Here is a 72,089-nt window from a genome sequence, read left to right on the forward strand (position 1 = left end):
AGTGTGACATAATCAGGAAGTAAATGCTAATCAAGACTTTGTGGTACGGGTCAAAATGAGAGACAACTGGGAAATAAAGTTTTCCATTCACGGTAAAATATGATTGCCCACAATTTGTGAAAAAAATTCAATGGGGACAAAATAGTCTTTTCAAAAAGCTGTACGGAGTCAATTATATATATATATATGCAAAAGTAAAGTTAAAAATGAAATTGGACCCTTTAAAATGGAATGTTCTTCAGCCTTAAAAGGAAGGAAAGTCTGAAGCATGCTTTAACATGGATGAATCTTGAAGACATGGTACTAATGGAAATAAGCCAGACTCAAAAGGATACACACTATACTATTCCACTTACATGAGGTACATACAATAGTAAAACATATAAAAAGATAAAGTAGAATGATGGTTACCAGGGGCTGTGTGGGGAAGGAAAGGAGGAGTTGTTTTTGAACCGGTATGGAGTTTCAGTTTTGCAAATGAAAAGGTTCTGGAGCTCTGTTTTCCAACAATGTGAATATACTTAACACTATTGAACTGTACAGTTAAAAGTGACTAACATAATAAATTTTATGTTTTGTGTTTTCTACCATAATAAAAAATGCATTAGGAATAACATTAGATGCTTGCCTCACATCATTTACAAAAATTGACTTAAAGTAAATTATAGAACTAAATGGAAGAGCTTACAGTATAAAATTTCCAGAAGGAAATATAGGATTTTTTTTTATGTTTAGGCAAAGAGTTCTCAGGCATGAAGTAAAAGTACCAACCATACAAGCAAAACATTGATGAATTCGATATTATTAAAAGTTAAAATGTTTACATTTCAAAATATACTCCTATGAAAATAAAAGTCAAGCCAAAGACTCAAAGCAAATACTTAAAAATCATAAACCTGATAAAGGGCTTTGCTCCAGAAAATATGAAGAACCTTTCAACTCAATAATAAGAAAAACAGCACTTTTTTTAATGAGCCAAAGATTTAAAAGAAACTTCACCAAAAACAAAAAAAACAAAGAAACAAAAAAAAAACTAATAAAAATAAATAAACCAAAAAAAGAAAAACCCATACAAACACTTAATAAGCACCTAAAGAGAACCCTGGCATCATGAGCTATTAGGAAAATGCAAATGAAAACCAGAATGTGATACCACAATTTTCCCACAGAGTGGCCACAATAAAAAAGACAATAGGGGTTGGCAAGACAAAATTGGGACCCTCATATATTGACTGTGGGGATGGAATTGGCATCGCCACTTGAAACACAGGCAATTTCTTTAAAAGTTAAACAGGCATTTACAATTAGACACAGCAATTCCCGTGTATTATTGCCACCCTGCCAAAAAAAGGAAAGACTCCACCACCACCACCACCCATACTTTGGTTCAGATGTGGAGGCTGATGATGCTACACACACAACAGAGGGTGGGAAAAGATGTGTTACTTACAAGCGAGGTTTCCAGGGGAGAGCAGATGTCTCCCAAGCTTGTCCAAAAATGGTTTGAAAGAATGGGAAAGACCCTGGCTTGGGGTTTTACAGTGGTTCAAGCCTGAGGCCACTGTGTTCATTGCCTGAGGCCATGGGCTTCCCATGTATGCGAAGGGGCTTGTGTTGCTTAAATTTTCTGCTGGCATCAAAGAAGGGAACACCGAAGTTTTCTTATCAGCTTGCCCAGTTGTGGGACACAAAGGGGAGAGGGGGGTGAGACTTAGAAGCTGTCAGTCATCAAACATCAAAAATGTAGTGAGAGCTACCAAACACGGAGACACTGTTCATCTTTGCCTAACTCCAAGGTGTCAGGAAGACAATATGGCCCCTGAAAGGCACTTTGTTTAGAGATGGAAAAAAAAAATCTAGGAAATGCCTCTGGAGTTGAGCAATACAGCCATTTTAGGATGGAAAGCAATTATGTTAGAAAATTTGGAGAGGGCATCTCTATTTTTCTTCAATGTGTTTTGGATCAGAGATCTGCATTTTAGAAAACACAAGGTTTTTTGTTTGTTTTTGTTGTTGTTGTTTTGTTTTGTTTTTTTAACTGGGGAAAGCACACCCTGTTCAAGAAATGGTTTTGGGAGAATTGGATAGGCACATGTAGAAGAATGAAACTGGATTCCTTTCACCATATACGAAAATTAACCCAAGATGGATTAAGGACTTACATCTAAGGCCTGAAACCATACAAATTCTAGAAGAAAACCTAGAAATAAACTCTCCTGGACATTGGCCTAGGCAAAGAACCTATGACTAAGACCCCAAAAGCAAATGCAACAAAAACAAAAATAAATAAATGAGACCTAATTAAACCAAAAGCTTCTGCACAGCAAAAGAATAAAATCACCAGACAGCCCAGGAGTGGAAGACCTCACGCTATGTGAAGCCACAGGGGCTGCACGTGGAAACAGCAGGAGCAGCAGGGCCATGGGAGGCCGCGTTACAGTAATAAGAGGGCGTGGTGCCCTGGTTCCCATGGGATGTCATGACTGGACTTTTTTGAATAATTCTTCAGGCTGGCAGAGAGCTGAAGCCCTCTATACAGGGGCAAGCAGGGCGCAAACCTGACCCTCTTTGTGAGAAGAGTGGCTTGAGTAGGGGGCGGATCCACCGAAGCAAACTGAGGCGAGGGACTTGCGGTCAGGCCACGGGGAGGCCCTCCTGGTTTCCCCAGATGGCCCTGGTTTTAGCTTTTACACCACAATCAGACCAGATATGAAATCCTCATGAAAAAATCAGCTGCGTTTCCACACATCGACTACAGCATTTAGAAAATACCACTGTTAAAATACGAAAGCATGCACAAGCAGAAGGATGCCACTGGTAGATTCAAACCTTTTGGGAAAAAAATATGAGCCTTTATTCAAAGTAATTAAGTAAGACTCAAATCAATGTAGAAATGTGTTAGATTCATGGATTGAAGGACTCCTTGTAAAAACTTCAACTCTTCCCAAACCTTGTTTCAAGAATTCAGTTTTTCATGGAATTTGACAAGTACATTCTCAAATTATATAGAATTTCAAAAATTGCCAATATATTGTTGAGAAAGGAGCAGATGGAGAGAATCATTCTTCCTGACATTATTAGTTAATATAAATCTACAATATTTAGGATGGTATAGGCTGGTACTGACTGATATAAATAGATCAGAACAGAAAGAAACAGAATAAATGGCCCTAAAATAATAAAAACCTGTATTTATGAAAAAACTAGTTTTATTGTACATAAGCCAGTACAAAACAGTCTTCAATAAATGGTGCTAGAGCAACTAATTCATATTTATTTTGTAAAGTAAAATATATACTTATTCTGTGTACCTATCTCCCAAAAAAATTAAACCCACATAGATTACAGATTTGAATGCAAAGTCAAAAATTTTAAAAATGGTAGGAAAAAGTGGCAGAATATTTAGTTTCCCAAATAAAGAAAGGAGTTCATAAACAAGTCTGTGATGCCCAAACTAAAAGGAAAACAAATATTGTTAACTTGGTTTACATAAAATTAATAAATTATATTAAACAAAAGGCACCATGAAGACATTAACCACTGGGAGAAGATATTTGCAAAACATAGAACCCCAAAGAGTTCATAATATATAAACATGTTACATAAAAAACTGATGAAACCAATTAAAAAGGACAAACGTGCACACACGTGCACACACACACACATTAGGAAAATGAGCAAAAAACATAAGCCGTCATTATACAGAAGGGAAAATAGAAATGTCCATAAAAATATGAAAATAAATGGGACCTTAGTCATCATAAACATGAAAATTAAAGCCACAATGATTTAGCATTTCACATATGGTAATATAAAATGGTAAAATAATTTTGGACAGTAATTTAGCATTTCTTAAAAATGATGACATGCACACATGCTTTGACCAAGTACCTCTTCTCCCAGGCATGTGTCCTGGAACCTCCTGTTTAGGAGCACTAGATTAACATGAAGAGATTTGCGTCTGTTATGAGTTATTGCCACCCAGCTCTGAGACCGCCATTCTTGACCCTGCTTTGTCATATGGAGATGGGCCCTGTGAACAGTTCTCTAGCTGCTGTCTCAAAGTGAGGCTCTGTCTCTAGAAAGAGCTAGGTGGGGCACTGTAAAACAGTCGCAGGGGAGAGGTGCTCCCTTTTTTTGGTGCTTTTGTGCTGCTTGTAGCATGGCAGCCAGCAAGTTGGTGTGCAAGAGGCTCAGTAGCATTAATCTCTGTGACTCTGATGGGCCAGCTGCATCCTGAGCCCCTGAAAACTTCTTGACTTCTTGGTGCACTGGACCAATGGACCGGCTCTACCCACGTCTTCCAGCAAGTCCCTTCTCCCAGCAGGTACTGCTCCTGCGCAGTAAAGCCTTCTCCAAAGAGGCGGTGGTCTCAGCCTGGTTCTTCCTTGTTCCTCGTCCTCTGAGGTAGTTGCTGCTTTCTGTGTTTGCTACTTTTGTACTCCTTAGCACGCTCTTTCATTCCTTATAGTAGTTAAGAGTAGGTCTTACTAGTTAACAATTCTTCACATGAAATGTTCACACTACTGGCAATGTTTCTCTCCTGGTTGATACAGTGTTTATAGCAACATGTTTTATAATAGAAACATATTGAAAAGAATAAAGTATTCCTCAACATTAGAATATATAATTAAACTGTGCTATACATATGTAAAATGACGTATATAGCAATGAAAATGTAAAAACCACAACTATATACATAAACATAAGTGAAACTAAAATGTATCATATTTGGAAAACAAAGGCATGAAAAACTGAAGAGGATTCATATACATAAATGTTTTAAATGAGCAAAATAAACCAACATATTGTCTAGAGAATTATGCATATATTTTACAACCAAAGCTAATATTAAGAGAATCCTAAGCAGAAAATTGATTATAATGGTTTAGCTGTTGGAGCAGAATGATGGATGTGATTGGTCGATACTACTAATATGATTCCGTTTCCTCAGCTGTGTAGAGCACATAGGACGCTTGTTTTAATATTGTGCTTTTGAAATGTGTGTGCACGCAATATTTCATGTTTTTCTTTTAAATGTGTGTGAGCAGGGTGAGATTTTCTAAGCCTAAAATCAAGAGTTGATATCATATGTTATAGTAGCAGCAAAGGAGACATTTAGATTTCTAAATTAACAGTCGAATGTATTGCTGCAACTGTGACTGATAAATTAATTGGTAAATAGATCAAAATTATAAACAACATAGAATGAATGTAAATAAGATCAATAAAATACAATACAATGACAAAATGATATTCATAGATGACTAATAAGCAAGTTCATAGTATTTTGTAATAAGCATAAAAGATGTACCAATGCTAGGATTACATCAGTACTAACTGATGCAAAGTTACAGGTTTTCTTCTTTGGTTTTAATTGAGTGAGATGGCAGTGATGACGGCCTGCAAGCATTTGGGCTACAGCTGTTTCTACTGGATATGTATTACTACATCTTCCTCTGACTCTCATTTGTTAATAATTACCAGGAATTTTTTAAACCTCCTGATTTTAGCTCCAGTAAGTCTATTTGTTAAAGTCATGATTCTTGTGCCAGTACTTAGACATAAGAAGCTTACCAGCCCAAACAGGAAACCCCCACAAGCTGTGACCTATATGTCTAGATAAAGTAACAATGGTATATCCATATAAACGAATAGTGCAATTGCTTAAAATATTGTTGATTAAAAAATACTCAATGGTGTGGAAAATATAATACAATGTTAATACAGCAATGTATATAGCACTTTATGACACACATATTTGCTCATATATAATTAAAAATAAGATATTTGTCTAAATGTTACTTGTCTTGATTTTAGGTGAAAAGATTTGATGTGACATTTTTCTCTCTTTCTCGCTTGTTTGTGTCATTATCTCTGATGGTTTTTGTATTTTCTAAATCTCCTTACTTTTAGCTTTCACCATTTAGACAATTGTCGGGGGACAGGGAAGAAGGAAAGTATAAATAATGCCAGCATCAACATAATTATTTTTGTCAAAGCTTCCTTATATTAAACTACTGTAAAACTTGTATTTTGTTCATTGTGAGTACATACAAATGTCCGGTTTCGTATAGAAAGATGAACAAGTGAGGGATCGGGCAGACACACACATCTTTCACCTGGGCATGCAGAATGTTTGCCTGAATGGGAATTACTAAATTTAAAATAATTGCACTGAAGAATCAAGTAATTTTCCTTTTCCCATCTTACTTTCTTTTAAAACATTTAGTCTCTCAATGATGGGTTCAATTTACACATACAGCCAAATAAAGACATTCTGGAGTGTAGGTTCTCTGGGCAGAAGTCAGAACCTGTTTCTGTGTTGCTCAGATTTCTGCAGTGTCTTCATGCCTGACCAGTCCTTCCTGTTTTTTAAGCATGCATGTTCAGCTTTGCAGGAAGTAGAGCAGCAGGGGCTCTGCAGTGATTGCTACATGGGTCTTTTTTCCAACTGAACTGTTTCACAGCTCCTTTACCTTAAAAATGAATGCTAATATGAGCCATGCTTCACAGGAGCCATGGAATTGGAGATCGGTGTTAGCTCCTGGTTTTCTGGCAGCCCAGATGATTTTCATCGCTGCAAGGAACCTCAAGGGTCGCCCCCGTGCAGTGGTTCCAAATCTGACTAATGATCAGAGACCCTGAGGAGACAGGACCCCCGGCTAGAGAACTGGATGGGTGATTCCCATGCTCAGCCAGCTGTGAGAACCATTTGGGGAAGTTTCCGCTTCTTCTGTTGGGACAAACTTGGGAGTATCCAGATATAGTGGCAGGGCTGGGGCAAGGTGGATTGCCAGTAGGTTGTGATTTTAAGTTTCTGGTGCAGAGGTGGCGTAGACACTGGTGGTGTGGCTGCAGCCAGGTAGAGCCCTGGCTTTTAGCTTTCAGCCACAGCAATGAGGCCATTGGGGTGGGAGTGGAGGCTGAGGAGAGAGCATTTGGGCTTCCAAGGCTGAACCTAGAGGCAACAAATCTGTACACCTAATGCCTTTTAACAGCCTTTGATAAATGCCTTTTCTGCTGGAGGTAGACAGAGAGGTTTTGTCACAGCGGGGAATAATGACTAATAAAGACACTGGTGAAATCCTCTGCATTTATAGTTATGGAGCCCAAGGAGTATTACTGTTGTGGGATTGTTTTTCCTCATTCCCAAAGAGCAAATTTTAAAAAATCCATCCAGAGAACAGGAATACAAAAACTTTTTTTTTCTCTCTCTTCCCTTCGCCCCACCCCCAACACACACACACACACACACACACACACACACACACACACACACACACACCAGCATTACATTCAGGGTCCATTTAGACACTGGAGACAAACTCTGCTAAACCGTATCACATAGAGAAATAATGTTTGTGCAGAGGAGTCAGCTTCTATTAGTGTGGTATTCTTTCTCAGGTCAAGTGGCTGGCCATTTCCTATCCTATTTCAGTCAACATAAGGGCTCTTTAAATCTGTTTCAAGGCCAGCAAAGGGGATGAGTGAGAAAGACAGAGGCAGGACTCACGGGAGCTCTCTCTTCAGGCTTTTAAGCTTCAGCTGTGTGAGGTTCATTCACGAGGGGCACAGCAGCCCTGAACTTCTGCACCCTGGCCCAGGTACGAATTACCCAAAGAGACTGCTCCTCAGACCAACCATAAAGCTAAAGATACATTCAGAAGATGAATGAAATTGGCCATAAAATTTCCAGACTCTTCAGTCGCAAAAAATCTGAGAGATGAGCAGCTCAGAATTTAGACTCTGCTTTCTACCTAACTGGCTGTGGGCAAACCACTTATCCCTACATTTTCTCTCTTGTTTCTTCTACATTTTTTTTCTTTTAGTTAGTAGACAGGTAAGATGTCAAGCTCCAACATTCCACAGTATTTTATATTTAGAATTATATATTCTAGCAGAAGATTTATTTTGTAAATTTCTATATTTAGAATTTGATCTTGGATTAGAAATCCCTTGGGTACTGATAGAAAATAAAATCCAATCCTTTCATTTTCCAGGTAGCAACTGCCTCATCTTTTCCATCTATGGAGTGTGGAATATGTGCCCTACTTCATTCAGGTGTGAAGATAAAATGAGATAATAAATATCTGATGGTTGGAAACAAGTAAGGTGTCAATGAATGTTGATTTTATTATAACCAAGAATAATTAAAATATTTTGAGCTGCTTCCTATAGCTAGTCATTTGCCTGCAATTTTTAGTGTGCTCATTAGTTTATAAAGCAATTTCTGGATGGAAGGGAGGGATGTGGTAATTGTGTTTAAGTACATAGGAGATTTTAACTTAAGAGAAAGTTTGTAAAGGAGCCACAGAAATAGGGTACTGTAGACAGAAGATAGCCAAGCAGAGAGAGTGATGGAAAAGGACTAGGTAGGACCCTTCTTCAGGGAACATGTATATTGCTTCAGTCACTCCAGGACTAATGAGGAGCCAAAAACTCTCTAGAGCAAAGCTGAAGTAAATTACAGATATGAATTAGAATATGTTAAATAGTCTAGCAACAGCAAATGAAGGTTACCTGCTGGCATTAGGTCACATAACACTCCCTTATTTACTGCTGGTGCTAGTCCCCATTGGCATGGTAGAAGCCAGGACTTCTGTACCTGAACCTTTTCCTCCTCCTTAAAAAATGAGTCAGTCCAGTACATAAACCAATCGACTGAAAATTTACATAGTTACTAAAAAGATCTGAGAATGTTTAGACTTGTATTAATTTTTAAGTGAAGTTGGTTTCTCATTTCTTAAAACAGTCAAGAGACTTGAGGCAATAAATGACTCTCAGCTTCTCCTATTCATGAGTCCATCTTGTCACATTTATCTCATGAGAAAAAAACTAGAAAGAGGCAAAAATGAGAAAAAATGACTTCCTCGGGCAATTCGAAGGCAAAAAGTTGTTTGAGAATTATCCTCATTATCTTCCTGACCACCTCACATACCCTGTAGGTGGAAAGATTTAATTCTTCACTACTTCTTAGACTGATGTGACTGAAGTGTAATGTTTCTTGTTCAAAGTCATAGTTCACTGGATGTTTTTCAAACAGGAATGTTGGACAAACCGGCTATTTAGAGAGTGAAGGAGAGGAACTTCCGAGAGCAACTGGCCCCCAAGAGAAACCCAGGGACTCCTGCCCTTCGGCAGCTTTGTCCATGTGCTGCTCACACCAAAAAGCACTCGAGGGTGACCTGCACCAAAAATGCATTGCCGTAGTCTGGGCACAGTGGATCACGCCTGTAATCCCAGCTCTTTGGGAGGCCAAGGTAGGTGGATCATCTGAAGTCAGGAGTTCGAGACCAGCCTGGCCAACATGATGAAATCCTGTCTCTATTAAAAATACCAAAATTATCCCAGCGTGGTGGCAGACGCTTGTAATTCCAGCTACTTGGGAGGCTGAAGCATGAGAATCTCTTGAACCCAGGAGGCAGGGGTTGCAGTGAGTCAAGATCGTGCCACTGCATCCCAGCCTGGGCAACAGAGTGAGGTTCTGTCTTAAAAAAAAAAAAAAAAATTGCAATTTGCAGTTTGGTGTGGCGTAAGGAACAATTTGCATGTCCTGTCCAAACTGCCTGTCTGCCTCTGCCCTCGGAGATGCTTCCTCCTGTTCTATATCCAGGTTATTATTCACTGCAAATTACATCTATAAGATAAATAGAAGAGAAGCACACACCATTAAATAAATGTCAATTTTTATACAGTAATACACCAAAAGTAGTATGTATGTTTTCTGTATATTTTCTAATGAAGGATCTCAGGAAGGCTTGTGTGGGATTCTAATCCGAAAGGTACCTGACAATTAAACAATGGCCATATGCCTGCACACAAACGTCTACTCATCAGTCACTCTTAGTTCCTGTAAGAGTGTTCTCACATGTGTGTGAGCCGTATGGGATCAGTTCTTCTTGACCAACTTGCAGCAGCAGATTTCAATAAGCGCATGTTTAGTTTTACTTTAATTTACTCTTTCAATCATTACTCATTCATTCCTGCATTGACCCAAATAACCATAGATTCCTCTGTGCACTGAGTAATTTGCATGGTTCTGAGGATTTGATTATGAATTGAAGTTAGTCTCTACCTATTCAGAAGAGAGGAAAGTATATTAAATTCAGTAGAACATGATGTTTTCAGCAATAATAAATAAAACAAGTGTATCACAAGATATTCTGTGATTCCTATGAAGAGTAATTTTCTTCGAATAGGAAAGAGGAAGCAGGGAACTCCTGGCCAAGGGAGTAGCTTGTGCAGAATCACAGAGAAAGGAGACCCACTGGGGAGCACATTCATGAGATGCATGAAGATTGAAGGACTTTATAAGATTTAGTATAAAATTCTTTTTCTCTGGGCTTTTACATTCTTTGTAGTATAACATGCTACTATTCATTTCCTGAACATCTATTCATCATATTTAAAATGTGTTTACATAACTTACAGCATTAGTGTATTTGGGAGTAATAGTCTAGTACCTCTTTAGGTAAGTAGAATTTTGCAAAACTACGATTATAATCAATGAATAACACTGACTGTCATTTTCTTTTCTAAGAATCAAACTGAACCATGTGCCCAAGTCGACCCCCAGAGTGGCTTAGCAAGGAAAACCTTATTTGAGTCCAGTTGCAGACTCCGTGGTTGGCTGCCCCAACATCCATTCCCAATCCCCTTGTTTCTGATACCCAAACAGAGGGCCTGCCAAGCTAAGTACACATTCCCCCAGGCATCCACTGAGGGAGGTACTGGTGGTAATGATGGTGATAGGGCTACAAAACATTGGTTTGCTGACTAAATCAACAAAAATTAGGCAAATCACCTCCAACCTCTTTCCCCATTCCTCCTACTTCCTACTGTGAATATTAATTAACAACATGACATCAATATAGGCTGCCCTATCTTGCAACGGTGATGGAAAGGACAAGAGAGCTGCAAAGCCATCTGTTTTGAAATTCCAAAGCTGGTAGCTGCAGGCACATCCCCGGAATTCTCGCTTTGTGAGAGGTAGACACATTTGTGTATAAGTCACATTAATTTGGGTTTCTGTTCCTTGTATTCAAATGCAGTATTAACCAGTATTTATTCTTCATTTATAAGAATACCTCTATTACGCACCATAGATCATTATAATAATTTTATGCAGAACAGAGCAGAAGTGGTATTCCAAAACTGAACTGGCACCACCTTCTCTGTGACGTACATTTTAGGTCACTTTTCTGAAGTTCTGACTGTCACTCTTTTATCTGAGTTCCTACTGGAAACCTATCACCACTTCCTCTCCAGTCTACCCTCATTTTAGCCATGTTCTTGTTCTTAGGAACATAGCTGTCTCACTAGAGATCCTATCACAATTCTGTGTATACAGTAAGTGTCATGTCCCTGTGATTAAACAGATGAAATAGATGTTTGTTCTCTTGGGAAGAAGAGCAACATTTTGAATTGAAGCTGGATTTTATTGCTTTTATTTATTCTGTTAATAGTTTGTTAAATCTGTGTGGTGGTACGTAATGGTACCCAAACTACTTCCTTTATTCTATTAAATTTTAGCAATATTTATTGATTGATTGCTTATTGTGTATTAGCCAATGGGAGTTACAAAAATAGAAATGATGTAGCTTCTTTTTTTTTTAATTATACTTTAAGTTTTAGGGTACATGTGCACAATGTGCAGGTTAGTTACATATGTATACATGTGCCATGCTGGTGCGCTGCACCCACTAACTCCTCATCTAGCATTAGGTATATCTCCCGATGCTATCCTTCCCCCCTCCCCCCAACCCACAACAGTCCCCAGAGTGTGATGTTCCCCTTCCTGTGTCCATGTGATCTCATTGTTCAGTTCCCACCTATGAGTGAGAATATGCGGTGTTTGGTTTTTTGTTCTTGCGATAGTTTACTGAGGATGATGATTTCCAATTTCAGCCATGTCCCTACAAAGGACATGAACTCATCATTTTTTATGGCTGCATAGTATTCCATGGTGTATATGTGCCACATTTTCTTAATCCAGTCTATCATTGTTGAACATTTGGGTTGGTTCCAAGTCTTTGCTATTGTGAATAATGCCGCAATAAACATATGTGTGCATGTGTCTTTATAGCAGCATGATTTATAGTCCTTTGGGTATATACCCAGTAATGGGATGGCTGGGTCAAATAGTATTTCTAGTTCTAGATCCCTGAGGAATCGCCACACTGACTTCCACAATGGTTGAACTAGTTTACAGTCCCACCAACAGTGTAAAAGTGTTCCTATTTCTCCACATCCTCTCCAGCACCTGTTGTTTCCTGACTTTTTAATGATTGCCATTCTAACTGGTGTGAGATGGTATCTCATTGTGGTTTTGATTTGCATTTCTCTGATGCCCAGTGATGATGAGCATTTTTTCATGTGTTTTTTGGCTGCATAAATGTCTTCTTTTGAGAAGTGTCTGTTCATGTCCTTTGCCCACTTTTTGACGGGGTTGTTTTTTTCTTGTAAATTTGTTTGAGTTCATTGTAGATTCTGGATATTAGCCCTTTGTCAGATGAGTAGGTTGTGAAAATTTTCTCCCATTTTGTAGGTTGCCTCTTCACTCTGATGGTAGTTTATTTTGCTGTGCAGAAACTCTTTCGTTTAATTAGATCCCATTTGTCAATTTTGTCTTTTCTTGCCATTGCTTTGGTGTTTTAGACATGAAGTCCTTGCCCATGCCTATGTCCTGAATGGTAATGCCTAGGTTTTCTTCTAGGGTTTTTATGGTTTTAGGTCTAACGTTTAAGTCTTTAATCCATCTTGAATTGATTTTCGTATAAGGTGTAAGGAAGGGATCCAGTTTCAGCTTTCTACATATGGCTAGCCAGTTTTCCCAGCACCATTTATTAAATAGGGAATCCTTTCCCCATGGCTTGTTTTTCTCAGGTTTGTCAAAGATCAGATAGTTGTAGATATGCAGCGTTATTTCTGAGGGCTCTGTTCTGTTCCATTGATCTATATCTCTGTTTTGGTACCAGTACCATGCTGTTTTGGTTACTGTAGCCTTGTAGTATAGTTTGAAGTCAGGTAGTGTGATGCCTCCAGCTTTGTTCTTTTGGCTTAGGATTGACTTGGCGATGCGGGCTCTTTTTTGGTTCCATATGAACTTTAAAGTAGTTTTTTCCAATTCTGTGAAGAAAGTCATTGGTAGCTTGATGGGGATGGCATGGCCATTTTCACCATATTGATTCTTCCTACCCATGAGCATGGAATGTTCTTCCATTTGTTTGTATCCTCTTTTATTTCCTTGAGCAGTGGTTTGTAGTTCTCCTTGAAGAGGTCCTTCACATCCCTTGTAAGTTGGATTCCTAGGTATTTTATTCTCTTTGAAGCAATTGTGAATGGGAGTTCACTCATGATTTGACTCTCTGTTTGTCTGTTGTTGGTGTATAAGAATGCTTGTGATTTTTGTACATTGATTTTGTATCCTGAGACTTTGCTGAAGTTGCTTATCAGCTTAAGGAGATTTTGGGCTAAGACAATGGGGTTTTCTAGATATACAATCACGTCGTCTGCAAACAGGGTCAATTTGACTTCCTCTTTTCCTAATTGAATACCCTTTATTTCCTTCTCCTGCCTGATTGCTTTGGCCAGAACTTCCAACACTATATTGAATAGGAGTGGTGAGAGAGGGCATCCCTGTCTTGTGCCAGTTTTCAAGGTAATGCTTCCAGTTTTTGCCCATTCAGTATGATATTGGCTGTGGGTTTGTCACAGATAGCTCTTATTATTTTGAGATACGTCCCATCAATACCTAATTTATTGAGAGTTTTTAGCATGAAGGGTTGTTGAATTTTGTCAAAGGCCTTTTCTGCATCTTTTGAGATAATCATGTGGTTTTTGTCTTTGGCTCTGTTTATATGCTGGATTACATTTATTGATTTGCGTATATTGAACCAGCCTTGCATCCCAGGGATGAAGCCCACTTGATCATGGTGGATAAGCTTTTTGATGTGCTGCTGGATTCGTTTTGCCAATATTTTATTGAGGATTTTTGCATCAATGTTCATCAAGGATATTGGCCTAAAATTCTCTTTTTTGGTTGTGTCTCTGCCCGGCTTTGGTATCAGAATGATGCTGGCCTCATAAAATGAGTTAGGGAGGATTCCCTCTTTTTCTATTGATTGGAATAGTTTCAGAAGGAACGGTACCAGTTCCTCCTTGTACCTCTGGTAGAATTCGGCTGTGAATCCATCTGGTCCTGGACTCTTTTTGGTTGGTAAGCTATTGATTATTGCCACAATTTCAACTCCTGTTATTGGTCTATTCAGAGATTCAACTTCTTCCTGGTTTAGTCTTGGGAGAGTATATTTGTCCAGGAATTTATCCATTTCTTCTAGATTTTCCAGTTTATTTGCATAGAGGTGTTTGTAGTATTCTCTGATGGTAGTTTTTATTTCTGTGGGATCGGTGGTGATATCCCCTTTATCATTTTTTATTGCATCTATTTGATTCTTCTCTCTTTTTTTCTTTATTAGTCTTGCTAGCGGTCTATCAATTTTGTTGATCCTTTCAAAAAACCAGCTCCTGGATTCATTAATTTTTTGAAGGGTTTTTTGTGTCTCTATTTCCTTCAGTTCTGGTCTGATTTTAGTTATTTCTTGCCTTCTGCTAGCTTTTGAATGTGTTTACTCTTGCTTTTCTAGTTCTTTTAATTGTGATGTTAGGGTGTCAATTTTGGATCTTTCCTGCTTTCTCTTGTGGGCATTTAGTGCTGTAAATTTCCCTCTACACACTGCTTTGAATGCGTCCCAGAGATTCTGGTATGTTGTGTCTTTGTTCTCGTTGGTTTCAAAGAACATCTTTATTTCTGCCTTCATTTCGTTATGTACCCAGTAGTCATTCAGGAGCAGGTTGTTCAGTTTCCATGTAGTTGAGCGGTTTTGAGTGAGATTCTTAATCCTGAGTTCTAGTTTGATTTCACTGTGGTCTGAGAGACAGTTTGTTATAATTTCTGTTCTTTTACATTTGCTGAAGAGAGCTTTACTTCCCAGTATGTGGTCAATTTTGGAATAGGTGTGGTGTGGTGCTGAAAAAAATGTATATTCTGTTGATTTGGGGTGGAGAGTTCTGTAGATGTCTATTAGGTCTGCTTGGTGCAGAGCTGAGTTCAATTCCTGGGTATCCTTGTTGACTTTCTGTCTCGTTGATCTGTCTAATGTTGACAGTGGGGTGTTAAAGTCTCCCATTATTATTGTGTGGGAGTCTAAGTCTCTTTGTACGTCACTCAGGACTTGCTTTATCAATCTTGGTGCTCCTGTATTGGGTGCATATATATTTAGGATAGTTAGCTCTTCTTGTTGAATTGATCCCTTTACCATTATGTAATGGCCTTCTTTGTCTCTTTTGATCTTTGTTGGTTTAAAGTCTGTTTTATCAGAGACTAGGATTGCAACCCCTGCCTTTTTTTGTTTTCCATTTGCTTGGTAGATCTTCCTCCATCCTTTTATTTTGAGCCTATGTGTGTCTCTGCACGTGAGATGGGTTTCCTGAATACAGCACACTGATGGGTCTTGACTCTTTATCCAATTTGCCAGTCTGTGTCTTTTAACTGGAGCATTTAGTCCATTTACATTTAAGGTTAATATTGTTATGTGTGAATTTGATCCTGTCATTATGATGTTAGCTGGTGATTTTGCTCGTTAGTTGATGCAGTTTCTTCCTAGTCTCGATGGTCTTTACATTTTGGCATGATTTTGCAGCGGCTGGTACCGGTTGTTCCTTTCCATGTTTAGTGCTTCCTTCAGGAGCTCTTGTAAGGCAGGCCTGGTGGTGACAAAATCTCTCAGCATTTGCTTGTCTGTAAAGTATTTTATTTCTCCTTCACTTATGAAGCTTAGTTTGGCTGGATGTGAAATTCTGGGTTGAAAATTCTTTTCTTTAAGAATGTTGAATATTGGCCCTCACTCTCTTCTGGCTTGTAGGGTTTCTGCCGAGAGATCCGCTGTTAGTCTGATGGGCTTCCCTTTGAGGGTAACCCGACCTTTCTCTCTGGCTGCCCTTAACATTTTTTCCTTCATTTCAACTTTGGTGAATCTGACAATTATGTGTCTTGGAGTTGCTCTTCTCGAGGAGTATCTTTGTGGCGTTCTCTGTATTTCCTGAATCTGAACGTTGGCCTGCCTTGCTAGATTGGGGAAGTTCTCCTGGATAATATCCTGCAGAGTGTTTTCCAACTTGGTTCCATTCTCCCCATCACTTTCAGGTACACCAATCAGACGTAGATTTGGTCTTTTCACATAGTCCCATATTTCTTGGAGGCTTTGCTCATTTCTTTTTATTCTTTTTTCTCTAAACTTCCCTTCTCGCTTCATTTCATTCATTTCATCTTCCATTGCTGATACCCTTTCTTCCAGTTGATCGCATCGGCTCCTGAGGCTTCTGCATTCTTCACGTAGTTCTTGAGCCTTGGTTTTCAGCTCCATCAGCTCCTTTAAGCACTTCTCTGTATTGGTTATTCTAGTTATACATTCTTCTAAATTTTTTTCAAAGTTTTCAACTTCTTTGCCTTTGGTTTGAATGTCCTCCCGTAGCTCGGAGTAATTTGATTGTCTGAAGCCTTCTTCTCTCAGCTCGTCAAAGTCATTCTCCATCCAGCTTTGTTCCGTTGCTGGTGAGGAACTGCGTTCCTTTGGAGGAGGAGAGGCGCTCTGCTTTTTAGAGTTTCCAGCTTTTCTGTTCTGTTTTTTCCCCATCTTTGTGGTTTTATCTACTTTTGGTCTTTGATGATGGTGATGTACAGATGGGTTTTTGGTGTGGATGTCCTTTCTGTTTGTTAGTTTTCCTTCTAACAGAGAGGACCCTCGGCTGCAGGTCTGTTGGAATACCCTGCCGTGTGAGGTGTCAGTGTGCCCCTGCTGGGGGGTGCCTCCCAGTTAGGCTGCTCGGGGGTCAGGGGTCAGGGACCCACTTGAGGAGGCAGTCTGCCCGTTCTCAGATCTCCAGCTGCGTGCTGGGAGAACCACTGCTCTCTTCAAAGCTGTCAGACAGGGACATTTAAGTCTGCAGAGGTTACTGCTGTCTTTTTGTTTGTCTGTGCCCTGCCCCCAGAGGTGGAGCCTGCAGAGGCAGGCAGGCCTCCTTGAGCTGTGGTGGGCTCCACCCAGTTCGAGCTTCCCAGCTGCTTCGTTTACCTAATCAAGCCTGGGCAATGGCAGGCGTCCCTCCCCCAGCCTGGCTGCCGCCTTGCAGTTTGATTTCAGTCTGCTGTGCTAGCAATCAGCGAGACTCCGTGGGCGTAGGACCCTCCGAGCCAGGTGCCAGATATAGTCTTGTGGTGCGCCGTTTCTTAAGCCCATCGGAAAAGCGCGGTATTCGGGTGGGAGTGACCCGATTTTCCAGGTGCGTCCGTCACCCCTTTCTTTGACTCGGAAAGGGAACTCCCTGACCCCTTGCACTTCCCCAGTGAGGCAATGCCTCGCCCTGCTTCGGCTCGCGCACGGTGCGCGCACCCACTGACCTGCGCCCACTGTCTGGCACTCCCTAGTGAGATGAACCCGGTACCTCAGATGGAAATGCGGAAATCACCCGTCTTCTGCGTCGCTCACGCTGGGAGCTGTAGACCCGGAGCTGTTCCTATTCGGCCATCTTGGCTCCTCCACCAGAAATGATGTAGCTTCTATCAGGAATCTGGTAGCAATGCAAAGCTAAGGTAAAGGGGCCTGATGAATGCTAAGGTGTTTTTTACATTGTTGCATAACTTGATTCACTCTAGTACAAATGTAAGATAATTATGATAAGCAATCTATTACCTTACGACTAGATTGCTAAGATAATTTAATATGTAAATAATCTGTAGTATGAAATTCAAATATAATTTTTTAAGCAGGATACATATGACTTGGTCTTAATCCTATACATGATTTTAGAGTATGTCATTTTTACATCATTATCTATAAAAATGAATATAAGTTTGAGTCCTTAGAAACAGCACAAAGGCATTGAATTGAATTGAATTGAATTGAATCAAATTGAATTGAATTGAATTAACAAAGGGAATCTAATAAACTGTTCAACATCCCTGCATTTATTCTCAAAATACACACGGAGAAAGCTATACATTCAGCTGTATTCCTAGCAGTGAGAAGAAGTGGAAGAGAAAAATAGAATGTGGGTCCTATTTTTCACAGCTTACAATCTTTCGGGGGAGATATGGCACACACTAAAGAGATGTCTTCCATATTTGAGGAGAAAGCATGTAGTTCTCTTATGACATGAGGTCTAGTGTCTAGTTTAAATCAGGGATCTTCTGAAATATTATGTTTCAGAAAACTTAGTTTAACTTGAGCAAAAGACAAATGCAATACAGATAAGTTACATTAGGAATAAAGTCTGGCTGTATATTTATTCATTCACTTATCCATTCAGCCTTTACCAAGATGTTGAGGGGGAGTTTTCTTGTGGTCCATGTGTTGTGACTAAAGATACAAAAAGAAAGGGGAAAAAAAGTAACTCCAAATGTTTAGGAGTGCCACCATGGATCTGCGAAATTTCAAGTTCATGTATCTCCTCCCCACACAGAGCTGAGCTGTGTCTCCCCCAGACCCGATCCACTGTGTCGTCTCTAGGACAGCAGTGGGAGGGAGGCATCTGTGAACACCAACCTTATGCAAAGTGCAGTTCCCTGTGTGGGAAAGCGAGAACTCTTCCCCCCTCTGAAGCCACATGAGTATAAATCTGACAGCAAAGCTTCCGAATGATTGAGGAAAAGGCAGGCAGTAAAGAAAGTGGAGTAAGACCCCTTAGCAGAGATGAGCACGTGTCCACTGAAGAGAGAGGAGATAGAAGTATGGAGACAGCTTTCCACTTGTCCGTGGGAGATGGCTGAGGCTGGGGGTCTCTGCAGGAGCTCATGCAGCAAGACCATCACCCAGTGTTTCTGAGCAAAGACGGGATGACCCTCTCTCCACTCACCCCTGCAGCCTTTAGAGAGTGCTGAAGGGATTCCAGAATTTCTATTTTTTCTCTTTCACAAGAAGAACCATGGGAATTAATAGAGGGGCAAGATATGGGGCCTTGCAAATTCAATCTCCATCTCCGAAGAGAGCATGGGATTGTGTACCAGGGGAGTGGGGCCAACAAGGAAAGTACCTTCAATTCTGGAATGGTCATCAGTGATGGGTGGGACCAAGCTGAAGGTGGCAACTTCCTGAAAGAAGCCACAGCCACATAGGCATCACCCACAAGCTGGACAGAACTAGAGCAGTAGCAATATTTCTTTCCTTCCTAGTATCTGGTCAGCCATGTGAAGAGGATCTCATCCCCATCTCTGTCCCCCATTCCTCCTAATGACAGTGTTATAGGAAAGATGAGGAGGCATCTTCAAGTGAGACATCTTCCCCAACTCCAAGCTGCAGGGATCAGGGCAGAAGCCTACACTGGGGGTGGGGTAAAATCAGATACGAGACTAAATTTTTAAAATTTCAAAAATACAAATGGAGAGAAATTTATGGACTCTGCCCAGTGATGTCTCAACAATTGGAAAAACACATGCAGTATTTCACAGTTGAAAGCTATCATTAGAAAAGAAATAAGTATATAATCACGAGATTATGTGTTCTATATAAATTCATAAGATATTCTGAGTATTGGCTGCAAGCTGACATTATCTAGGTTCTAAGTGTATAAAGATGAACTCCCTGGGCCCTTGTCCTCTGCAGCTGTAATCATGGCATGCAGATGGACAATGGCTATGCAGTTTGGTGAGTGTGCCATGAGGTAGGTACTAGGAGGATGTTTCTTTGGGTGAGGAGTTGGTAGGGTCAGAGATAAATGATAGAGAATTATATTTTATAATAAGTGCTTATTTTGACTTAATTAACTTCCCAGAACCAGCTCATGCTATCTCTAAGAATAATGTTAAACAAAGACCATAAAATGCTGGAAGAATTAAAGTATCATATTAATGACTTAATGATTACTCTAAGTGTGGTTTGTATGTGGCTGTAGTAACTTGTATCTTAGATCTTTCTCTAGGGAAGTTCCAATTAAGGAATGGGTCGTCACTGGGATGAGTATTTCACCAAGAAAAGGAATGTGGTGAAACAAAAACTTTTACAATGGTCTCAATATTACTTTGTTAATTTCTTTCTCACTGTGTGTTTCTAATTGTTTGGCATTTATTCAGTAAATATTTATGCAGAGTCAACAGTATATTTGGATATTGTGAGAAAGATAAAAGCCAATGTATAAGATTGTCCTTGTAATTCAAGAGCTAAAAAAAATCTCCAGGAGGCACAGCCTATATAGATAGAACTGTTAAATAATATTGAGAGGTAGCATGATATTAAATCCCTAAATGAAAAGACAGGATAATAGATTCTAAACATAGTTGTTAAATTTTTAAGACATTACCTTTCTTGTAATAATGAAGAAAAATACTTTTCCTTGTTCATAATAATGGATCTGACTGGTCCATAAACTGGTAATTTTCTTCTGCCACAATTGGCTTTAAGCTTCTTTAAAAATATTTTATGCAAGATGTATTTTGAAGATGTAATAATGAAATACTATATATGTCACCATAGAAGTTTATTGACCATAATTACTTTGAGTTTTTCTATTCTTTTACCCACATTGTCATCTTTTATTCAAAGAGGACAAGGTGCCATAGTGTTTGGTGATCATTCTTGACAATGATTTACTAGAATTAATGAAGTCTAAGGATGTTTAGGGATGCCACCTCTGAGGGGCCAGTTAACAAAACAGTGCCCCCAATGCCTCTTGGCAATGCCAGAGTGAAATAAAATGTGTAGGGTTTGTATTCTGTAAGTCTGCATTTTCGTATATCCCAGACTCTGCCCTCTGATATATATGCTGCTTTATAACATTTGAAAGTACTAAAGTATAAAATAAAACCTCGCTTACAACAGTGGTTAGTTCACCTGAACAGGTACAAGCAGAAACTCACCTCTGTCCAACATTATCTAGACAGGCAGATTCTACAGTGGTAAGTTCTAGATACTGAAATACAGCATTTAAAAAATATATATTTTATATTTACCAGGTAATATATATGTCACATATATGTTTGTCATAAAGCAGGATATTTTAATGTAGCATTGTATTTATAAGGTTTAAATGAAACATAATCATTACCAAATATAGAATTCCACTCAGAAGGAGATAAAAACCAAGATCAGAACAGGAGAAATCGCTGAAGTGAGTCTGTATTAACATTTCTCGCCACATTTATCTTTACTCCATTAGAGCAGAGAATGTTTTTGCTGCAGAATTTTTACTAATTCCAATTATTATTTCTAAACATTAGTGTGACTCAATTATTCTGAAAAATTTGCTTTCAAAGTTTGTGAATTCTCAGTGATCAAAACACATTAACATACAAATAATCTTAGCATTCTTAACGCTTCCCAAAGTAAGGTGATTATTTTTTCATACCTGAGTAAAACCTAAAAAAAAAAAGAATACCACAAATATGGGGCCAGATATTTGTAAAATGTAATGTTTCATCACAAAATGCAGACTTTCCTAGCTGGAGGTAATCTTAGGACTGAAGAATGATATAACTCATTTTGTAAAAATTTACTTTGCCATCTCAGTGGCATAGCCAGTACCTCCATTAGGGGAGCAACTTTCTACTCAGATGATCAAAGTGTTTGGATTAGGGCTTCTCCAAGAATTTGAAATAAAGGGTAAAGCTGGGAGTCAGGATCCCAGAATTTAAGCAAGAACTCAGGGTAAAAGGAAGGTGTGGATGTCAAGAACACACAAAGGAACCAGGGAGAGAGGAGTTTGACTCTGGCCTTTCCTGAGTGACATCATCCCAGCTGCTTGAGCTCTCTGAGACACCTGTACAATAGGGATGCCAACACCCCACAGGGCTGCCCTCAGGATGAAGGAGCCACCGCACATGATGTGCTTAAGTGCAGTGACTGTGAATGATGGCTTTCACGGTGAGTGCCTGGGGAGTGTTGCTATCCTGCATTCTGGACCAGCCAAGCTGCAGTCACCTGGCAGTCTGAAGTGTGAGGACCTGTGGGTTCCGTGTGTGTCTGCTGGTTACCAGGCCCAAGCCTGCTAATATTTCAGAACCCTGGAAAGAGCTTGGGGTTTGGGCCCTGACGTTTAATTTTGATTATACTTTCCTCTAATTAGGTCAAAAGTTCCTTATCTGGAAAATGGGAATAATAATAAGTTTTACCATTTTTACTAAGATTCAAAATAATATATGCAAAACCCCTGACACAGGGGCTAGCCCTTGGCCCTTAACGCAGTTGGCCAGTTGCTGTGATTATCATATCCCTTAGCCCAGGGACTGGCCTGGCTAAGCCTAAGTGTTTTTTTGTTTGTTTTGTTGTTGTTTGTTTTAATTATTTTTTCTTTTACTTTAAGTTCCGGGGAACATGTGCAGAACATGCAGGTTTGTTACATAGGTATATGTGTGTCATGGTGGTTTGCTGCACCTATCAACCAGTCACCTAGGTTTTTAGCCTCACATGCATTAGCTATTTGTCCTGATGCTTTCCTTCCCCTTGTCCCCCACCCCCCAGCAGGCCCTGGTGTGTGTTGTTCCCCTCCCTGTGTCCATGTTTTCTCATTGTTCAACTCCCACTTATGAGTGAGAACATGTGAAGTTTTGTTTTCTGTTCCTGTGTTAGTTTGCTGAAGATAATGGCTTCATACATGTTCCTGCAAAGGACATGATCTAATTCCTTTTTATGACTGCATAGTATTCCATGGTATATATGTACCACATTTTCTGTATTCAGTCTATCATTGATGGGCATTTGGGTTGGTTCCATGTCTTTGCTATTGTGAATAGTGCTGCAATAAATATACATGTACATGTATCTTTATAATATAATAATTTATATTCCTTTGAATATATACCCAGTAATGGGATTGCTGGGTCAAATGGTGTTTCTGGTTCTAGATCCTTGAGGAATCACCACACTGTCTTCCCCAATGGTTGAACTAATTTACATTCCCACCAACAGTGTAAAAGCGTTACTATTTCTCCACAGCCTCGCCAGCATCTGTTGTTTCTTGACTTTTTAATAGTAGCTATTCTGACAAGCATTAGATGCTATCTCATTGTGGTTTTGCTTTCATTTCTCTAATGATCAGTGATATTGAGCTTTTCTTCATGTTTGTTGGCAGGATAAATGTCTTCTTTTGAGAAGTATCTGTTCTATCCTTTGCCCACTTTTTGATGGGGTTGTTTGTTTTTTTTCTTCTAAATTTGTTTAAGTTCCTTGTAAATTCTCAATATTAGACCTTTGTCAGACGAGTAGATTGCAAAAGTTTTCTTCCATTCTTTAGGTTGCCTGTTTGCTCTGATGATAGTTTCTTTTTAAGCCTGCTCTTTGAAGGTATCCACACCCACATCTGAGACAATTTGACAACAAGAGAACTTAAAACAAAGTTGACACATTCTACTCCATATTCTTTCCAAATGGTAATAGTCAATCTGAATTATTCTTGAAAGGTATCACAATCTGATTATGGCGTTAATATTTATAAATCAAAGCCCACATTTTCATTCTGGAACTCAAATGCTAGCTGGCGTTAAGATGATGAAATAGATAATTAGTGTGATTTTGCAAACCAAACTTGTTTGTCTTTTAAAAATATACATTGTGTTGTTTCTGAAAACAATCGACATTGTATCTTCAATCTAATGTAGCCAACATTAAGGTTTAGAAATGGTGGAAATAATTATAGAAGGGAACCTGAATTATTACTAAACTAAATGCAGAATGGCCATTGAAGTGGGAACAACATGAAGGAGGGAGGCTGAGTGGGGTAGATTACAAATGAAAATTGGAAGAATGGTTATTAGTGGCATAAAATGGACAAAACTGTCAGGATAAAAGCCAACCACTGGCTGACAACGAGTGCCGTGTCATATCTGGGAAATCAGCGGGAGACTTTCAGAGGATGTCAGAGTTAAATACATATGGTGGCAAAAAGAAGGGAAACCTATAGCCAGTCAGGTGCACCCACAGGAAAAGAACCAACAGGAGATGCTCTAAATGTCAGCCCTGCTGCAGTCCTCCCGTAATTATGCTAATGCGTGCATTCTGGGCTTAGACATAAATGTTTGGTTCAATTTCTCGTCCCAAGAGTATTTCTCTCACCAGGTCCTTTGCGTGTATGACTGGTTAATAATGCCTATCTTATGGGTGGTTGTGGAAATTCAGTGTAATTAGTACTAAGGAACAGGTGCAGTCACTGACATGTGGCAGGTCCCTTCTATAGCATACATGATACACTCCAAAAGTGAAGACTAGGTGTTTTTACCCTATGACCTTCCAAAAAATCTGTAAACAAAAATACTCCAATATTTCTGGACAAGGTATGGTTTTATCAGTGAGAACAGCCAATATCTCTTTTGACCTATTCAAAAAGAATGTGTGAAAATTAATGAAATGCAGATCTTCAAACTTTTATAGAAATTTTAATTAGTATTTAAAAACTATATATTTGTAAACTCAAGAAATTACTCTTGTAATTTTTAAGCAAATAAACAGGCCACTGTTTACATATAATACTAAAATTTTAATTTATAAAAATATGAACTGTTGTCAATATTAAATATTCTGTAATGACACAGTCCCACTAGCTTGACGTGGTCATTTCATTTATCTATGTCTTTTAATACTTAGATCACACATACACATGTTGTTAAATACCAACAGTAAAGTATATGTGCTTATGTTGTGTTTTTCTTGTCTTATTTAACACTATATTATTTCTTAGAATCCACGAAGAAACAGACAATTTCAGGGAGTAACAAAATTAAGTGAAACAATATAGTTTAAGGTATGACTCAAATAAAAGAAAATATACCATTATATTAATTAATATAATGCTCACATTTATAATTATGATGATAATTACAATGGTATTTGAGTTTCCTAGCCTTGTTTCTTTTTCTTTATTATCAAAATTTTATTAATATTTTAAGGAGTACCCAGATGAGGTCAGCACAAATCTAGGAAGTAAAATCAGAGAGAGGGCCTGTATTTACTTTTTATAGCTCCAAGGCAAATAAGCCGTGTTATCCTGGTAGAGAGGCAGTCAGACGTTACAGGCCATGACCTAGCTATAAAGAGTTTTGAATGCCATCAATAAATCACTCCCTAATTAACCTCCCAGACAGCAAAGTGCAAAAGAGCTGGCGAAGTTTAGATAAAATCACCTTTAAAAATATGTACAATCATAGCTATTTTGAGAAAGTTTGGTATGTTTAGCAATATTTGCTGAAGTAGTCCCAGTGTTCAACTAAATAGAGTGACCAACAAAACATTTTGAAATATGTTTGTATGAATAATTATATTGCTATATTTACATATGTAAATTTTACTATACCAGAAAATGCCTCATTTACTTCCTCTCAATATTTCTACCATAGTTTTACTTTGGCTAATTCATGGTCAAGAAAAAGTAAAATGTGGCAAATTCCATGAAATACAGAATTGTTCAAAGATCATTATTAATTTTTTTAATGAACTGAACTTTATAATTCTTTTTGTCTCAACCAGAGAAGTTAGAACACTTGAAATCAGCTAAGCGAGAATGCCATCAGCAGTGCATCGATCTCAGCTGCATCCAGGTGTATCAGTTGAATGGCAGAGGGACTAGAAATTACATTTCATGAAGAAAACTTACAGAACTGAAGATATTTAGGCTGCAAAAGAAAAGACTAAGGTAAGCCTGTGGGCAGGTTAAGGTTTAAAACACTAAGAGTTCACCTGTAGACTAATGCTTAGAAAGAGAAGACAAGAAAAATGAGGAACGGAATACAGAGAAACAAATCTTGGCTTATTTTAAATCCTTTTCAGAGAACAGTATACAAGCATGGTGAAGAGTGAAATGTCTACTGCTAAACTACAGAGGTATCCGATACAGGTTCTTAAGTGCTGAGGGACTTTGCATAAATTACTGAGGCTGTGGTTTTGGTTTTCTCCAGTGTAAATAGTGTTGAATACAGTATCCATAAAATACCTGAACAGGTTGAGAAAGGAAATGTGTATAAAGTGGTTAAAAAGAGACTGACACAAAGTAAGTGCTCTATAAAAATTGCCTGTAAAAAATAAGACTACCACAAATAATGCTGTCTTTTTTAATGTATTTATTAAATATATGCGGTACTAAATAAATGCGCATATACATAAATATGTTTTAAAACACATATAATATGCCAAAATACATATTATTTTAAAATAAACAAATATTGATGATGTGGTTTGGCTGTGTTCCCACCCATATTGCATCAACAATTGTAATCCAAATTGTAATCCCCGTGTGTCAAGGGAGGGACCTGGTGGGAGGTGATTGGATCAGGGAGGAGATTACTCCATGCTGTTCTTACAGTGCATAAGTCCTTATGAAATCTGATGCCTTTTATAAGGCAGTTTTCCCTGCTCTTGCTCGCTCTCTCTCTCACCTGCTGCCGTGTAAGACATGTCTGCTTCTCCTTCTGCTATGACTGTAAGTTTCCTGAGGCCTCACCAGCCATGCAGAACTGTGAGTCAATTAAACCTCTTTTCTTTATAAGCTACCCAGTCTCTGGCCACTCTTTATAGCAGTGTGAAAAAGGAGTAATACAATTGATATTAGCATAATGTATTGACATTGTAGAAATTTGAAAATATAGAAACATAGAAAAGAAAAATCACCTCTAATCTTACTATTGTTATCTAAATGTGCTTTATTCTAATTGACTTGATCAATTGAGATCACAGGGCATACGAAGTTCTACATTTTGATGTTTTCACTTAGCATGATCTTTTGAGATCATAATTTTAATAGCTGTTTGGTATTCATTAGTACAAATATAACAGCAGGAGTCATGTTAATGGCTGTTGCATTGTGGACTATTCTCTAGTTCTTTATGTTATACCATGAGTATCACTTTTCATTATTTCTATAGGAATATTTCCTGGAAGTGAAATTGGTAAGTCAAAGATGTGAATAATTTTATGACATTTTACCTACATAGTCAATTTTACACTGTAGCCATTCTAGTATGTGTGTAGTGGTATTTCATGGGAAATTTAATTTGTGTTTCTTTAATGAGTAATAATATTAAATATCTTTTCAAGTATTTGTTTGCCATGCATATACATTCTTTGGTGACATATCCATTCATTCTTTGGCCATATGTCTTTCCAATCTTTTGATCATGTTTCTGAGAAGCTTATGACTTTGTGATTATTGAATTTATGACTTTGTGATTATTATGACTTCGTTACTATTGAGTTGTGATTGTTGTTTATATAAGAGACACAATTTCTTTGTTTTGCAAGTTTCCTCAAAGCCTACAGTTTGCATTTTCAGTTTTAAAGAGGTTTTGAAGAATAATTATTTTTAATTTTGATTAAGTCAATTTAGGAATTTTAAAATATAATTTATTCTTTTTGTCTTGTAATTAAGAAATCTCAGCCAAACACAGCATCACTAAGATTTCTTTCTTTTTTTTTTTTTTACTATTTTCTTTTTTTTTTTTATTTTTTTTATTTTTTTAATTTTTATTATACTTTAAGTTTTAGGGTACATGTATTTCACAGTTTTTATTTTTAAAATATTTTATAGACTTCAGAATAAGATCTTGATTTTTTTCTAAGATTTATCCCTAAATATAGTCTACTTCTGATACTATACTATATGGCATTTTAAAGTTTCAGATTGCTTGCCAGGCGTGGTGACTCACACCTGTAATCCCAGCACTTTGGGAGGCAGAGGCGGGTGGATCACGAGGTCAGGAGATCGAGACCATCCTGGCTGACACGGTGAAACCCCGTCTCTACTAAAAATACAAAAAATTAGCCGGGCGTAGTGGCGGGCACCTGTGGTCCCAGCTACTCGGGAGGCTGAGGCAGGAGAATGGCATGAACCCTGGGAGGCAGAGCTTGCAGTGAGCCTAGATTGTGCCACTGCACTCCAGCCTGGGTGACAGAGCGAGACTCCGTCTCAAAAAAAAAAAAAAAAAAAAATTCAGATTGCTTTTGACTGTCTATAGAAAGATAATTGATTTGTGTTAGTTCATCTTGTGCTATGTGAGTGTGCTACACTTATTAGTTCTAGTAGCTTTGTGTCAAATTTTATAGCATTTTTAATGTAGATGATGATGTCATCTGCCAATAAAGGCAGAACTGTTTCTCTATTTCCACTTGGATGTCTTTTTTTTTCTCTTTTTACATTTCTTGCCTTGCTTCCCTGGCTAGAACCTCCAGTACAATGTTGAATAGAAGTAGTGCAAGCGGACATCCTAAATTTGTTTCTCTTCGGGGGGAAAACTTGTTTTTTTACCAATATGCACATATTGATCTTCTTCTAGACTCTCTATATTCTGCACATTGATCTAGTCATCTATCATTTTGTTAATAACACTGTCTTTATTACCATACACTTAATTGTCTTAAGTAGTGTTTCTTTTTGTCTCCAAATTTGTCTGCTTTTACAAAATTGTTTTGGTTAGTTAATAGCCTATGCATTTTCATTATTTGTTATAGAATCAGCTCGTTAATTTCTATAAATAAAAAGCTGCAATGATTTTCATTGTAATCACATTGAACCTATTGATCAATATGCAATCAACTGACACATTAACTAAAAAAAAGACACCTCTCCATTTCTGTGGGACCCCTTCAATCTCTGTCACCAATATTTGATATTTTTCAGTGTATGGGTCTTAAACATGTTTGGTAAAACTATAGTAAGTTTTACCAAACCTAATATCTTTGTTGCTATTGTAAATGTTGTTTATTATTTCAGTTTCTAGTCAGTTGCTGCTCATCATAATACATAATACATAAATGCATACAATACATTATTGGATATCAATCTTATATCATACAAGATCATTTCTTACCCCATCTATGTGTTCTAGTAATTTTCTGTGGATCCTACAGGATTTTCTACCTAGATAACCATGTCATCTTGAATAAAGACAACTTCACATCTTCTTTTAAAATCTAGATGCCTTTCATTATTTTTGTCGGTTTATCAAGCCTCCAGTACATTGTTACTTGTTCTTTATCTTAGAGAAAAACCATTCAGTCTTTTACTATTAAGTGTGATGTTAGCTGTTACTTGTAGGCTTTCTGTAAATGCCTTTATTAGGTTCAGGATGTTCCTTTCTCTCCCTTGTTTGCCGTGACTTTTTTTTTTAAGGAAATGGATATTGTATTTCTCAAAACTTATTCTGCATCTATGCAGAAAATAATGATTTTTTAAAGTCTATTATTGTGATAAATTACATTTGATTTTCATGTGCAAACTAACGCTGCATTCCTTGAATAGACACTACTTCCTCATAGTGTATTATTCATTTTATACATTATTGGATGTTACTTGCAAATATTTTGTTAGAAATAATTATATCTATGTTCGTGAGAGACATGCGTCCGTAGGATGGAGCCCAAAAATGCCCTCCCAGTTCCAGCCTCTACTGCAGGTTAAACCACTGCCATTTACAAGAAGAGATGGTAGGTTTTGAATGTTCTTATTTTCATAAATTCAAAATTCCCTCTTCCCTGCGCCAGCAAATCTCACCCAGTGCAATTCTTTCAATATTAACACTCCTCCAACTTTGCCTGCTATTGAAATGTATCCAATGTCTTCAAATAGTTGTATTGTGTGTGTGCACGTGCACACGTGTACACTTAAGGATTTTAACTCTTTGTCCAAGGTTAAAATTATCTTTGTCTTGTACAATCAATTTCACTATTAACAAAAGCAGAATCACTATTTTATTTTATTTTATTTTTTGAGATGGAGTCTCCCACTGTCACCCAGGCTAGAGTGCAACGGCGCAATCTCAGCTCACTGCAACCTCCACCACCCAGGTCCAAATTATTCTCCTGCCTCAGCCTCCTGAGTAGCTGAGATTACAGGAGCCCACCACCATGCCTGGTTAATTTTGTATTTTTAGTAGAGACAGGGTTTCACCATGTTGGTCAGGCTGGTCTCAAACTCCTGACCTCAGGTGATCTGTCCGACTCGGCCTCCCGAAGTCCTGGGATTACAGGTGTGAGCCACAGCACCCAGCCCAGAACCACTATTTTAAAACAATAAATACTGTTTCTTTTTAGTTTATGGAAAGTTATTCAGTTAAATTTTCTTTTAGATTAGGGTTTCTTCATGGAAAATAAATTTTCTAAAATTAAGGCTAAAGTAGATTAAATAATTTTAGAAGAACCAATTGCCACTTATGAAATCCTTCAAGGAATATAATGACTATTCTTCTAATAACTGGATTTAGTTTGACTTATTTATTTAATATTCACTCTGTTCTCTTTTTCAGGCACTGTGCTAAGTTGGACTTACAGAGATGAATAAGATTTGGCCACATCTTCAAGGAGCTCAGACCTTCATGGACATACCAAATATATACAGAACTAACTCTACTGCTTATCATAATGAGAGCTGTGCTATGGATATTTGAAAGTTAGAGAGATTTATTTTCAACAGAATAATAAAGTCAACTTTCACAAACTGGTGACGGATGATCTGGGCCTTGCTGACAGGGGAGGACTGACAGATTGAGAAGAGTATTTGGTTAAAAATGGATCATAAACTGGTATAAATATCTAAACAAATTCATGAGAATGAGAAGAGTCAGACACAATAAAATAATTCAAAGATATATCAGATAAACCTGGACCCAAAAATCATGACTTTTTCTTTTCAGTTGACTCTGAACAATTTACAATAACTTCCTCAATTATTGTTTGTCTCATTTTAACATTTTATAATAACACCTATGTCTCCACATTGGTATGAAGATTAAATGAAAACACATGTATGTTAGATAGTCCCTAAGTTTCTGTCCCCGATATAAGTCCACCCTCCCCACCATCATGTGATCACACGCAGGTGCACACGCACAGATGTATACATGCATACCGTTATGGGGACAGTAATTGCAAATATCAATACTGTTACGGTTCTTACTTCAGCCATTGCACAAGTGTAGACCTCTGGATCAACACACGTATGTATGTGTATGTGTAACAAATATATGGCTAATAATGCATAGGTTTCATAGCTATACCTTGAAATCAATTTATTAAAGGGATGTGTCCTTCATATGCTGACTCACCTACTGCGGCCCAAAAGCAACAACGTAAACTGCCCTGGATAAAACATCTGCAGACAAGAGATCTCTAAGCTAAGCTACAGCTTCATCAAGCATGGAGTTATCTCATTTCATAGCTTCACACACACACAGGTGCGCGCACACACACACACACACACACAGCTCTCAGCTGGAGACCGTCAAGGAAAACAAGTACCAGTGAGACCTGGGGATCTTCATTTGATTTTGTCTACTTGGTGAGGCTGTGTTGAAAACACTTTGACAGAGGGCTCTTCTCTTGGGGCTCATCAAATATTGCTGGTAGAGGGTTTGCTTGCTTTAAATATTCCTTTCCTCAGGTAACGAAGAATACCATGTAATTTGTAATGATAACTTGGATAATGAATGCACACTGTAGTCAGCCATTACCAGTGGTAATTGGTCTTCCTTTCATCTCCTGTCAAGCAGAGTGGTTAGGATTAGGACCAAAAGGCAGCTATCATCTCTCTCATTTCCTGACTCAGACAAAAGGCAAAAAAAAAAAGGTGCCTGCTTGTGCTGATAGGTGTCTGATCAAAGCGGCTGAAAGCTGTCAGAAGCCAGCCAGCCTCAGCACCTGACTACTCCTTAATGCAGCTTTGCCTTTGATGTACAGGCAGTCCAACCGGGGTTCTATTTATGTAAAAAAAAAATAATCAGGATTGTAATAGAACAGGAGAAAGTGCCATTTTCTATTTTGATTCCAGTTTTGCAGTCTGACACCTATAGGTAATGTGGACTAATTCTGTCCAGAGTATGGTGTGTGTGTGTGTGCGTGTGTGCGTGCGTGTGTGTGTGTGTGTGTGTAACTCAATAAAATAAAATATCTTTGAAACTTCATCAAATACATTTGGCAGTGAGCAGAAGTTAGATTGCTGGTAGAAATTATCCTTGGAAAGTAAAAAAAATGCTTAAGTAAAATTGCAGCAGTTTTGACATGTGTATTTTATGTTTCAGAAATTCTACAGGTTATAGGTTTATGAATGGAGAACTGGTCTTGGATTTAAATGAATTGGCATCGTATCTCAGACTTCTAGCTTTCTACCCATGTGAATTTAGGTGCGTACTAATCACATATGTGTTTTAAGTTTATCACTGGCTATATACATGGTTACTTTTGTATATGCCTGTGCATTGAATGAAAATACCTGGCATGTGGTTGTTATAAGCAATAGACAGTTTTTGGCCAGAGAGCCAGGCAGACAAGTGTTAATATCACTTGAGCCCTCTGTGTCTCAATTTCAAAATTTCTAAAATGAGTGAATATAATATTTGTTTGAATTAAAGTATACAAAGCATGTATCTCAGTGTCTAAGACATTGTAAGACACCAATAAATGTCCAGTATTTCTGTTGTTGTTGGTATTTATTTTTTATTAAGGGATTCTTGAATTAATACACCATCCCTAGGGAATTGCTGCCCTGTTTTCCTCAGCACTGTGAGCTTCTCCACGAACAAGACCGCTGTCTTTTACGTCTGGGATAGTTTGTTGAATGAGTATATGAATAAATAAATGTGTGCAGGAACTGGTGAAATCTTACTTGGGAAACCAGAATGCTACAGGGATGTTTTTGGGTAAAGCTGTATTTGTGTCTTGATTATCATAATTGCTAGTGGTTTATCTGAACTGAGCCTGGGTATATACACACACAAACCCACATATGTAGACACACATTCATATACAAAAACCATACATGCTCATGCACCTTCTCCTCCTCCTCTTTTCCCTCTTCCTCTTGGTTTTTCTCCTCCTTCTTCATCGTCCTTCTCCTTCTTCTTTCAAAAAGTTGTGTATTCTAAATATTAATGTGAAATCTCACTCCTCGATCTCATCAATATTTTTAAAATAAGGTAAACGCAGTTCAAGAGCCAAATTTAAAAATCCTAAGGTGTATGCAGGTCACAAACTACTCATTCTCTGTGACCTCAGCCTGATTCTAAGATATCGACCTTGATGGAACCAGTGGAGAGTAAGAACAAATAAATGAATGTATTGCCATCTCAAAACCTATCTTCTGCACTAGGGAACAAAAACAAGGACTTAGAAACCAATTAAACTTGTCAGGTAATTGCCCCTATTCAAGACAGTCATAAAATGTAAACAGTGCTTCTTACCCTCATTTCTCCATCATGGAATGGAAAGGGCAGAGGGACACTTGGAGACCCTCCAGTTGGCCATCAGCTCTGCTGTTTTCCTTTTTCTTCTGCAAAACAAAGGTGAAGTCATCACATACTTAGGTCTCCTGGTGACTTTATTTGTGTTGTTTCACTTACACTTCAATTACTCCAGTTTATCAAACATTTATTTCTATTGTTCTCTACTTTGTGTGGTATATTTTATAAGATGCGGAAGGTAATAATAAAAGAAATGGACTCTCTAGATCCCCCCAAAGGAAAGGCTCTGAATTTAATAGAGACCTAACGTGTATGTGTGTGTATGTGTCTACGTGTGTGTGTGTCAGAATAAATATGTGCTATAAAAGTGAGGATAAGTGAATAATATACACCTAAAACAATTCCCCCTGTCATCTGATAACACAGTCTGCATTTTCTTTGCAAAGTAAACTTCCGGTGCTGGTTACATTATGTCAACTTAGCTGAGCCCAGGTATCTAGATATTTGGTTAAACATTATTCTGGAGCTCTGCATGGTGGCTCACGCCTGTAATCCCAGTACTTTGGGAGGCCGAGGCGGGTGGAGGTCAGGAGTTCGAGACCAGTTTGAAACACATGCTGAAACCTGGTCTCTACTAAAAGTACAAAAATTAGCTGGGTGTGATGGTGGGCGCCTGTAATCTCAGCCACTTGGGAGGGTGAGGAATGAGAATCGCTTGAGACCAGGAGACGGAGTTTGCCATGAGCTTAGATCGCACCACTGCACTCCAGCCTGGGTGACAGAGTGAGACTCTGTCAAAAAACAAACAAACAAACATTATTCTGGATGTTTCTCTGAGAGTGTTTTTGGATGAGATTTACACTTAAATTTGTGGATTTTGAGTAAAGCAAATTTCTCTCCCTAATGTGGTGGGCCTCATCCAGTCAGTTGAGGGTCTGAGTAGAACAAAAGACTAATCTCCGCTGAGCAAAGAGAAAATCTGCCAGGAGCCAGTCTCTGAGCTTCAACTGCAACATCAGCTGTTCCTCTGTCTCCAACCTGCTGGCAGACCCCCACCCCAGTCTCCATAATCACATCAGACTATTCCTAAAAATCTCTCTCTCTCTTTCTGTCTCTGTATGTGCCAGCACAAACACACACACACACACACACACACACACACACACACACACACACACAGAAACACACACACCCTGTTGCTTCTGTTCTCTGGACAGCCATGACTGAGGGACTCCATATTTTGAGATCTCGTGAACTGTTGCTGTCTCTCCTGCCCCCTCTCAGCCCACGGAGGACCTGTGTCTTCCCTGAGGCTTGATCCTTGGTCCCTGGTGTGGACAGAAGTTTCTTTTGTCCCCTGAGTTTCTGAATTTTAAGGCAATGGTGCCTGAAGAATTATTACCTGGCTGCCGGGTGAGAGCCAAATGCATTGAGAAGAAGGAGCAAAGCCAAACAAGGAGGCAGGGGTAAGAGATGGAGAGAGAAAGGTTTCTTGAGCTCAGATTCCAACAGGGTCTAAAGCCAGCCATCCTCCTGTTTCCCAGTTATGGGAGACAAATATTTCCTTTTTTTGTTTAAGTGTATTTGGGTTTGGTTTCTGTTGCCTTAAATGTTAATAAATAGTCTTAAGGAGGTTTTGTAAAGGAAGATACTCTATGCTCAGGAAATTCAAAAAGGAAAAGGGGTATGATGATTAAGATTAAAGGACAGGTCTGTAAACTGGCACCCTACTTAGAGGCTCTCAAACACCACGTTGAATAACTTTTTACACTTTCTGGCCATTGGGAGGCAGAGAGGGACTGGCATCCCAAAGTGACATCATCAGACTCATGGTTCAGAAAGCTTAAATTTGAGGCAATCGAGAGATTATTTGGAGGAGAAAGACCAAAGTGACTCTTTGTAACTAGTTTAAGTTTTCCTTAATTGTTTTTGCAAAGATAGGACATTTACAGGTGAAAGTCTAACTCATGCAAAATTGATGTCAGAATTTTCTTGAAACTTTCTTAGAGTATACTCTCTAGAATTCTACTGGTTTTCACCCCACCCCAAACCCCAGGGTCAAGAAGCTCTGTTTTGAACCCACCGTTCCCTTTTCCTACCTTCCCATTCTTTTCTTCTAAAGGAGTCCATACCATTGTCTACCTACCTATCTATCCATCAGTCTTTCTATCCATCCATCCATCTATACATCCACCCAACCATCCATCTACATATATGCAAATTATACACACACACACACACACACAGAGGAAAGAGAGAGAGAGAGAGAAAGAGCGAGAGAGAGAGAGAGAACAGTTTTGCTTACAAATAGCCCCTAGCATTCAATTAACTCATTCTCACTAGAGATATTTCAATCAATCTAATTGTTTGGGTAATTATTTCAGAATTAATTATTTTGTCTAATTTAATACTAATATCTTGAGAAGTTTTTTTTTAAAGAATACCTCATGAAACATAAATTATTCTAGAGAAAAAAAGTACTAGGCTGTTATCTCAGTTACTAAATTTCTATTGGTGTTTTATAACTAATAAATCCTGATCTGCATATCCAAAAAAAAAACCTTAGTTTTGGAGATATTTACCATGACAACTTATTTGCTAGCATAATTTAGTTCACAAAAAGAAATCCTTATATTTGATTATCATGATGATCATGTGAGGAGGGTATCGTCATAATCCCTGTGTGTAGATGAAGTCACTAAAGCTCAGAGCAATGACACGGCTTGTCTGAAAATACATAGCCAAAGAACTCTAGAGCCAGGACTTGAACCCACATTTGATTCCCCATCTCTTTCCATTGTGCATTGCTCAGTGAAATCGATGCAAAGAATTATTGATTTTCTAGTAAAAGAATGTCACTCATATGTTTCAATATGCTGTCATAATGCCAAGGGGACTGCTACTATCATGTTAGATGGAAATTGTACTTCCTTTCGTTCTATTTACTCTTCCAGAAACCAGAGGAAGTGCATTCTTAGACAAGGCTGAACCAAGCTCAGAGTAAGGCAAATGATTGTGTTTGGAAGGACGAAACTCCTCAGATCTTTGTAGATTTTTGAATGAGGCATACAAGATACACGGAAAGACTTAATCCTTGGACAAAAATCCTGTGATACACAGAGGCTGAATAAAATGGGATAAAGGGAAAAATGCACATTCATTGCCAAGGTTTGGGATTTGGGCATGGCTAAGGAAGAAGAGTTTAAAGTCTGCATAGCTGAGCACAGATTCTCAACTAAGCTAGGATGCTCAAACACCGATCTATTCAAATGTTTCCTCCATTACCACCTATGAAGAAATGAATAACTTTCATCAATGTAAATGATTTAGAAATTTACTTAATTAACACTTGTGAAAAAACATCATGATTCCCCAAAGTAGTGTACCTTAAACCTAGGAAGTAAACATCAAGATCAACAGGAAAGAAAATGTGTTAGCTTGAAATGGAGGCTTCAAGAGGAGCTACTTTACCTAAACAAATTTATTGTGATTTTATTTGTGTTTATAGATGTATAAGTACATACACAAATAAAGTCCATTAAAGAAATTTTTTCTTATGTTTCATTTATTCTTCCTTTTACAGTTTTTGAAGAGCATACTCTTTTTCTCACAAGAACAAGTAAGCTGTGGTCTCCAGCCAGATAAATTCTTCTAAGTAGTATATAAAATGCAAGTCAGTAAAGGTAGAATTAATAGAATTTGAATTTTGCAACCAAACAAGAGCAAAGTCTTGCATAATTTTTTTCAGCTTATTAACTCTTCTTCTTCTGGGATTTCTTCTCGTACACTACTGGGCTTCTTTCCCTATGAAATAGGTCCTCTCCTTTGGAAATCCAAATAATCCATCCTTCCTTTAGGACTTTAAAAAGTAAAGCATCTCAAGTATTATATAAGATCTTAAAGACCTCCCCACTCTGGTTCTCAGTTTTCTCATCTATAAAACAAGAATCTTACACTAAATAATCTCTAGGGTACCTTCTAACTTGAACATTCTACACTTATGGAACTTACCATCATCCCTCTTCTCACTTCCTTCCATCTCCTCCCCTCGCAATCTCCCCAACCCCTTCCCTCTGCCAGGCTCAATCCAGTTAAATCATTACCCTAACTTCATATAAGTGGAAAACAGCTGAGCCATATTCCACTTTGGATTCATGTGGTTTACTGGTGATTCTTTCTGAAAAAAACATCCTGTGGGGTGCTACACATATCAACTACTAGACACATCCAAAAACATCATCTGCCTGCAGGTTTTTTTTTATTTCAATGATATATTTTAGAAACAATACATAATTTACAGGTCTAGTTCTATCTTATCTCCTGGGCCTAGAGCACTTTGCAATAATGGGCATTAATAAGTTGACCCTATGATACCAAAAATTCTGTACTGTGTTATCACAATCAAGAAAAGCATTTTGCTTGATTTGAAATTAGTACATAATGTTGGGTTTTTATTCTCTAGAGGTATACTAGATACAGTCAACCTGATAATATTCATCTAGCCTCACAACAGGCTTTCTAAATGATCACTGAATCCAATTCAGTGATATCAGTGACACACAAAAGCCATGTTAAATCTACTGGGAAGACTCCAAAACCAAGGAGATTCAAGTGGTCTGCCTACACACTGAAGAAAAATGTGGCTTCCTTTCCCTGGTGGAAACTTGCCTGTTTTGCTTGTCTTCCCAGTGCCCATCTCTTTCTGGGGGGAAAGCCCTGCGGATTTCTCTCTGAAAACTACCTCTCCCCTTTGCAAAGGTTTCGGTGACCCTGCCTCTTAGTGTATTTTGGCTGCTGTAAAAAAATGTCATAAATGAGGCACCTTATACACAACAGAAATTTGCGTCTCATAATTCTGGGGGCTGGGAAGTCCAAGGTCAAGGAGCCAGTGGATGCAGAGTCTGGTGAGGGGCCACCTTCTGGATAACTGAGGCAATTTCTTTCTATGAACTCGTGGTGGAAGAAGTGAAGGGTCTCTCTCAGGTCTCTTTTAGAAGGGCACTGGTCCATTTATGGGGAGGAGATCCTCTAATCTTGTAACCATTTAATCAGCTCCCAAAGGCTGTACTTCCTAATAACATCACATCAGTGACTACATTTTGACCTGTGAATCTGGGGGAGAGACAAACACTCAGGTCATAGTGGCTCAGGATTCTTTTCGTGCCACTTCACCATGTGGAAACTTCAGTGGCTGGTGGCATCTGTCCCCAAGTTTCACTTGTGACCACTGAGCTGGCTCTGCCGACTTGCCTGGCAGGCTGTTCTTGGCTCATGCTATCGGCCCAGATTCCACTCTCACCTTGGATGAGCCAGGTGCAGAGTGGTGAGGGGTGTGTAAGGAAGTGAGCGTGGGGTCTGGCCATAGTGCACAGCCAGACACACTGGCTGCTGCAATGGGGCAAGCAGCTCCAGTCACCAGCATAGGTGTGAGCCCTGTGCAAGGTTGTGGCTGGACCAGGCATGCCTCAAGCATCTTCTGCTTTGGGTACTGGCATCTGGACAAAGGGGACATAGTGGCACCCAAAAACCTGAGATGTCAGCAACTGCAGAACCCCAAGGGGGTGTTACACTAGGCCACAATTCTGGCTTGGGGAGACCTGAGGTCTGGGCCCAGAAGGGTCAGAGCTCTTCTTTCATAGTCTGGAGAATGGGAGTGTGTCACTGCCCACAGCTGGGCACGCTGGCCAGGAATGTGTTTCAGCTTGTTCATGTTATGGCTCATTTGGTCCCGCCACCCTTCTTAGGCCCGCATCTCCTGGCAGATTATTCCCAAGCAATAATTTATTTCTATTTCATGTTAAATATTTCATGAGAAGAGCATAGTGAAAACCTTGGGGCAAAGCAGACAGACTTCAAACTTAAGCCCTCCTGAGAGTGGGGTAGTGACTGTCTGTAGGCAGGATTGTAAGCACTGATATATACTTTTTAAATTTTATTATTATTGTACTTTAAGTTTTAGGGTACAGGTGCACAACGTGCCGGTTAGTTACATATGTATACATGTGCCATGTTGGTGTGCTGCACCCATTAACTCGTCATTTACATAAGGTATATCTCCTAATGCTATCCCTCCCCACTCCCCCCACCCCACAACAGTCCCCGGTGTGTGATGTTCCCCTTCCTGTGTCCATGTGTTCTCATTGTTCAATTCCCACCTATGAGTGAGAACATGCGGTGTTTGGTTTTTTGTCCTTGCAATAGTTTGCTGAGAATGATGGTTTCCAGTTTCATCCATGTCCCTACAAAGGACATGAACTCATCATTTTTTATGGCTGCATAGTATTCCATGGTGTATATGTGCCACATTTTCTTAATCCAGTCTATCGTTGTTGGACATTTAGGTTGGTTCCAAGTCTTTGCTATTGTGAATAGGGCCGCAATAAACATACGTGTGCATGTGTCTTTATAGCAGCATGATATTAAATACCATGAAAATGCACATAGTTGTTTTAGTGGATATCCCCAAAAATATAATGTGGTACCAATTTCCAAAGTCTAGATCCCTGGAAATTTAAGTAGAATGCTTTACAATAACTAGATAGGATCTTTTATCTTAAGAAATTGTATAGAAAATATTTGTTGAAAGATATACATTCAGTGAACAGAATAAAATCAAGAACACTTGGTGCTTTGAAAACCATGTCACGGCTGGGCACGGTGGCTCACACCTGTAATCCCAGCACTTTGGGAGGCCGATGAGGGCAGATCACGAGGTCAGAAGATCGAGACCATCCTGGCTAACACGGTGAAACCCCAGCTCTACTAAAAATACAAAAAAATTAGCCGGACATGATGGCGGGCACCTGTAGTCCCAGCTACTTGGGAGGGTGAGGCAGAATGGCTTGAACCCGGGAGGCGGAGCTTGCAGTGAGCCGAGATCGCGCCACTGCACTCCAGGCTGGGCGACAGAGCGAGACTCTGTCTCAAAAAAAAAAAAAAGAAAAAGAAAAAAAATCATGTCGTAACTCTCTGCCTCAAGTCTCTCCTTTTAGAAAACGAACGTGTATGTAGATAATCTGCTAGATTTATAGTTATTTTGCTGAAGGAATGGTCTGTAGATACATATTTATTTCTGGAGGCATCAAATGGATATTGTGGATCTCTGATGCATACAGGAAATCCAATGTCCTTATTATACAGGTGTTACAAAGTTAACAAAATGCACATGAGAAGCCATTTAAGGGTTTGTTGGCATAACACAGTTTTAAAGATATTTAGAGTTTGGGTTTTTGTTATTATTTATATATTGCTTGCCTTGGAGAAGAGATGTGTGTTAAAACAGGATTTTTGTTTGTTGCATTACTTAACAAATGTGGCCATTTTAATTGTACTAGAAAACCATGTTTTAGAAGAAATTATTGGCAATTATGTTGACAAATAAAAATCTTCCATTAATTATTAATTAATAATTTGCTTATTTGTTCATTCAACCGATATTTATTGAGCATATGCTCTCTTGGCTCTGGGGTCATGGTGGTAAAACAAACAATCCAAGTCCAAGGCATGCTGACGTCCAAATTCCAATAAACAGAGACTAAAAGCAGCAGTCAACTGTGCTTCGAAAATTTGAGTTTTATTGAAACGAATCATGTAGTTTCTACCACCAGAGTGTCTTCCCCATCTCTAAGATTATCCCTGTCTTTTACTCCAGAACTCCAGGCATTATGCACATGTAATAGCCATGTGCATATTTAAACCCGTACTCACCGGTAATAGTGAACAACCTGAATCAGTTCCCTGCACTGAACATATTTGAATGAGAGGTTGTCAGGATTAAAGACGGTGAATATGACTATGTCCAGTGCAAGCGCAGGTGTGCAGTGAGCTTCATCATTAGTAGCCATTCTTAATTGTGACCGTTAGTAGACATCATATGGATGTCTTAGAATCAAAGAATAATAGGAAACAGTGGTGTGACTGCCAGAATATTTTAAGTGACCATGACCCTAAATAGTCTATGCCGCAAGAACAAAGGTGAGTTTAAGTATAATTATTAGACTCTATTTTTAATTTGCTTTCCGTCTGAAGGAAGAAACACTATTCAGTGTATCTCTTCTTCTCTCATAAAAAGGTAATGACTCAGTTTATTGCATTCATAATAATATCTTACGCTTATTTAATGTCTTTGCTCCCTAGCCAAGAAATTCAGAAATTAGATTGAACATTTCTCCAAATAAAGATATTTTTACTACTCTTAACAGATAGTTTGTGCTTGTTCTTTCTAATGTAGCTCAGCCACATGACTTCTACAATTCTATCCTACAGTTTAAAGGACAATAGGGAATTTAGCATCAGGATAATCTACCCCACCTCCTGCGCATCATGTGGATTCACGGACGGTGTTGCGAGATGGCTCAGAGCCCCAAAAGCAGCGGGTCTGAGTCACTGCTTTCAGTGCTGGGAGATAGAACTAACTCTAAATACTTTCAGTAATGACAGGTCACATGCGTATGTATGAAACAAATTCTATGTGTTTAGGATTGTGCTAGGCACCTGGAAAAGGGATTCGTGGTAAATAGAGATCACTACATGTGCTGTCAAACTGCTGAGTCATCATCTCAGTCCCGCTCAAAACATCATACCCTTTCTCGCCTAAAATATCTCAGTGGTTTTCTCTAGTCCTCGCTGCCATGCTCCTGAGCCAGTGACCCACTTGCCACACTCACTGCTGTTTCTCTTGGCCACTCCTCTCTCTTGTTTCGCTTTCCGAGGTTGCTCTCTCTTCTACTTTCCCTGAAGAACTTCTACTCCTCCTTCATCAGCCACATTCAAACCTCCAATTCGTATCTCTTCTGACTCACAGAAAAAATAATATACTTCCTCATCTGTGCACCAGTGTGCCCTGCACACCATTCTTATATAGATGGTAAATGATAAACAATAAAGGTTTTCTCTGTGCCTCTCTCTCTCTCACTTCGTTTTTTTAAATCTAGCACCTAAGCAGTGCCCATTTGAGCTCTGTTATATCAATAAAGAGCCTAAAGCCGAGTTTGTAAATTAACTTCATTTATGACACAAGCAGGAAACAGCATGAATTGGAAATGGCCTCCACTGGGCCCTCATAACACAAGAAGAAAGGCATCCTTGATTTCCTAGTACAGGGCTTGGCAAACTTTTTCTGTAAAGGGCGGGTGTAAATACTTCAGGCTTTGTGCTTCCTATGTTATCCGTTGCAGCTGCTCAACCCTGCTGTTGCAGTGTGAAAGCACCAAAGAAAACGCTATTTACAAAATGATAATTGTAATAAAACAGAGGCTGAGGGCCTTAGTCTACTTAGTCTCCCTCCCTTTCTGGAAGGAGTTTAGAAGAGAACATACTTAACCTCCAGAAAACAATCAAAGCATATCTATAACATCCTTGTGGAACTTCTTCAGCCTTGCTGGCACAATACCATGTCTTGCAAAGGGAAAAGAGAAGCAGGAAGAGTGAGATGGGCAAATGAACATGCCAGAATGGCAGCGGGGTGCCAAGCCCTGACGCAGACTCAGTGCAGACCTTAGCCTGGGCCAGCGGATCCAGCTTGGCTATCCCTGCAGGCAGTAAAACTCTAGAGGTATAATGTATATCTGACATATTGTTTGGATGTCATTAACTACCAGTAGTGTGGACCTTAGACGAGGCTCTTTACCTCTCTGGACCTCGTTTTCTTCATCTGTGATTTGAAAACGGCCCTAAGTACTTCAAGTCAGACTGCGAGAATTATTAAGATGGTTCATGACATGTAGCAGCCAGTCCTCCACACTACTTCCCTTCTGCCTCTCACCCACAGATTGAGACGGGATAAAGGGCTTTGCAGCAAATGAATGACCACTTGAGGTCATATATGAACATGACTTCTAGGCAGCCAACCTTCTCAGACGGAGTTTAATGTGAACCTCCCACATGAAATGGGGCATTTGTTTTCAGGGATGAAAACAGCTATTCTACCAATTCACAAATTCGGTGGAATTAATTTTGAGCAAGACAACTGCTATGGTCTGCATATTGGTGCCCTCCAAAATTCATATGTTAATATGAGTATGTTTAACATCCAATGAGATAGTATGAAGAGGCGGGTTCTTTGGGAAGTGATTAAGTCATGAATGAGATTAGTGCCCTTATCAAAGGGAGAGAGTTCCTCTTCTATTGAAGATGCAGCAAGAAGGCACCTTCTTTGAAGCAAAGAAAGCCAGCTCTCACCAACACTGAATCTGTTGGCACCTTGATATTTTATTTTCTAGCCTCCAGCACTGGGAGCAATAAATTTGTGCTGTTTATAAGTTACCCAGTCTAATATATTTTTTATAACAGTCTAAATGGATTAGGACAACAACATAAAGTCGTCTCTGGAAATATAACATTGAACAGTGTCTCTACTTTCACTTTGGTAGGAAATATTGACAAGTTAATAACTTGTATTCTAAAAAACATACTTTTTTGAAGTTACAAACAACGTGGATTATAAAGCAAATGCAAAATAGTCAAACTAATTTTGAGTGGAGAGAATTGAGAACGAATATGCAAGGTTATACTAGCAGTATGATTTTAAAAGACTACATGTCTGAAAAGCAATGAGATTTTCTGAATTCTTCTCATGTTTACAGCCCCTTTCTGAATAATCCCTTCCAAACAGCAATCACAGGTTTTCCCTGGGACTCCACCGCCTTACTGTAGCTGGCTGAATTACGGGTATATGTTTGATTCTCATAAAAATATCTATTGGCTCATTAGCAGAGAATGAGGGGGGTCTCAGAATTGCATCTTCCACCAATAAGAGGCCAAAAACCTAAAAAATGATTGCCAAAATATATCAAAAGCCAACTCTGAGAATAATTGCACTGGATAACAAAAGAGAAGCATTATCCAGCCGCTAATAATCAGAGCAAGAAGAAACTGATCCTGTTTGTCGTGGGGGCACCAGAATGCGCAGGAGCTGAGAGTTTCTCCTTAGGAGAAAATTACTAGGATTATCAGGGAGTCAGTACAACCACCAGATGAGTACATGGAGCTGCAGCTGAATCCTGAACAGCTCTGAATCACACTCCAGCACTGGACAGCCTGGCTGTGCAGTCTTTGCACTTACATCCTCTTGTGATACCTGCAGGGTATTGAGGTATCCTGACTAGGTTTGGATGCTCTGTCATCTCATAGAGCCTAACTATGGAACCAGGAGAGAGGAAGGATACCAAAGAGTAATAGTGTGCATGAGCAGCAAAAGAAACTACCATCAGAGTGAACAGGCAACCTACAGAATGGGAGAAAATTTTTCCAATGTACTCATCTGACAAAGGGCTAATATCAAGAATCTACAAAGAACTCAAATTTACAAGAAAAAAACAAAACAACCTCATCAAAAAGTGGGCAAAGGATATGAACAGACACTTCTCAAAATAAGACATTTATGCAGCCAACAGACACATGAAAAAATGTTCATCATCATTGTCCATCAGAGAAATGCAAATCAAAACCACAATGAGATACCATCTCACACCAGTCAGAATAGCGATCATTAAAAAGTCAGGAAACAACAGGTGCTGGAGAGGATGTGGAGAAATAGGAACACTTTTACACTGTTGGTGGGACTGCAAACTAGTTCAGCCATTGTGGAAGACAGTGTGGCGATTCCTCAAGGATCTAGAACTAGAAATACCATTTGACCCAGCCATCCCATTACTGGGTATATACCCAAAGGACTATAAATCATGCTGCTATAAAGGCACATGCACACGTATGTTTATTGCAGCACTATTCACAATAGCAAAGACTTGGAACCAACCCAAATGTCCATCAATGATAGACTGGATTAAGAAAATGTGGCACATATGCACCATGGAATACTATGCAGCCATAAAGAAGGATGAGTTCATGTCCTTTGTAGGGACATGGATGAAGCTATAAACCATCATTCTCAGCAACTATCACAAGGACAAAAAACCAAACACCGCATGTTCTCACTCATAGGTGGGAATTGAACAATAAGACACTTGGACACAGGAAGGGAAACATCACACACCAGGGCCTGTTGTGGGGTGGGGGGCGGAGAGAGGGATAGCATTAGGAGATACATCTAATGTAAATGACGAGTTAATGGGTGCAGCACACCAACAAGGCACATGTATACATATGTAACAAACCTGCATGTTGTGCACATGTACCCTAGAACTTAAAGTATATATATATTAAAAAAAAACATTAGGTGGAAAAAAAATGTGTGCATGGGTAGACCACAATTACAAAAGATTCCAAATGACAGATTTGCAGTCTTGTCCTTTATCCTGTACAGTAGTGGGAACCCAGTGTTGTTTAAACAAAGGAGAGACAAACTTGAGGAAACATACTTTGGGAAGAAGATGATGGCTTGTGGAATATAGGCAGGAAGGAGAAGGAGGAGTTTTTCTAGCATGGCCAATGGCAAGAGTCTAAACTTAGGCAGAGCAGTGTCAAGGAAAAAAAGCCAAATGGTAGCTCCCTCTGGCAATACCTGTACAAAACAATTTCCAGATCATTGCCTTTAAGAATCTGACCAGAAGTAGTTTGCTGTTTTCTTTTATCGTTTTCCCCAGTAAACATTTGTTGTTTTTTTGAGACAGAGTCTCACTTTGTCACCCGGGACGAAGTGCAGTGGTGCGATCTCGGCTCACTGCAGCCTCGACCTCCTGGGCTCGGGTGATCCCCCCACCTCAGCCTTGGAATTTGCTGGGATTACAGGTATGTACCACCACACTGGCTAATTTTTGTATTTTTAATAGAGACAGGGTTTTACCATGTTGCCCAGGCTGGTGTCCAACTCCTGAGATCAAGCAATCTACCCGCCTCGGCCTTCCAAAGTTGTGGGATTACAGGCATGAGCCACCGTGCTCGGTCCCAGTGACCATTTTTATTGAAGTAAAATATCCAAACAAAAAGTCCATAAATCATATGTATAGCTTAATAAATTTTCAGTTGCATGATTACCACCCATGTAAATAACGTTATCAGTTAGGCAGAAGTGTTATATGAGGTCCTCCTGGTCATTACTGTTTTCAAAATTAATGAATGATTTCTAAAAATACAGATTAACTTCATGAAATGAACTCATTCAGTATGTACACTTTTGTGTCTGACTTCCTTTGCTCAACATGGTGGTTTAGGAGATTCATTCCTATGGTTTACTAACATATGCCATGCTCCCTTCACTGTCATTACTGTACAAGAATACAAGCAATGAGTACATCAGAAAATATTCATTCAAAGGCTGATCAACATGTGAGCTGTTTCCAGTGCTGGGCTATATGAACAAGATAGTAGGAGCAATATAATAACAGGAGCATTCGGTAACATATATTTGGAGACAGATATATATACACATTTTGTAGAATAAGTGTATGTTCTGCTTCTGTCAGTACTAGGAAATACAGTTCTTAACTGTTTATACATAGTTTCCCTCCCACCTCTAGTTTGTAGAATTCCAGTGGTTTCACATTCTTATCAATATATGATATTCCCCATCATTATAGCTGTAGCCAGCCTGAGTGTCACTCATTTTAAATTTTGCAGTGCTTTATTTTCAGATTTTCTTTCTTTGCTTTTCTCCTTTCTTCTTACCTTCTTTCCTATTTTCCTGTTTCCTTCCATGAAATGCAGCTAGTTTTCATGAAACACTTGTCAACTTTTCTTCCAATTCTATTAGGTTGACTGATTTATGGCATTATTCATATAATCTAGATATAAGTCTTTTGTTAGATATGTAAATCTAGTCTTTGGCTAGCATTTTACTCTGCTAATGATGTCCTTTGAAAAAATAAATAAATACACATTTAATTTTAATTTAATTCAAAGGATTTATCTTTCCTTAACGTTTACTGCTTTTTCAGTGTCCTGTGTAATAAATATTTGCCCACCCTAATGTCATGAAAATATTCTCTGATATTAACTTCTAGAAGCTATATTGTTTTACTTTTTCACATTTGAATGTACAATCCACTATATTTTAATCTTGTGCATGGTAAGAGTGAGAAATAAAAATAAAATCTCCAACTGACAGAATGGACCCCCTCTTTGTCAAAGGGACCCTAGAGTAACCTTGAAAACTGAGCTCCCAGCCATAACAAGATGGCAAGTCAGGTGCACCTGGTTATACCCCCTCCCTCCCTAACTATGATTACACTTGCCTTGTGCCCTCACCCCTGCCCCTATCCCTAAATTCATGCAGTGAAGCCCTAACCCAAAATATGACTGTATTTGAAGACAGGGCTTTTAGGAGGGCGTATTAAGATTAAGTGGGGTTATAACGGTGGGGCTGTAATCTGATAGAATTGCTAGGTTTATAAGAAAAATAAATTGATCTCTCTGTCTCTTCCTCTCTCACTCCCTTTATGTATGTCATGTGAGCACCCAGAGAGAAGGCAGCCTTCTGTAAGCCAGAAAGAGGGACTGAACCTACTGGCACCTTCATCTCGGACTTCCCAGCCTCCAGAATGGCAAGACACACTTTTTTCTATGTTTCAGCCACTGAATCTATCACATTTTATTATGGGATCTGTGATGGTTAATACTGGGTGTCAACTTGATCGGATTGAAAAATGCAAAGTATTGATCCTGGGTGTGTCTGTGAGGGTGTTGTTAAAGGAGATTAACATTTGAGTCAGTGGGCTGGAAAAGGCTGACTCACCCTCGAACTGGGTGGGCATCACCTAATCAGCTGCTAGCGCAGCTAGACTATAAAGCAGACAAAAAAACATGAAAAGACTGGACTGACCCAGCCTCCCAACCCACATTTTTCTCTGGTGCTGGATGCTTCCTGTCCTCAAACATCGGACTCCAAGTTCTTCAGTTTTGGGACTTGGACTGGCTCTCTTTGCTCCTCAGCTTGCAGACAGCCTATTGTGGGATCTTGTGATCATGTGAGTTAATACTTAATAAACTCGTATATATATATATATATATATATATATATGGGCAATAAAGTCAGATTTCTTAGATTTTATATATATATAAACTCATATATATATATGTGTGTGTGTGTGTGTGTGTATATATCTCCTATTGGTTCTGTCCTTCTAGAAAACTCTGACTAATACAGCATCTCATGTAGACTAATACACTCTTCAATAACCAATATTACACTATCTTAATTAGGGGGGCTTTGTAACAAACCTTAAAATTTGGTGGTTCGAATCCTTCCACACTGTTATTTTTTTCTCAATATTGTCTTGGGTATCTTTAGTATGTTTTATTTTCACATACATTTTAGCAAAATCGTTTAAAATCTCCATCTAAAAACTTGATGAGATTTCAATTAGACTTGGATTGACTCTGTGGATCACAACTCAAACATTTGCATGATTATTTTTGCTTGAGTCTATCAGTACACTTTAGAATGCTGCAGAAGTGTTTTTTGAATACTCCCAGTTTGGTAAACAAATGGTAAAAAAGATGAGCTGTTCAGGTTCAAAATTTAATAAAATTAATAATGTTTACATAAAGTATCTTCTTAAGTGAAACATATTTTTCTCCCTTTCTGTGAGGACATGGTAGCTGAGAATGCAATGACTCCCAGTGCATTTCCGTGCCACCAGTCTTGATTTGTTCTAAGGCCTCTGCAGTTTTACCCACTACTGATTTGGCCCCATCAGTACAAATGTCACCACAGTGAAAAAGTCACATTTTATATTCAAGTTATTAGAAAATATTTTTGACTTCTTGGACATGCTGAGTGGAACTCAGGTCTTCCAGTGACCTGCAGATCAACATTGGAAAACTGCTGTTCTATAGCAATGCCGTGTGGTAACCAAATGCTTGGGTAATAAAGTCAGATTTCTTAGTTTTTTTGTTTTTGTTTTTGTTTTTTTTGAGACAGAGTCTCACTCTGTCGCCCAGGCTGGAGTGCAGTGGCGCCATCTCGGCTCACTGCAAGCTCCGCCTCCCGGGTTCATGCCATTCTCCTGCCTCAGCCTCCTGAGTAGCTGGGACTACAGGCGCCCGCCACCACGCCCGGCAAATTTTTGTATTTTTAGTAGAGATGGCGTTTCACCGTGTTAGCCAGGATGGTCTCGATCTCCTGACCTGGTGATCCGCCCGCCTCAGCCTCCCAAAGTGCTGGGATTACAGGCGTGAGCCACTGTGCCTGGCCAGATTTTATTCCTAGATTCAAATTACATAGATACTGTAAATCAAAAATAAAATCCTAAGCTCTGCCCACCCCCACAAAAGACTGTATGGGACCCTTCCCTTGCCAATGGGACTCAAGCAAACCTGAAAAACTAGTTCAGGCCAACATGGGAAGAGGGAATGGTCAGACATGCCTCATCATACTCTCCTCCTTTGGAGTTCAAACCAGCATTAATATTAATATGGAGATCCTAAGACTGACAGGACAGACTCTTTGTAGCAGTAAGTTACCAACTCCAACCTGACTCTGGTATAACATCACATGAAAGATGAGGGGCCCTGAAAGGAAATCAACGTATTTTTACCCCAAAATGTATTTCTCTGGACATAGTTTGAAGTGGCCCTGCAAAGCTCTCTCTTATGGAAAAAGTTTGTATTCTGTGGAGAATCACCTTCCCTCACTAGGTCTCTCCAGAGAGTCTGACACCTTTGATAAGAGACATTGACATCTTTTCTCTCTGAAGCCAGCTACCTGAAGGCTTCATCTATAAGACAAAAGCCTTGGCTTCCACAACCCTCCTCTTACTGAAACTCAAGCTGATTTCAACTCTTCAGGCAGAGCTTAAACCTTTCAACCAACTGCCAGTCACGAATGTTTAAATCCACCTATGACCAGTAAGCCCCGCCTTCGAGATATCCCACTTTTTCAGGTCAAACAAATGTATACCTGACAAGTATCCATTTATGTCTTTGGCTGTAATGTTTGTCTCTCTAAAATGTATAAATCCAAGCTGTAACCAACCACCTTGGGCACAAGTTCTCAGGACCTCCCGAGGCTGTGTTACAGGTCACTGTCCTTAACCTTGGCAAAATAAACTTTTAACTTGATTGAGACCCGTTTCAGATACTTTTTGATTTAAAATACAAAACGTGTCTTCTCAAAATAATAGTCCTCTGCCTACTCTCAAATACTTCATATTTAATTTTGTCATGGGACTTAATGGCTGAACATACTATGGTTGATTATAAAGCTTGAAGAGCACATAAGCCTAAGAGTGGGAACAAGGCGACATACATTTTCTAAGGTATAAATGGTTCCTGACAAATTTTTTCTTTCTTCTTTTTATTTTTTCTTTTGAAAGGAGATTTTACAATGTAATGTGACAAAGAATGATAAATGGTATAAGTGTGAAAATTACTAATTCAAAATCTAAGCGGTTGGAACTTTAAATTATTTTGAGCCTTAAAGGAGTGTGATTATAGGGCCTACGTCATGTGATAGGCAGCTATAACCTAGGCAGCTGTAATCTTTGTTTCTCTGGTTATAGATTAGCCTTCTTCCTCATCTACATTGCTTTATAAAATGTGATAAATGACTAAAGGGTTCTAGGGAAGACTCCTTCCCTCCCACTATTGATCTTCATTATATATTAACTTCCCTTCTACCTCTTACAAAACGGCTTTATGTCTACCACATTTTCTAAGATGAAATGATAAATATTACATCTTTAAATTGGAAAGGAAAGTTGTATGAAAAACAAACTGTAACTAATTAAATTATTATAACTCATAAATCAGAATTATATAGAAAATGTTGTAATCCTGTTAAATTTCTTGGTTTTCTTCCTATGTATAAGCAAGACCTTAACTTTTAACTTTGGAGCACTGACCCCATTTCTCTGGAGTTTGTGTTTCCCAGATGACCATTTCCACCCAGCTTTTTGCTTGAACAAGCTTTTAAAAACTGGATTCTGATCCCTTCGATTATTTTAGGTTGATATAAACAACCCCAAAGACAAGTTTTGCTATTTTGAGGGTATTGTCTGAAGCCATGTGTGCTAGCATACACATGAGGAATCCAGACATATAGATAATTATTTTTCCTCCAAGCAAATTTTTCCAGATTCAAAAGAAACAGTCTGCTTTGTAATATCAAACCATTGACCCAATCAATTAACATATAGTTGTCTTCCCAGCACAACGTAACTCACATCTGCTAGCTGAAGCCAGGGTAGAAGACATAATCAGATTAACCCTAAATTTAGGAAGTATCTAATATGTGCATTCTGATAGAAGCTAAGATTACAGAGGTAAACAACACATCTTTGCCTTTTTGGCATTAAGCATATGTTGGATCTTTGACCCCTTTCTTGACATATAGCTCACAAGACCTTTGGATCGCCAGAGAGATGAGTTTCTTTTATAAGCTAATTAAATGACTGGTGGCTGGGGCCCCTCTCTAGCTTTAGGATAAGCACTGGTCACTGGAAGAAACAAGGCTTGAGACTTTCAGTCCCACTTTCAAACTCCAGGGAGGGGAGAGAGGTTGAGATGAAGTTGGTCGCTCATGGCCAATAATTTAATCAGTCACGCCTACATATTGGAGCCTTCATAAAACCCAACTGGGTTCCAGAGGTGCTCAGTTTCAGAAAACATGGAGGTTCCTGGATGGTGATGATCCTGGGGAGGGTATGGAAAATCAACACCCTTCCCCCATGCTTCACCTTGTGCATTTCTTCCATCTGGCTGTTCATCCGTGTCATTTGTAACATCCTTTATAATAAATTGGTAAATGTAAGTTTTATCTTGAGCTCTGCGAGCTACTCAAGCAAATTTTAAAAACCTGATTAGGGGATTGTGGGAACCCTAATTTATAACTAGTTAGTCAGAAGCATAAGCCATAACCTAGGCTTGCAACCCCAATCTTCAGGGGGACATTCAGTGGGGACAGTCTTGTGGGACTGAGCCCCCGACTCATGGGAATCTGACACTATCTCTAGGTAGACAGTGTCGGAATTAAATTGAATTAGAATTAACTGCTAGGCATGTAGGAAGGAATCCCTACAATCTGGTATCAGAAGTATTGTGCTGTTTTGAGAGAAGAAAGTAGGAAAAAGTACTCTTTATTTTTCTGTATCACACAGCCATAGTAAAGCTACAGCTTAGTAGCCAAGACTGATAATAAAATATTTACAAAAGAATGTTATAAGTGTTTAAATTAAGAAATAAAATGTCTTCTAACATTCTTCCTCAGAAGAGGAGCACTGATTTGTAAATAAAATACTTGGGTTCAAAACCTAATCCCACTGTTTATTACTTGCGACATTTTAGATTAAGTTGTGTATTGGAATTACTTAATCTAAAAATAAAGCTATTATAGTTTTGCTTAGTTACATTCTTAAAACTCCCAATCATAAACAAGAAATACATGTAATTAAAATTTAGATAATAATATTTAAGACGGTTGTTATAAAGAACAACTATTATATTACATAAAATATTAAATCATACATTATTAGATAAATACATTTTTATTATGTCAATCAGGATTTAGATTTATCACTATTACCTACTCAAAAATATATTTGCTTTTATTTGTGTTTACACAAACCAGTTGCTTTTATCACTTTATCTAAAATAAAATTATTTTGTGGAATTTTGGAAACTTACGTGTTCATCTATGTCCCTGAATCCTGATTATTGAATGCATTTAGTGAAAAGAAGCTCATTATGGCATGGGAGGGCTTACTCCATCTTAATAACCCATCAGTGCCTTCTTTTGTTTCTTTTTTCTTAAGAAAAATAAATTTTAATATAAAATATCTTGAAAAAATACGCTTTTTCTTTGGAAAATTATTATATTTCAGCATTTTTCTCATGTGAATACAGGCATTCTTTGACACTGGTAATGTTAAGATCTACTTTACCATAAATACACAACTGCCCTTACTTTAATTTGAATTGTCCAATAAAATTGAATTTCCTATTTTGATTATATCTCATGCATAACGTTTTTCCATAGCCATGCCCACAGAGCAATGTGACCCTATTCATCTTATGATTTTAGACTAAAAAAACTTTGCTGCAGATCAATTATTTTTTCTTAAGAGAGTTTATTAACACCTCTCCTCCTCCTCTTCCTCCTCCTTCTTCTCCTTTTTCTCCTCCTTCTTTTTCTTTCTTCATCTTGTTCTTAACCAATATCAGACCCTCATCTTTTACGTTGCCTGTGTTCACTCTGAGCATGGTGATACTGGGTTTGGGATACAGACACACTAGGTATAGAGAAGAGTAATGGTGAAATTATAGAACAATTCTAGAAAAGGAAACCCTGGGAATTAAGCTATTAATGCCAGAGCTGGGCTTTAATTTTTGACATCATTTGTTCATTTAATTAAACACATGTACCTTTGTTCTATAATCCCTAGTATTACCATAATAAAATATAATAAAAGGCCTATGAGTTCTATACAAATTTTCCTTATATCATCAACACGTATAATTAGGAATGGTCCCAAAGACAACAGAAGACGGGCTACACATGGGGAAAAAAACAAAAACAAAAACAAAAACAAAACAACAGTGTTAGAGGAATGGACCCAGGGAGGTCCTCACATGGTTTCAGCATGAGTACATTGTGGTAGGCCGTGCTCTAGAAAGACTTTGTGAGCCTATGTTTTTGTCAGTTGAATATGTGTTTTTTACATTTCTACTTCAAAACAAAATCATAGGCATTGGGCTGCCAGGCAAATGTTTGATGTCTACGACATCCAAACTATACACCTGACCACTAATTTTTGCCCAGGTGGCATTGGTATCTCCTTGGTTTTAACCACTTAAACTAGCAAAATAAAAAAAATTTTTTAAAAAAGAAAAGTGTATTGTTCATTGTTTAATACTGAGAGTGAAGTTTAGTTGTTTATTTATTTTCTTTTCCTTTTTGGGAGGTGGGGTCTATTGCAGATTTTCACATCTTTCTCTCACTGTCCTCACACCTCTTTTCTAAAATGGGAAAAATATATAAATGCATAAATCAGTAGGCGCTGACTGCCTCCATCTTCACGACCATCAGTGACTGCTCTGGGTTGATCACAGTATCACTATTTGTATCCACTGTGAATGTGCTTTTTCTTGGTTCAGAAGGAACCAAATAGTTAATTCATGGCATGATTATAGCCAACAGAACTCCCTGGTTGTTGTTGTTATTGTTAATACTAAAACTAAATACAACTCTTAAGGAGTAGAATATTCCAAAAGGATTGGTGAAAATTTTTTGTAGTTTTATTTTCTTAATTTTTCTTGCCTAATTATACAAGGCAAGAATTACCAGTATAAAATTCACTTTTTTTTTTTTTTTTTTTTTTTTTGTCTCGTAACAATTTTGTGTCTGGAAGGATTTCAGAAAGAAACAAGGAACTGAACTGAAACAAAGGTATTGTGGCTTTGGGGAGCATTCAAGAACTCTAAATCCCATCATTTGGACGTTGTCTTATTCTGAGTGTGCATGAGGCTAAACCTGTTCCATGGCTGAACGCTGGTCTTAGAAATACTTACATACAAATTATGGCATTTTGATCATTTTTGCTTTTATTTTAAATCCCAAGTTAATTTAAACCTAAAATCTCTTCAGAGTAATGGAAGATTTATTTTTTCTCAAATCATCCCTATTATGTGTCCACTACATTGAAAGTCCCATTAAGACAGCCACATACTTCTAAGTCTATTGATAAGTGCTTCTGAACGCCATCCGTAAAAAGTCCTTTTAGACACTAAATTATGACAGTTTTCAGAAAGAAAGAAAAAGCATGCTATTCTGTGAACACAGGTGTATTCACACACACCAGAAAATTGAAATCCAATTCAGAAGGCAATATTGGAAACAATTTGAGCCTGAATCCAATCTGGCCAGGGCTTAAATAGCGCAAAAAAATGACTCTGAAGACAATTCTGCCACTTTTTTTCAGTTCATTCTATATAACTGGAACCATCAATATGGAATTAACTGAAAAACTCACACGAAATCTCTTTTCATGTCATTTCAGCTAGATCAGAGGCTGAAAGTTACTTCAGACTATCCCATTTAAATACAGTGACAATGAAATTAAGGAATTGAGCAGAAAGCAAAATAAAAATGTTCTTAACTTTAAAAAAATGTAATCATGAAGAAAACCTCTTCACTATCATTTTAAATAATAAATAGGAATCCCCAATTCAGATACAAACCCTTACACATTCTCTTATGTTGTTAGAATCCGTATGTTGACTATATATTTCATTTTATACAATAATTCGTTCATAAAAAGATGTTGTTCTTATTGTTTTGAGGAAAATTTTTCACCAAAAAAAGTGTTATTCATGTATGAAGTGGGAATTGAGTGGAAGAAATCCTTAGGAAAAAGAATTCTTTTGTCACATAAATATCAGTCCTATTAATTTATTTTGAATTTGTTTTTCCATAAAACCGTTAAAGGATCTCTGGAAGTGGCTGTTTCCTGAAGTGGGTTACCCAGAATCAGTAGAGAGCCCTAGGGCTCAAGTGTGTGTGGCTTCTATGAGCCTGGGCTTTCTCTGGAGATGAGAGAGTATAGGGTAGGCTCAGAAGCTGCTCTTGAGGTTGGAGTTCTTGCTGCTTCCTGCCCAGTAATGATCTTGGTGCTAGGGTCTTAGTGTTCCTGGAAGTGGCTGGGTTGACCTCTGCTGGTCAGTCCTTTTACTCTCTGAAGTTGCCTGGCTGTGACAATAAATAACAGGGTCAACCTTCTTAAAACTGATGCTCGGACCCGCCAGACCTCAGACCTAGCTTCAGGGATCCTCATCAGCATTAGTGGGGTGAATTCTTCCTGCTTCCAGAGATACCTGATATGGATAAATGTTCTTAGGATTACAAGAGCATAGGAGGTTATTTGAATAAGATATGACAACGATTCATATCTTTCACCATTGATGACATATTAAAAGAATGTTGTTATCAAAAGGGGATAAAAATTAGTGGTACCCAGTGGAAAGAGACATATGAAGGGTCAGGAATATAACCTGTGGCTGTTGGGTACACAGAGGGTGCTCATGGGATTCAGAGAATTTTAAGACTGTAAGATCCACGGGGCCCTGGTGGGAGGGCTTTGGTGCACAAATGACTTTCATAGGTGTTCATAAAACAGACCTTCTCAACCAAGACTCACAAAGCTGGGATTTTGGGTCTAAGTATAGACTTCACATTTATCTCTGATAATCTTTATCTGGTTAGATAAAATGTAACATCTTATATCTCTCTAAAATACCTCTAGAATGTGATAATTTTGACTGCTCCTTGATCATTTTGTGTGAGTGTGTGTATGTGTGTGTGTGTGTAAGAGAATCTTATTCCATCCTACAGTAGACATCTGCTTTTGAGTACTTGCAGAATTTAAACCAACCTTTATCATCTTTTGGAAACTACACTAGCTTTTGCAGAAGGAACCAAATAGTTAATTCATGGCGTGATTATAGCCAACAGAACTCCCTGGTTGTTGTCGTTATTGTTAATACTAAAACTAAATACAACTCTTAAGGAGTAGAATATTCCAAAAGGATTGTTGAAAATTTTTTGTAGTTTTATTTTCTTAATTTTTCTATTCATTAAATCTGTGGTCAGCTATTTACATAACGTTCCTTTCATCTCTTTCGTTTCCTAGTTAAATTATTTAGAGTAAGTCCATGATACTCTGTATTTTTCTCCTCAATAATTTTATGTATCTCCGATAGAAAGCAAGTGTACCCCAATCAGTAGGTAATATGTATACAATCGGGGATCTGCAGGGCCCATTGTCAGTTTTAACCTTGAAGAAGCTTGGAAGTTGAATGCTTTGCATTAAGAAGATGTTTCTGGAGAGATAAAGACAAACATTTTCCCAGTTAAAGAATCTGGCAGGAGGGCTGGATTTGGGAGGAAGTTTAGAATTGGGGGTGGGCCTCAACTTTACACATATTTTTGAAAATTAAACTTGTTGGAGTCAGGCTTTGTAGGGGACTGAGGCTGTTGCCAATACTCCTAATTGGGGAGAAAGGTATTTCCCTTAGAGACAGACTCCAGGGCTCATCTGCATTCAATGACCAGAAGAGGTTCTCAGTGGGGAAGGAGCGGGGACCTAGGGGACAGTATAACTGTAACTTAAGGGTAGAGTGAGCAGTTCTGGTGCTGAAAGTCCACAAACCCATTTTGAACTCTGACCTCCAGAATTGTAAGATATGAATTTGTGTTGCTTGAGCCATTAAGTTTTGATAATTTGTTATAGTAGCAATAGGATATGAATACATAAGCTGGCATCTTCCTTGAGATTAGAGTCATAAAATCCAGCCTCAGTTTTCATAAAGAGATGCATTTTGTAATAGGTAGGTAACATGTTTCTTCTATTTAAGAATATTTACATATAAGCTATAAAGATAAATTATGATTTAAGGCACATGAAAAAAGCAGAGTAAAATGAGAGTTTGTAAGATGGAAAAGGTAGGATTTTTTGGGAGGCACTGGCTGTCACTGATAGAGGTATAAATAATAGATAATATATACGCACCACCCCCCCAACTTAGATTCATGGATTATTTAAAAGTCTCAAGTAGTGTCTTAGTCCTTTGGCTTCCGGGAGATGAAGACTCTGTAGAGCCCTACTAAATATTATGGAAATATAAGAAAGAGGAAATTAAGTTAGAAGTAGATGAAAACAAAGTATCTGATAACCATGACTTGAAAGTCAAAAGGAGAGGAGAGCTCCTGGGAAGGAAATTGGACAGAAGGAAAGTGTGAGGGAAGGAAGAAACCCCTCCCTTGTGCAGAAGCGGTTAATGAGTACGGGCTGGAGTGCACTGACTGAGGCTCCTATGAGAGGTGAGTTTTCTTTAGTGAAAACATATGGTGGGCAACAACACACACCGGTGCTATTGGAGGGGGTGGGGTAGGGTGGGGTAGGGTGGGGGGAGGGAGAGCATCAGGAAGAATAGCTAAGGGATGCTGGGCTTAATACCTAGGTGATGGGATGATCTGTGCAGCAAACCACCATGTCACACGTTTACCTATGGAACAAACCTGCACATCCTGCACATGTACCCCTGAACTTAAAATAAAAATTGAAGAGCCAGGCGTGGTGGCTCACGCCTATAATCCCAGCACTTTGGGAGGCCAAGGCGGGCGGATCACCTAAGGTCAGGAATGGAGTTCGAGACCAGCCTGATGAACATGGAGAAACCCCATCTCTACTAAAAATACAACAATTAGCCAGGCGTGGTGGCACGCACCTATAATCCCAGCTACTTGGGAGGCTGAGGCAGGGGAATCACTTGAACCTGGGAGGCAGAGGTTGCAGTGAGCTGAGATCTGCACCACTGCACTCCAGCCTGGGCAACAAGAGGGAAACTCTGTCTCAAAAAAAAAAAAAGAAAAAAGAAAAAGAAACAAGAAAAAAAGAAAGTAACAAGTTATTTCTTTAGAGTTATGTAAGTCAAACACCAGTGTGCTGAACGCTTGGTGAATGTGCGTCTTTTTGGATGATGTTTTCATTGTATAGAGATTTTAGGGAAAGCTAAGCTTCAGTTTTCTAGCCATAAATGGCTCTTTTAAAAGTTTTAAAAAATAAAATGCTTATATATATAATGTATATTATATATTATAATGTATATTATATATTATATAATTATATACATTATATACATATTGTATATACTATATATTTTTATATACATTATATATATACCTTGTATATACGTATATACGTATACATATACATATACATATATACATATACATATATACACATACATATACATATATTTATATATACACATACATATACATGTATATATACACACATACATATACATGTATATATACATATACATGTATATATACAATTATATATAATTGTATATACATTATATGTAGTATATATACAATATATTATATACATTATAATATATAATGTATATTATATATTCTATTATAATATACATTATATACTATTTATAATGTATTACATTATATATACTATATAATATACATTATATATTGTATGTATAATGTATTATATTATATATACTATATAATATACCTTATATATACTACATAATATACCTTATATATACTATATAATATACCTTATATATACTATATAATATACATTATATATACTATATAATATAATATAGTATATATAATGTAAATGTACATAATATATTATATATTATATAGCATATATAATGTATATATACATAATATATTATATATTATATAGCATATATAATGTATATTATATATAGCATATATAATGCAATACTATATAATGTATATTATATTATATTATACTATATAATACATTATAATATACATTATATATACTATATACATAGTACACTATATATATTATAATGTATATTATAATATACATTATATTATATAATGTACACTATGTATATATAATGTATATTATAATATACCTTTTATATTATATATACCATATATTATATAATATAGTATATTATGTATACTATATAGAATATAATATAGTATATTATGTATACTATATAGAATATGATATAGTATATTATGTATACTATATAGAATATGATATAGCATATTATGTATACTATATAGAATATGATATAGTATATTATGTATACTATATATAATATAATATAGTATATTATGTAGACTATATATACCATATATAGTATATATACAATTTAATGTATATAATATATTATAATATATACATTATATATGGCATATATACTATATATATGCACTTATATATACACACACATATATTCACATTTTCTCTGACTGGGTACTTGGATGAGAGTAGACTTGATGTAGGGAGAGTTTTCCCAGTGATAATCTATTGCGGGCTACCTGCCTGCGGGGCAGATAGGGACATCCTGCGTTTTCCATGGTGACCAGAAATAAGTCAAAACACCTGAGCCCTTTCTATATATCATATATAAACACCTGAGGCCCTTTATAGACATCATATAGAAACACCTGAGCCCTTTATATATATCATATAGAAACACCTGAGCCCTTTATATATGTCATATAGAAACACCTGAGCCCTTTATATATATCATGTAGAAACACCTGAGGCCCTTTCAGCTCCTCCTTCATCGCTTCAGTTGCCCCCAAATTTTCAAGGACAACTCACAGTCATTCAGCAGCCTCACGTACAAGGTTTGTTTGCCTTAATCAAGGTTAAGACTCAGAATAGTAAAGACTGTTTTTCTTGTTTGTTTTTATTTTGTATTTTAAAAAATTCTTTTGGTTTCAAGTGATAGGAACTTAGCTCACACTTGCCTAAAAATACATGGGTAAAGGATGCAGAATTTATTAATATTGAGATTCACTGAATTGAAGGAAGGACGACTCTCAAGAACCAAAGGGCTGGAATTGGGAACCCAGTGAACATTAGGACTGATTCTGATTCTGCTTGCCTTTTACTCTTTCATTATATATAGGTGTTATCTTCATGATCACCAGCTCAGTTTCTTGACTCAATAGACAACAGAAAATCCATCCTTCCAGCTTCCTGGGAAAGAAAAACATTTGGCTAGGTTGGGATTATAACACATCATGTTAAGAAAGATGGAATTCTATGATTGGCTCTTTCTGATTCATCTGCCCATCTCTGGGTAAAAATGAGTAAAGCCTATTTTTGGAAAAGAGGAGTAAATAGATTCTAGACAGGTTTTTAAAAAATACTGCAGACTCGTACTCATTTAGAGCATCTGGGTGTTTTTTTAGAATTATCTCATCTATCTTGAGTGGCAACTCTTTAATAGGAAATTTACTTTACAATTTTTCTCCTGAAAATTGTTTCTCTTGTCACAGAAGACAGAAGCAAAAATAGAATTGAGTCATTTTTTTCTCAGATCCTCTTGCTGAAGCTTCATGATCTTGCCTTAGTTGTCTTTTTTTCTTTGAAAATCAGTCATTTCTCATTTTCTTTGAAATTTTCCAAATCCTCATTATTTAAAATTTAGATTTCTGGAAATAATTATTTTAGGCATATTCTATAATCTCATTTTCATCTCTGATTATGAACCTTGAATTTTTTTTAAATTCTACTTTAAAATCCAAGAGTACGAGTTCTTTGTGTTGTAACATTGGCTTCTTTAGATGTGCTTCCTGGCCTCCCCTTTCAAGCCATTTGAAATTACAGTGCCTGGATATGTGATAATGCCCCAATTATCTAGATGCATCTCTCATCCCATACTCCAGATCAAAACAAAATAAATGAAGGTCGATGCTCATAATTTTTAAGATGAGGGGAAATCTAGCAATCTCTAACTAGGATATTTAAAACTTGCAACCATGTTCTGTCTTCTTAACTTTACTTGTGTTTTTTTTTTGTTGTTGTTTAGAAATAATTTAAGAGTGGCAATGTTCTTTTCATTTTCTCTAGATTGAACAACAAGTCATTATCAAAAACACAACTCAAGAAATATCAGAGCGCTTTAGAAATTTTTGGTTTTGTTTTGTTTTGGTTTGGTTTGTTTTTAGCTGAATAAGATGAGTAGCAGATGGTTTAGGTCCCATCTTGTCACCACAAACGGCTACGGTGCCAGTTGACTGGCTTCAATGGGAACATTCACTCACTTTCTCCATCTCTTTTACTACTCCAGATTTCCCTCTTTAACGAAGAGTTCTCCAAATTGGTGTAACCCAAGTCCATGGATTTTATGTAAGAATAGAGATTTTGTTATACATTGCTATTTTGCCTTTTCTACCAAGTAACCACTTTATTTGAAAAAAGTGATATACCATTTGTTTACATGAGTGGGTGATTGCCATGTTTTGAAAGTTTGGGGCCAGGTGCGGTGGCTCACGCTTGTAATCCCAGCACTTTGGGAGACCAAGGCAGGCAGATCACAAGGTCATGAGATCAAGACCATCCTGGCCAACATAGTGAAACTCCATCTCTACTAAAAATACAAAAATTAGACAGGCGTGGTGGAGGGTGGCTGTAGTCCCAGCTACTCGGGAGGCTGAGGCAGCAGAATCACTTGAACCTGGGAGGTGGAGGTGGCAGTGAGCCGAGGTCGTGTCACTGCACTCCAGCCTGGGTGACAGAGTGAGACACCGTCTCAAAAAAAAAAAAAAAAAAAGAAAATTTGGACGGACTGTCTAGCAGGGTCTTGCTGGTTGACACTGGTTTGATATGGTTTTCTCGTTCTTGACTCTGGCTCTGGGAACCTTAAATGTTCCTCTCAGTCGTGAAGTTGTGTAGGGAAGACTCACACTAACAAAACTCATAAAAGCCACACATAAAAACTAGAAAATTCGTAGATGTGTTTTAGTGAAACATATAATTATCCAGCACAGTGGATTGTGTTTGTATCTCAGCACATTCTCTCTAGATAATAGCAAACAGCTAAAAAATATTGAAATATATTCTGAGAATGAGATATGTACAAAGATTAAGCTGGAGGAAATGAATGTCGCTGAGTTGCTTTCACCAAGTTAGAATATCTTCACTTTTGTTCTTATTTATGGAGTTCTAACAGTTTTGGATAAACACTTCCAATATTGAGGCTGCATTTTTCTATGTTTAAGCCAACCACCCCTTTCCTTTGTTATCCATATTTTGTCATTGTTAGACAATAATCTCACAGTGCTATTTTTTGCCTTAGCATTGGGAAACCACTTCTTGTTTCACCTTTTCCTTTTGGTAGGTATGTGATTTCCTCCCTGGGTATCAATTTTACTTCTTCAATCTCGAGGTTCTCACCGTGCCTTGCTATTCGTTCACAACATAAATATCAATGACATCTCTGCAATTATTGTTAAATCTATCTTCAGACTCTGCTTTTCCCCTTCAGTCTATCTCCAGGCCCTCAAGGTGGTAGATTGAAGACTAGCCTCATTCAATCCCCAGACCAACTGACATACTGAAGTCATTTCAAAAGCACTAAGACAGCTTCCCAAATGTACACAATTCTTCAAAATAGTGATTTATTATTTACACTGAAGGTACTCCGGGTTTTAGATTCTTCATGAGAAATAACAGCAGCTTATCATTGTATACTGGCTACCTAGACAATATACAGGATATAACAGATGCCTGAAAAGAACGCTCTCTGAATTATTTTTAAAATTCTCAGAGGAGGGGAGATAGTATTGAATTACAATGCCTTGTTAATTAACATAGTTCATTCTTAATTATACTTTTATTGTAAGAGCAGAAAGCTAAAGGAAAAGAAGTTGTCCTCTGGATTGTTGATGGAGTAGGTAGAAGCACTATTAGAGAAGGACCACGAGAGGACACATTGCAAAATCAAAAGCACATGCTTTTACTGCACAGACTAGCTCAGACCCCTTCCCCCATCCACGGAATGTCATGTGCAGTAGAAATTTAAACCGTGGGGATTTTCCAAGAATAAATTCCCTAAGGGAGATTGGAAGATGCTTTAATCCATATGTTGAAAACTCATGGGTTTTAATGTAATTGACAGTTGGTGATTTCACCGCGGCTTTCCCCTCTCTTGCATCAGTGACTTATTGAAATTACATTTATAATAAAAAATGCAAGAAGTTATTCTTCCTACTTTTTCTTGCTTCAATTAATTCTATAGGTGAGCACATCAGCTACACAGGATTCCTAGTACATTAATCCGAAGAAAATCATTAGAATTCAGAGAGATTTATGATTCCATTTTTAGTTTTAGCAAAAATGACTGTGATAATCCCAACATAATTGATATATTTGGGACACTGCAAAATTAAATCTCAGTAATGATTCAGTACCATGGTTTTGGGATTCAATCCATTTAAACAGCTATCCTTCATGGGAGAAGGGGAGCCATTCAGTGACATGTAAGAAATTAAAATCTATTTCTCCTTCCTTCCTTCCTCCTCCTCCTCCTTTTTCTTCTTCTTCTTTTCTTTTCTTTATTTCCTTCCTTCCTTCCTTCTGTCTTCTTTTCTTTTCCTTCATTCCTTCTTTCCTTCCTTCCTTCCCTCCTTCCTTCCTTCCCTCCTTCCTTCCTTCCTTCTTCTTTACCCAAATTCTACCCATTTATTGAGGCTAACTTAAAGTCCCAGCCTCTCTATTAAACCATCCTTGACTCTATTCATCCTCAATCACCCTTTTTCCTCTGAAGGAAAAGTTGACTCCAAGTTATGCAGCCTATTTTTTTTTCCATACTCTTTTGATTATCTTTTCCCTAAAATGGAGCTTCAGGTTTCCTCATGCCCCACCCACTATAGATGTCACTGTTTCCAGGTTGCTTGATATTAAAAAGAGATTCATTTCCTCTAATAGGAAAAATTCCTTTTAGATATGAAATGTGTAATAGTACATTAGTAGTCTTTGGAAGATGTGGCAATATCTCAGTTTTGTCATTTCAATCAGAGTAGCTATTTGTTGTTTGTTTAGTTATTTAAAATAATTGTAATGATTAAGGGTAACTTATAAAAACTAAGAAAAAAATCAGGCTGGGCACAGTGGCTCATGCCTTTAATTCCAGCACTTTGGGAGGCTGATGTGAAAAGATATCTTGAGTCCAGGAGTTCGAGACCAGCCTGGGCAACATGGCAAGACCCGTCTCTACAAAAAATATAAAAATTAGCCAGGTGTGGTAGTGTGTACCTTTAGTCTCAGCTACTCTAGAGGCTGAGGTGGGAGGATTGCTTAGGCTCCAGAGGTCAAGGCTGCAGTGAGCCGAGATCGTGCCACTGCACTCCAGCCTGGGTGACAAAGTGAGACCCTGCTACTAAAAAACAAAGAGAAAAAAATCAAAGATGTACAAAAATTAACCCATGATATAGATAAAAACCTACTTAAAAGTGTTTCTTTGGAATTGTAGTCAGTATTTATGTACAATTAAATCTAGAATAATAGCTCAAAACCTAGACATCTACTGGATTACTTTTTTTCTTGAGTATATACTTAAAGTGGAAATTACAAAGAGCAAAACTTCATACAATACCTGCCATTTTACCACATAATATTTTGCAATTTAAATTTATCCCACCTTACACATCTTGTAAAAGCCCAAAGTTAAAGAAGTATTAAGGATCAATTATTTTAGCTAAAGATTTACCAGCTGACTCCATTTGTTAATCTTTACTGAGATTAGTACAGAAAGTTATATAATTTGGTGAAATGAAAAGATCTATATGCAGTCTGCATAGCACATCTCTTGGATACATTGAAATGTGGGGAAAGAATGAAAAGAATCCAAATTCTCAGCTGCTTCCAGCTACCAGCCCATCTAAAGTTATACACTCTCATACTGCCTAAGTTTTGTCCATAAACGAAAAAAAAAAAATGACCAGGAAGAAATATCTTAGAATACCCAAATAGTAGCTCTCAGAATCATATAGCACAAACATTGCTCCCCGTCAAGTCACAATGAATAAAATGAGTAAAAATAAATAAATAAACAAATAAAAGCAAACAAAAGCAAAAACATCTACCACAGTTGTGACATTTAGGCATAAACATGGCTGTGACACCTGCCATTTGATAGCCCCCTTGCAACTAACCACATAGGGTATCTACAGGACTAATTCATGACCTAACCCCACCTCTCAAACATGCTCTGCCATTTCTCAGCCTGTTCCGTATGCCATCTTGTCTACCGTTTGCTCTGGAGTAATGGTTTTCATTCCCCTTCAGCCTCCAAATCATTTTGCTTCTGACTGGATTAATTATCTGGTTTTGGAACCTATAAACCCTATAAAAAGTCTTGTTGGACATTCAAACATAATTCTGCAACTTATAGTATCACTTTGGATCCATTTAGAATTTGTCTGCTGTGTACTTCTGTCTTTGTTGATGATAATCATTAATATTTAAAAGCACACTGATATTCATAAAAATATTGTTGTATGATTGTGCCTGCTTAATATCACTACAGGTAGTGATATTAATCAATGATTCAGATCAATCAATGTTTTCATTTGTTGTATGAGCACATTAACATCATGACTGATTTCCACAAACTGCAAAGGGATCTCTTTGCTATGCTGCATCAATTGTGTCTATGATTATGAAGATAATACTCCTCTGACATCAAGCAGAAAGGAATGGAAACATTGTGGCCTACAAGACATCAAATAATTCACATTAACATATTAAAATAATAAATATTTTGGCCATTTGAGAATGTACTGACTGTACTGAAATCATGTAGGTTGTTTGCAAATGGATTATTCATTCTGAGGACAGCCCTGGCTCACCTCCTGCCAGCCTTTTTCCAGCCCTTTTTCCCTGGATTAAAGTTGATTAGGGTGTAACATGTGTTCCTCAAAATATTTACAATTGCATGTTCTTTATCACTATAAAGATAAAATGGCTCCATCTATTACATTAAAGTTTAATATTCTTTCCATCAGAGAAAATTTGATTATATGCCTTGCAAATACACACACACACACACACGTACATATGTACAAAAACAAATACAAACACATACATACGTACATACATACACACACATACATACATACATACACAAAAATAGTCTTACACTTTTAGGACAAAATATTTTTCCTCCTAATACAGGATAACACTAAAAACTTCCTTATACTAAAAAAAAAAAAAATGTCTACATTGACAAACTTAATCCCTTTTTCTCTAGGAGAACCTCAGGCCTATAGGTGTACATGTATTTTCTTGGCATGGGAAGAGGGTGGATCATGAGAGCTGTGCTAATGGTGATAAAGGAGAAGTCCATGAACTTAAATCAACAATATGTGTTTAATGTCTACTACATAGCAGGAACTTCCAGATGCTGTGGAATACAAAGTTAAACAAAATATATTTGAACTGGTGCTTAGCTACCATTATTATAATAATTATTACTTAGTGGTGCTTAGCCAATCCCATCCAACAGGCAGAAATCTCTTTTATCGCATACCTAATAAAGCCTCTTCAATCTGCAAATGAAAATGAGTCAGATAGTGACAGTTGTTTGAAAGTTTTATCATTATTATTACTTGCTAAAAGCTTCCTATTTTATACCATAATATCATTAGCAATTATGTCATTTTCTAGAGTAAAATGGATACAACTACTCAGTTTTCAAAGCTAAAGATCCCTACATGTGGCAAACTTTCTTTCTAATGCAATGTTCTACTCATCGTCATTGTCCCTATTCATTACTAAGTGCGTAATTTTGTTACCTGTTTAATATATACATGGCCCAAACTAAACAAAATGGAGAGATAGTTTTTGCAGTAGTCACTATGGTGTTTGATTAGATTCTCTTATTCAACCTATATGATGCCTATAATGACTTATAGATGAATCAGCACATATTCAGAGAGTTCAGAAAGTAATCACTCCAATGTTATAAAGCTAATACATGAAGATATGAGAATTTGAGCCCAGGCTTATCTCACTCTAGATCCTATGTTCTTTTCACCGCACCCTGCCATTATGTAACCAACGTGATGGCAGATGAATCGTGGCCAAGTTAGTCTGAACACTCTGGCTGGCTGGGCTAAGGATGGAGCTGCTGTGGGCAACACAGAGCTGAGGGGAAACAAGACGGGAACCGCTTGCATATGACGTGGCATCTAGCAGATTCTCGGTACTTAAGAGTTCATATTCTCCTCCTGGCAGAAGGTTCCTCAGAATATATTTCAAAAGTAAAGAGAGTTAAAAAACTAAAATGTGTTTTTAAGTAGTTCATTTTCCTTAATCTTGACATCTAATTTGGTAATACTTCACTTAACTAAAAAGCATGCCAGCATTGTATTAATTATTCAGCCCTTCCCAGGCTTCTGCAAGCTTTAATTAGTGAAAGACATTTTCAGGACAAGTTATAATTTGCATGTCAACAAATTTGTTTATAAATTACACAGTAAAGGTAAAATTTGGTAGTATGTCAACTTCCTTAACTGGGATCGATGACACAGCTAGGTTTGCTACAGCTTGCACCTGCATACGCAGCCCTGAAACTCGGTGAACATTCTGTTCCTTTTAATTTCCTTACCCTAGACCTGTGATTACAATTATTTAATTTAATTTTTGTTGTTCTGTAAGTCCCTATTTGTTATAATAGCACCTCAATTCCAAAGTCAAAGTAAATCTGTCCATAAATTAAACAAAATTGCATTTGTGATCTTAGATATTTCCACAAAAATAAATGGTTTTGACTTGGCCTAAAAGAGTACTGCCCATCCAGTAAGTAAAAAATATAACATCAGATTCATTAACAAATTTTGAAAGTCAGACTTATTTTGGGAAGAAAAAGTAAGAAGACTTGACTTCAGTAAGGCCTGATGCCATGATGCCACTTGGTCATGTGGTCAAGGGACCAAGATTATTGTCAGGATTATTATTATTATTTCCTTATTTTAACATAAATGCATTTTCTACAATGTACTCTGACGTTTTTACACTAAATAAAAATCAATTTATATCAATTTCTTACAGCATTATATTTGGCTTACAAATCCTTCTTGCTCTCAAGCATTGGCAAGTGTTCATTTTACAGATATCAAATTTTGCTTTAAAATCATTTTCTCAAAGAATTATATCTGAAGGTGATCTTATAAATGTCAACTAATCCCAAAGCTAGACCCATTAGATAGTATGCTCCTATCGTCCCAGTGATTTCTCCCATCCAGAAAATCTGTGTCTGGATGAACAATTGATATGTGGAGAAATGATGGCAAAGACCTCACTAATAAATATACAAAAGTCCTGATTTCCTTCACAGTTTATTAATAATTTTGAGGTTGGAGAAAAACTTCAGACAGTCAGAGGCCATGAGATTAGGTCCAAATCAGCAGGGGTATTGAGAGGACCTGCAGGAGACCACGAGCATCTGGGTGGAAGAGCCCTGGGTTGGAAATACACTGCTTTCTATGCTCAGCACCGCAAGCAATTCATCAAAAAGGCAGCTCCTCCATGTTTTAATTTGAGCTGTTTCTCTCCACAGGAACCTGACATGGAACTTTTGGTTCAGAGAAGAAGACAACCCTAGAGATAAATTTCAGAAATGAGGATCTGTTTCAACTTGCTTCCTCCATTGGATGACTATGTTGCTGTCAGTGTTTCAAATATACATGCCTGATTCTTCATCTCCTTTTCTTTAAAGACTTATGCAAGTGTATCTCTGGTGAGTAGACCCCCAGCCAGTCATTTTGATCAGAAACAAACTGGTAAACAAAGAACATTGCTGCCTTTTCCCTTGCATTTGCATCATTGCACAAACTGTTCCTCCTGACTGATGTGATGTATTTACTTGTCTGTTTGTTTAACCTTCTATTTATGAAAAATTTCTACTTTTTGTAGATCAAAGATTAAACATACAGGCATACCTCAGAGATATTGTTGGTTCGGTTCCAGACTACAGCAATAAAGTGAACATCACAATAGAGCAAGTCAAGAATTTGTTGGTTTCCCAGTGCATCTAAAAGGCATGTTTACACTATGCTGAAATTTATTAAATATGCAATAGTTTTATGTCTCAAAAGTTTATGTATCTTAATTTTAAAATACTCGTTGCTAAAAAATGTTTCAGCAACTCATAACCATTTCACTGGTGGAGGGTCTTACACTGACATTGCTGGCTGCTGACGGATCAGCGTGTTGGTTGCTGAAGGTCGGGGTGGCTGTGGCAATTTCTGAAAATAAGACAACAATAAATTTTCCCACATTGATTGACTCTTCCTTTCACAAATGATTTCTCTGTAGCATCTAATGCTATTTGATAGCATTTTACCCAAAATAGAACTTTTTTAACTGGAGTCAATTATTTCAAACTCTGATACTGCTTTATCAACTAAGTTTATGTAATATTCTAAATTCTTTGCTATAATTTCAACAATGTTCATAGCATCTTCACCAGGAGTGGGTTCTATCTCAACAAAACATTTTCTTTGCTCATCTGTAAGAGCAAGTCCTCATCCGTTCAAGTTTTATCAGGAGATTACAGCAATTCAGTCCCATCTTCAGGCTCCCTTTCTAATTCTACTTCTCTTGCCACTTCTACCACATTTGCAGTTATTTTCTCCACTGAAGTCTTGAAACACTCAAGTCACCCATGAGGGGTGGAATCGACTTCTTCCAAACGCCTGTTAATGTTGATATTGTGACTTCCTCCCATGAATCCTGAAAGTTCCTGATGGAATCTAGAAGGATAAATCCTTTCCAGAAGGTTTTTCAGTATACTTTACCCAGATTCATCTGAGGAATCACTATCTACAGCACTTGTGGGCTACAGAATGTATTTCTTAAACGACGAGGATTGAAAGTCAAAATTATTTCTTGATCCCTGGACTTCAGAATAAATGTTGTATCAGCAGTGATGAAAACATTAATCTTCTCATACATTTCCATCAGAGCTCTTGGGTGACCAGGCACATTGTCAATAAGCTGTAATATTTTGAAAATCACCTTTTTTTCCTGAGCAGTAGTTCTCAATAGTGAGCTTAAAATATTCAGTAAACCATGCTGTAAACAGTTGCTGTCATTCAGGCTTTGTGGTTTCATTTATAGAGCACATATCAAGTAGATCTAGCATAAGGGTCTTAGGATTTTCCGAATTGTAAGTGAACAATGAGTTCAACTTAAAGTCATCAGTTGCATTAACCACTAACAAGAGAATCAGCCTGTCCTTTGAAGATTTGAAGCCAGACATTGACTTCTCTCTAGTTAGGAAAGTCCCATTTGGCATCTACTTCCAATAAAAAACTCTTTTGTCTGCATTGAAAATCTATTGAGTGTAGCCACCTTCATCAATGATCTCAGCTAGATCTGGATAATTGCTGCAGCTTCTACCTCAACGCTTGCTGCTTCATCTTGCACTTTTATATTATAAGGGCAACTTCTTTCCTTAAACTGCATGAGCCAACCTCTGCTAGCTTCAAACTGTTATTTTCCATCTTTCTCACCTCTCTCAGTCTTCATAGAAGAGGGTTATGGCCTTACTCTGGATCCGGCTGTAGCTTAAGAAAATGGTGTGGCTCGTTCAATCGTCTACACAGACCACCAAAATTTTCTTCATATAAGCAATAGGTCTTTTTCAGTTTCTTATTATTTGTGTTTTTACTGGGGTAGTACTTTTAATTTTCTTACAGAATCTCTCATTTGCATTCACAACTTAGCTATTTGGTGCAAGAGGCCTATCTCAGCTTTTGGCATGCCTTTCTTACAATACTTAATTATGTCTAGCTTTTGGTTTAAAGTGAGGAATGAGACACAAAACTCTTCATTTCACGTGAATGCTTAAAGGCCATTGTAGTGTTATTAATTAGCTTAATTTCAATATTGTTTTATCTAAGGTTATAGGAAGGCCCAAGGAGAGTAAGAAAAATGGAAGAGGAGCAAGGTGGTGGAGCACTCATAACACACACATTTATTGATTAAGTTTTCCATTGTATTTGGGCACAATTCATGGTGCCCCAAGACCATTACAGTAGTATCATCAAAGATCAATTATCATAGATCACCATAACAGACATAGTAATAGTCTGTTTCATAATAGTAATGAAAAAGTTTGAAATATTATGAAGATATCAAAGTGTGACACAGAGACAGAAAGTGAGCACATACTATTGAAAAATAGCTTTGGTAGACTTGTTCAACACAGAGTTGCTGCAAACCTTCAGTGAGAAGCATGTTGAAACTAAGTGTAGTCAAATGAGGTAGGCCTATACTTTCCTGGGAAATTCCTTCTCAATTTCCTAAAGTGAGGTTGGTTCAATTCCTCTTTACTGACATAGGACCATGCATACTCACATCAAAGAACATAGTATGCCACATCAGGAATGCCAATTTACAGTTTACAGTGCTGAAAACTGCTCCTTTTAAAATGTAAAAGAGCAAAACCAAAAACTTTTGTGAGGTGGGACTTCCAGTGTGGCAATATAAGTAATAAAACTGGACATTACTGCCAACAATCACCCCATCAGGACTCTGGAAATTGACCAAAGCAAACGTTGAACTAAGAAGTGGTCATTTACTGTAAAGAAACAACTGGATTTTGAGGAAGAAGGGTGGGAGCCTGTGGCATCCTTACTTGGGGCTTCGCCCTTCCCCCACCGCAGCTGAGTCACAGT

At 37.8% G+C, this 72,089-nt stretch overlaps 1 long non-coding RNA gene across 1 annotated transcript; it reads left to right on the forward strand.

Annotated features, from left to right (window-relative positions):
- The first annotated feature begins 16,810 nt into the window (after positions 1-16,810).
- LOC130541247 (uncharacterized) lies at positions 16,811-25,813 on the forward strand. Its single transcript, XR_010109233.1, has 3 exons — positions 16,811-17,343; positions 17,489-17,653; positions 25,509-25,813. It is a non-coding gene; the product is annotated as an uncharacterized LOC130541247 (long non-coding RNA).
- Positions 25,814-72,089: the final 46,276 nt, after the last annotated feature.

Source organism: Pan paniscus, chromosome 12, assembly GCF_029289425.2.
Source record: "Pan paniscus chromosome 12, NHGRI_mPanPan1-v2.0_pri, whole genome shotgun sequence".
In the NCBI taxonomy this organism is placed as follows: Eukaryota; Metazoa; Chordata; class Mammalia; order Primates; family Hominidae; genus Pan; species Pan paniscus.